The 57576-nt window shown below is 40.5% G+C and overlaps 1 protein-coding gene and 1 long non-coding RNA gene across 3 annotated transcripts; both read left to right on the top strand.

Annotated features, from left to right (window-relative positions):
* Positions 1–27062: 27062 nt before the first annotated feature.
* Positions 27063–48380, top strand: LOC106579897 (zinc finger and BTB domain-containing protein 34). Of its 2 annotated transcripts, XM_014160248.2 has the most exons (3): positions 27063–27156; positions 33005–33060; positions 38861–48380. In XM_014160248.2, the coding sequence occupies exon 3, from the start codon at positions 38894–38896 to the stop codon at positions 40424–40426; it is 1533 nt and encodes a 510-aa protein (XP_014015723.1). In that variant the 5' UTR covers positions 27063–27156; positions 33005–33060; positions 38861–38893; the 3' UTR covers positions 40427–48380. The 2 variants fall into 2 exon arrangements, with proteins under 2 accessions (XP_014015723.1, XP_014015722.1); XM_014160247.2 differs by lacking the exon at positions 33005–33060.
* A 3419-nt stretch (positions 48381–51799) lies between these two features.
* LOC123729226 (uncharacterized) lies at positions 51800–53403 on the top strand. Its single transcript, XR_006760948.1, has 2 exons — positions 51800–52194; positions 53246–53403. It is a non-coding gene; the product is annotated as an uncharacterized lncRNA (long non-coding RNA).
* Positions 53404–57576: the final 4173 nt, after the last annotated feature.

Below are 57576 nucleotides of genomic sequence, written 5' to 3'. Positions count from 1 at the left end.
ACCAATCTTGTCAGTTCTCCACCTTTACTTAGATTAGAGCTATATACAGCCATTACTTATAGCTATCCCTATTGATTTTGGACTATTGTTCTCATTGATTTTTCCCTTTGTCCCAGTGTAATGGTTATTAATAATTGATATGAACTATTGGCATCCATGTTCACACATGCAGCTGCATACAGTATGTATTGCCATATTCGATGTAGCCCTATATACTGTAAACTGGTAATAAAAGTCCAACAAGTCTAAGTCAAATTGTATTAGCTTGGTATAGACTTTCTTGTGTCATTGTTTCCAACGTAGCTCTGTCTATTTTTACAATGCTGGCCACTTGCTTACCGAGATATTTTATTTCAAAGTACTGCAGGCGCCCCCAATTAAGGTTCAATCTGATGGTAATGGTACAGACTGAGGGGAACCGACTGTTTGTTATTGAAAAGATAAGGGGCTATGAAATCACATCCAGGAAGATACATGGTGCGGAGACAGTGGAATGTGCATCCTATCTTTAAGACATCAGGTCTTACTGACAGAGAGAGGTCTCATACAGTCAAGCAATGCACATCAATCCAGTTTAAGATACACTCCTGTGAAATATGCATCAAATCAAGACCCCACCTACTATTAAAGCTTGAAGTACATGCTGCCTTTGGGATGTTTCAAAGTCTTCAGTGGGAAGTTGTTACGTTGGGAATAGAAATAACAGGCCAGGGGAAATATCATGCCATCTGTCAAAACAGAAAGGGTTTAGTGTGAAGATAGCTTGCGGCAAAGCGCTAACTAACATATTTTTTTGTCTCACTAAAGATACATCTGACATGGTAGCCTTGAAATAAATACAGGCCCAAGAAGTTGTTCATTGGTTTCATATTTTCAGATTTCTTGTTTCATACTCTATATATTTGTATTTATTTTAACCTTTATTTAACTAGGCAAGTCAGTTAACAACAAATTCTTATTTACAACAACAGCCTAGGAACAGTGGGTTAACTGCCTTGTTCAGGGGCAGAACGACAGATGTTTACCGTGTCAGTTCGGGGATTCAATCTAGCAACCTTTTGGTTACTGGCCCAACGCTCTAACCACTAGGATACCTGCTGCCCCATATATACTATATGAATATGTTTTATTTATTTATTTATTTATTTATTTATTTATTTATTTGTGTACTTGTTTGATATTTTACTGCATTGTTAGGAGCTAGTAACATAAGCATTTAGCTGCACCTGCTATAACATCTGCTAAACTGTGTACTTGACCAATACACTTTGATTTGATATCAATTAACAACAGGTGCATCAAGTCTCAGAAGCCCACAACACGTTTTGGAGTATATTCAGTACTGTAGATGTGACTCAAACTGTATTGCTTGGTTTATCAGTGTTAGGTCGGACTCAAGGTAAGACACAGTGTCTCTCTCTGGGTTGGATTGATAGCAGATGGTTATACTGTACATGTGCTTTCCTACAAGGTAAGAGCTACACTGAACAGGGGCCGTTAGAATCTACTGATTTATGCATGTCCCTTGGTGCGCTGTCAGCCTCTTTATCCTATGCAATTAATGGTATTTTGTGTATAACTTATTTTCATTTTCTCCTGAACATTTGATCCTGAGGGGCAAAGCAGCTGTGGTTTGTGTCAGGTGAAAACGGCTCTGCTTGAAAATGATTGTAACAACTGAACTCTAATCAGTATTTTGTTCCCTCATCCTGTTGCTTTAAATCCTCACTGTGGTTTGTATGTGTACACAGGTGATATAACTTCTTAATATTTTTAGCAGAGCGAGTCAATGTCTGTCATTGCCATTGTCAGTCCAGTCTGACCAACCCTGAAAGGAAACCAGCGGAGCTCAAACGTCTCCAGTCTCCCACGATGAACATGGAGGTTAACTTTGACCCACAGACAGAGTGGGTAGGGGTCCTTGTCTAATTTAATTACTTTCTTAATCACACTCCCAGATTGTAAATATTGTTCTGAACTTCTCCCCCTCAGTGCCTTTAGTTCATCGACTTTATTAAACACAGTACACATGATTTTACCTCAACTTTGACTTTGCAAAATAATAACAGTGAATGGTAAGATAGTTTTAATTTCATGATATAAATTATAACTGTATTACACCGGATTAGGCTTTCAAATAACTTCTTAGTTAACTATAATTAACGATTGCATTGGTTCCTTCTTTTTTGGAATAACGGACAAATGATTAGATGTTTCGTTTCAGCTTTCTGGCATCACCCCCTGATGGTATAGAAAAATATAACATAGAAGGGAGGGGCTGTGAGTCAGTATGTCTGAACATGGGGCAGAGTAAAGGCTTGGGTCTACAGTACAAAACACTTGCTGTGCTGGGGCCTGGGATATATTCTATGTTGAGAAGGTCTAAGGATATGTATCCAATTATGGAGACCCTGTGTGGGCATACAGTTCATCAGTAGTGTAATATATAGAAATGATCTAGGTTAGATATGAAATGTGGAGATGTATTCAAATTATGTAGACAACACCACAATCATTTACATAGAAAAATCATAAACATTCGTTGTCTGTCACGAATGGATACAATTGAATAAATGAATACAATTATATTTAAACTTCCTCAATACTTTCCAGTGGATATTTTGTCTCAAATTTTAAGCAGCTGAAGGATCAACACCACATACAATCGGCAGAGTAAATTCAATATAATTTTATTCAACATACTTAGATTAGATTATTTGATTATTATGTTTGGGACTGATACTTCAAAATCTCCTGGACCTCATTCAGATACTTAGATTATTATTATTATTATTAGCTATGTGGTTGCCATGGTGCCTTGAGGTCACCTAGGCAGAGAGCTGCTGTACATTTTGTAAATATTTGTAATAATTAATTGTTTTATAGCATTTTCCATTACATACTTTTTGTTTTATGAATGAACTATTAGCTTATTATTAGAGTCTAAATAGTTTGAATCCAGCATTTTCAAGACTGAAGTTGGCAGTTGATTTTTGGCTAGCTAGCTAGCTAATGTTGGTTGGCTAGTAGGAAATGTTTTGATTGGATTACACCAACTATCTGGATGTTGAGGATGGAAAGAAGCTCGAAGGCAGAGGTGTAAATAGATGATAGGTTACCATTAATTATTTTTTATTTTATTTTACCTTTATTTTACCAGGTAAGTTGACTGAGAACACATTCTCATTTACAGCAATGACCTGGGGAATAGTTACAGGGGAGAGGAGGGGGGATGAATGAGCCAATTGTAAGCTGGGGATGATTAGGTGGCCATGATGGCATGAAGGCCAGATTGGGAATTTAGCCAGGACACCGGGGTTAACACCCCTACTCTTACAATAAGTGCCATGGGATCTTTTAGTGACCACAGAGAGTCAGGACACCCGTTTAACGTCCCATCCGAAAGATGGCCCCCTACGCAGGGCAATGTCCCCAATCACTGCCCTGGGGCATTGGGATATTTTTTTTAGACCGGAGGAAAGGGTGCCTCCTTCTGCCCCTCGAACACCACCATGAATGTATGGAGGACTAAGTTATTAGAGTACGTCTGAATTACTATTGAAGTGTAGTGTGCTTTCTGGCCCTTGTGACTGCATTAGCATCACTCAAGTGGGTGCTGCATTTTTGTAGTAGTGAAGACTAAGTAGCTAATTTAGTGGCTAGTATGGAACTTTATCTTCATCTGAGTCTTACTACGAAGCCACAGATGGCGTGAATGGCAAGACACCATAATGACAACGTGTTGCCTGCTGCTCCCAGCACTCCCCTTGACTACCTCCTTCCTCCACTAACCTAACTCAAGCTATGAACTTTCTCAACCATCAGTCTCTTGACCGTCATTCAACTCATGATGATTAATGATGTTGTTTTTAAATAGCTTGTTTTTGTTGTTGTTGTTGCTTTAGAGCACTTTGAGATGTCTTTATATAATGAATAGCACTATATATGTTGAATAAATTATGATGATGATTATTATTATTATTACATTCAAAATATTTCAATCACCTTTCATGGCAGAGTATCTTAATTTACATTATCCTTGTAGAGGGTAGTATGACAATAATACGATCAAGGCAAAAAAAATGGTATACCTTCAGAGCATACTGTATTCCTTCAGTCCACGGCTGATTCCAATCTGGAGTTTAATAAAATTTATGGCCACCATTGACCCTCATTGCTTTGCTGGCTTCTTCAAGAGAACCTGCCTTAGGCTGTGTGCCAAACGCTTACACATTTAAAGAGGTGATGAGGAAACTACCCAGAGGAGTCAAGAAACACATCAGTTCTAGCACAATAAGTCTTCTTTCTTTATTCCATCCAACCTCGCCATTTTAACCAATCCTCTTCCCCTTGAGCACTCATTGCCAGACATTTTAACCTGTTCTTGTGTTGGGGGACTTATGTAGTCGTGAGTCAGTGGCCACTTAAAGTGATGCTCCAGAACTTTTGTGTAATTTCAGCCAATAGTTTTGAAAGTGGTGCTTGAAAGTTGTGCTCATTGAATTGTGTACTACGTCATCCAGTTTGAACAATATGTTACACATTTGTTGTGCTTAAGAACCCGGATTGCATATTTAACTAATGGTGAGGATAATGTTTATGGAAGGACTGGGTAAAATGATTTCAATGAGAACTGGGCGTTCTGTCTAAAATTTCACTAAAGCCTCCACTTACGAATGGAAATCAGAAATTTGTCAAAGCAAGCTGCATATAATGAGGTGAAACAGAACAAATCCTCCAGGGTGGCAGTCAACAGATAGTCCTGTGGTTCTATGAGGTGTGAACGACTAGCAGCTTGTTCTTGGCAGAAGAGTTGAATCACAGTATATGAGAATGATACCTTGTTGGAAACTGTATCATGGATATCATGTTTGCCATGTGAGCGTGAAGCATTCTGTAGCTCTGCTTATGGCTGCTAGGAGTGAGAGAAACGAGAGAGCCTGGGGTGGGGATGGGGGGGGGGAATTTTCTGGCAGGGATTTTGCTGCAAGCAGAACACCTGCATGCTTGGTGGGCTCTTTTGATGGCTATGAACTTGGGGTGAGGGTAAGTACAACACTGTATCTCCTTCGTCAAATCTGTCTGAATGTCACATAACTCTATCGCACCTGACATGCACTTTCAGGGAGGGAGGAGAGAACAGACATGTCTCTGTGGGATCAATCACTAGCTCATTACAACCCATTACAAGCCTTTAAAAAGAAATGGAGTGACAGAGGAAGCAAAAACCATAGATAGCGCTATAGTGTTGGGTAGCTTATATTGTAAAAGTTCAACAAGTGCTCTGTATGAGGACTTATGAACGAGAAGAGAAGAACTGCAATGTTATAGATGGCCCAGGCCTCTAGATATAATGTCAAATAGGAACTGCAACAAACATCACTGTGCTGATAAACATTACATGTGTGACATTGTAATTATGAATGCCTTTCTCTACCATTCTGTTGAAAGTGTCCCTTTCATTTTCTGTCTGACAATGTTAAGCTTTTTGCTGTCTCAGAAACTGGCGAGTGAGAGATCACCCTCCCATGATCCATCACCCACTCCCTCTCTCATTCCGATAACATGACAACACCTCCACATTGAAGTCATAGGTCAGGGGTCAATGCAATAAAGTGGTCAGCCTGGTTCACACACTATGGAGAGTGGATGGAATGCTACCCTGCAGAGGCTCCCTCTGCGTTAGCATTGACCAGCACAACATGACTCTTAACATGACTTTCCTTCTGAACGTCTGTAGGTTAACACAGCCTACTGGCTGGACCATCTACAGGAGGCCTTTCTCCCCTGTAAGGGGGTGATGATTTTCTCTGGCTGCAGGTACTAGAGAGAGAGAGCACTGTCTGGTCCTCCCTCGGCTGACTTTCTACAGCTCCAATATTACTGCCCCGGACCTCTGCATGGCCCCTGGTCTGTAAATCCCTCCTCTGAGTCTGCAGGCCGGGGCCAGATTGGGTTCCAGGCCCCCTCTCTCTCCCTGTACTGACCCAGCCCATAAACAGGGGGCTTTCATGAGAGATCACAGGTGCTTATTTACAAAATGGCAATTTTCTTCTTCCATAATTCCATGTTACTGCATTACCAGATCTTATCACTAGGCAAGTATCATATTCCTGAGGTTTTAGACTTTAATGAAAGATGCTTTGCCTCCGGCTGTTGGAGGCTAAAGCAACAAGCCCAGGATTCCCGCTGGTCTTTGTCAGGGAATACCAGAGGCAGACAGAAGGCAGGTCTGGGGTCAGGGACAAGTATAGAGATTTAAGAGGGAATGCTGTGTAGCAAAACATTTAAGGTGATGTGTCCATAGGCAACCAATCATGTAGCTCTATTTCAATTTCAGCTCATTAATGTTTAATTGACACTTGTTGTTTCACTTGTAAGATTGATGACATTGTTTGCCAGGTTCACTAAATTGTCCATACTATAATGTCTATAATTTGTTAACTATCTGATAGATATTTGTATTTTATATTACTTTTAGTGTTAATTGTAATACAATATTGTAACAGAAAATGTTTAGAAAATGTTGTTATGGAACATTATTGTAAACATTTATAATTTCCTTCAGACTTTGGTAACAAAGAGGAAGCCTGTCATTTCTGTCATTTCAAACGTAAATCTGGAACACTCCATTTCGTATGATATGTTACGTTTCTTATAGTATGTATTAACTTCTGGATGTCCATCATCCATTTCGTATGATATGTTACGTTTCTTATAGTATGTATTAACTTCTGGATGTCCATCATCCATTTCATATGATATGTTACATTTCTTATAGTATGTATTAACTTCTGGATGTCCATCATCCATTTTGTATGATATGTTACGGTTCTTATAGTATGTATAAGAAACATGAAGCCGATTGAGAGAATACCAAGAGTGTGCAAAGTTGTCATTGAGGCAAAGGGTGGCTATTTGAAGAATCTCAAATATAAAATATATTTTGATTTGTTTAACACTTTTTTGATTACTACATGAGTCCATATGTCGTATTTCATAGTTTTGACGTCTTCACTATTATTATACAATGTAGAAAATAGCAAAAATAAAGAAAAACCCTTGAATGAGTAGGCGTTCTAAAACTTTTGACCGGTAGTGTATATACAGTTGAAGTCGGAAGTTTACATACACCTTAGCCAAATACATTTAAACTCAGTTTTCACAGTTCCTGACATTTAATCCTAGTAAAAAGTCCCTGTCTTAGGTCAGTTAGGATCACCACTTGATTTTAAGAATGTGAAATGTCAGAATAATAGTAGAGAGAATGATTTATTTCAGCTTTTATTTCTTTCATCACATTTCCAGTGGGTCAGAAGTTTACATACACTCAATTCGAATTTGGTAGCATTGCCTTTAAATTGTTTAAAACGGGTCAAACGTTTCGGGTAGCCTTCCAAAAGCTTCCCACAATAAGTTGGCCCATTCCTCCTGACAGAGCTGGTGTAACTGAGTCAGGTTTGTAGGCCTCTTTGCTCGCATACACTTTTTCAGTTCTGCCTACACATTTTCTGTAGGCTTTGTGATGGCCACTCCAATACCTTGACTTTGTTGTCCTTAAGCCATTTTGCCACAACTTTGGAAGTATGCTTGGGGTCATTGTCCATTTGGAAGACCCATTTGCGACCAAGCTTTAACTTCCTGACTGATGTCTTGAGATGTTGCTTCAATATATCCACATAATTTTCCTGCCTCATTATGCCATCTATTTTGTGAAGTGCACCAGTCCCTCCTGCAGCAAAGCACCCCCACAACATGATGCTGCCACCCGGTGCTACATGGTTGGGATGGTGTTCTTCGGCTTGCAAGCATCCCTTTTTTCCTCCAAACATAACGATGGTCATTATGGCCACCTTTGTCCCCATGTGCAGTTGCAAATTGTAGTCTGGCTTTTTTATGCCGGTTTTGGAGCAGTGGCTTCTTCCTTGCTGAGCGGTATAGGACTCGTTTTACTGTGGCTATAGATGCTTTTGTAGCTGTTTCCTCCAGCATCTTCACAAGGTCCTTTGCTGTGGTTCTGGGATTGATTTGCACTTTTCGCACCAAAGTACATTCATCTCTAGGAGACAGAACGCATCTCCTTCCTGAGCGGTATGACGGCTGCGTGGTCCCATGGTGTTTATACTTGCGTGCTACTGTTTGTACAGATGAACGTGGTACCTTCAGGAATTTGGAAATTGCTTCCAAGGATGAACCAGACTTGTGGAGGTTTACAATTTTTTTATGAGGTCTTGGCTGATTTCTTTTCATTTTCCCATGATGTCAAGCAAAGAGGCACTGAGTTTGAAGGTAGACCTTGAAATACATCCACAGGTACACCTCCAATTGACTCAAATGATGTCAATTAGCCTATCAGAAGCTTCTAAAGCCATGACATCATTTTCTGGAATTTTCCAAGCTGTTTATAGGCACAGTCAATTTAGTGTATGTAAACTTCTGACCCACTGGAATTATGATACAGTGAATTATAAGTGAAATAATCTGTCTGTAAACAATTGTTGGACAAATTACTTGTGTCATGCACAAAGTAGATGTCCTAACCGACTTGCCAAAACTATAGTTTGTTAGCAAGACATTTGTGGAGTGGTTGAAAAACGAGTTTTAATTACTCCAACCTAAGTGTATGTAAACTTCCGACTTCAACTGTATTTTCCTTGATTATTTTCTAATTAACCCTACCAGCCCTCTCCTAATTGGCGAAAACTGATTGTCAACAACACGTAGGCTTCTACTTCCAGCCTATTCATACTGTATACATATTACGGACACAAAGTATTTTACAATAGCTTTTTTTTAGTTTGTTTTAATCCCATCCTTGAGCTACACTCAACCCTCCCATCCATTTTTGATTTCTATTTGCCATATATTTTTTATCTGAGCTGTGATTTTTCACAAATGTTCTGAATCTTTCTATTCTTTTTACCTATTGGAAATTAAATACACAACTTTTAGCTAAAAGTAATATAATATTATTAATCGATTGACTATGACTTTTCAAATCACAGAACAGTATTATTAGCAGAGTTAGCTCCAGGTAGTTGCAATTCTTCAGCCATTCCTGGACCTGCGACCAAAAACAAGCTACATACGGACTGTACCAAAACAATTGATCTAATGATTCCGTCTCTTCACAGCAAAATCTGCAGAGCTGGGATGGTTGTATCCCCCATATATATATATATATATATATATATATATATATACAAAATTCTTGCAACCAATAGAATATTATATATATATAATTATATATATAATATTCTATTGGTTGCAAGAATTTTGTATAATAATTACAATTAAAAAATTATAGAATCCGGCGTAGTTTTGCATATCAGTTCATAAACCATATGCCTTGGAATCGGTACATTGAAAATCTCTTCCCAACTACTTTGTAATCTATATGGCACAGCTGTACATTTTTTGGTCCTTAAATGAAATTGGTATACTTTTTATTTATCACAATTTTCTTTAACCAATTTTGGTCTTTAATGCAGGGACAACAGACAAGTTCCCTATTTTTTCCCCCTTCCACTTTCCTCTTCCATTTTTTGCGTTAATGCTGCAACTAGTTGGTTGTAATTTTGGGTAGAGCAGACATTTCCATATATTTTTGTTAGCTGCATGTGTGACATAACTCCACCAGTCCTATTTATGATATAATTTACAAAGACTATACTTTTTTTCATATAATGTTTTTTTAATCAATTATTATATTTGAATTTAACCATACTATTTGTTGTATAATTTTTTCAGTATTTTCTGGTGGATTAAGCTAATATCACAACCAACTTTCCGTGGCTTGTTTTAAAAATAGCGATATTTTAGGGATTATTTCATTTTCAAATAACCGAAAGTGAGAGGTTGAAATCTGAATAAAGGGAAAAAGGCCATTCTTGAACACGGGGTGCGACATTTTTACTAATCTACTAGAGAACCAGTTCAGATTTAAGTATAACTTTTGTATGACTGAAGCCTTTAGTGAGAGGTCAAATGCTTTAATATTTAATCATTTCTGCCCTCCGAATTCATATTTATTATATAAATAGGCCCGTAAATGTTGTCTGGCTTGCCATTCCAAATAAAATTTATTTTTTTCTTCTCATAATAATAAAAAAAACAGGTCGCTAGGTGTAGACAAGGCCATAAGCAAATAGGTCAACTGGGATATGTCTACAGAGTTAATCATGGTGATTTTCCTTTCCATGGTAGCAATTTATATTTCGGGATATGAATACAGAGTATATCCACATCACAGTCAGACCATTTCATTGGTAAACTACACGGTAGTGAAAAAGTTTTATTTTTGTGTGACCCAATAAGTAATATACTGTAGTACACTTATCATAATTTGGTTGTAATCCAGAGAGGGTAGAAAAAGTATCTAGATCCTCATTGGGGATGTGGAGGGATCCAAATTGTGGATTTAAAAGAAAACATGAATCATCAGTGTACAATGACATATTTGTTTTTAAGCCTTGGATTTCTTGCACTTTGATATTGTTGGATCTGATTTTAATAGCTAACATTTCGAGGGCCATAATAAATGGATATGCCGATAGTTGACAACCTTGTTTTACTCCTCTTGACAGTTTAATACTTTCTGAGAAGTAGCCATTATTTACTATTTTACACCTAGGGTTACTATACATAACTTTAACACATTGTATAAGAGATTCTCCAAAATGTAAATATTCCAGGCATTTATATATAAATTCCAGTCGTACTTTATCAAAAGCCTTTTCAAGTCAGCTATGAATACCAGGCCTGGTTTCCCAAATTTTTCATAGTGTCCTATTTTCCAGTACTTGCCTTAAATTATCTCCAATGTATCATCCATGTAAAAAAACCTGTCTGATTAGGATGAATAATATTCGACAATAACTTTTTAATTCTATGTGTGATGCATTTTGCTAGAATTTTTTGCATCACAACACTGCAGTGTTGAACAGGATATTTATATTTACCACTTGGGTCCCGTTTCAGTAATAATGAAAGCAGACCTTCTTGTTGAGTATCTGATAATTGACCATTTCTATAGGAGTGGTTAAAACTTGCTAATAATGCTCCTCTGTGTACATCAAAAAAGGTTTGGTATACCTCAACTGTTATGCTATCCAGCCCTGGAGTTTTCCAAGGCTTAAAGGCTTTAATTGCTTCAACAAGTTCCTCCTCTGTAATTTGGCCTTCACATGAGTGTTCCTGTATAGCTGTCCATTTTCAATTATTAATATAAAGAAATCCATACAATTAACTTTGGTTAGTGGAGACGGAAGAGACTGAAATGAAAACATATGCTGAAAGTACTTTGCTTCCTCTTTCAAAATAGTCATGGGTGGTCACCAACATTTGTACCAAGTTTCAGTAAATTATTTTTATTAGTATTTCTATGTTGAAGATTAAAAAATTATTTGTTGCATTTTACCCCATATTGCATCCAGTTCGCTTTATTTTTTATAATATATTACACTTGATCTTGAATAAGTTCCTCCATTTCTTTTTGTTTTTCCTCTAACTTATTCTGTGCCTCTATGGTACAGTATTTACTGCTATCTATCTGTACTGTTAGTCCTTTTCCTTTGTTAAAATGGACTCTTATTACCTAAATTGCTTTTGTTTTAGGGGTGACTATTGAATTGCATAGCCTCTAAAGGTACATTTAAAAGTGTTTCATATAATACAGGGATCTGCTGTACCTATGTCATGTCAGAAAAAGTAAGTTCTTCTGTCTCAGTTCAAAACAAATTATCATCCAATAGGCTTTGATACATTTCCAATATCCTTGCCCATGTGAAAAGTTTGTAAGAGTAATGTATGTGTCAATTATTTGATGGTCCGGCCGTATTCCGTCCCCGATCAATACTTTTTAAAACTTTTGGTGCCAGCGAGTGTGACGTGACGGTCGTCAAAAGGAGAAGACCAAGGTGCAGCGTGGAAAGTGCTCATATTTATATTTATTGTAACTCAGAACACTAAATCAAAATAACAAAACAACGGAAAACGAACGTCACGTTCTGCAGGCTTTACTGAGCTGTACAAAAACAAGATCCCACACAGAAGGAGGGAAAAAGGGCTGCCTAAGTATGATTCCCAATCAGAGACAACGATAGACAGCTGCCTCTGATTGGAAACCATACTCGGCCAATCAAAGGAAAAAACACAACATAGAAATATAACCCATAGAATGCCCACTCCATGTCACACCCTGACCTAACCAAACAGAGAAAAACGTCTCTCTCAGGTCAGGGCGTGACAGACATAAAAAAGCAGTCAATACGACTAGCTTGATTGAGCCACCGACATGTACAGCGTATTCGGAAAGTATTTATATTTACATTTTAGTCATTTAGCAGAGCTCTTATCCAGAGCGACTTACAGTAGTGAATGCATACATTTCATTTTCATTTCATGCATTTTCATGCATTTTTTGTACCCCTTGACTTTTTCCACATTTTGTTACGTTACAGCCTTAATTTAAAATGGATTAAATGAAAAATGTTCCTCATCAATCTACACACAATACCCCATAATGACAAAGCGAAAACAGGTTTTTAGAAATGTTTGCAAATTTATGAAACATAAAAAAACAAAAATACCTTATTTACATAAGTATTCAGACCCTTTGCTATGAGACTCGAAATTTAGCTCAGGTGCATTATGTTTCCATTGATCATCCTTGAGATGTTTCTACAACTTGATTGGAGTCCACCTGTGATCATTTAAATTGATTGGACATGATTTGGAAAGGCACACAACTCTCAATATATGGTCCCATAGTTGACATTGCAACCCGATGGTCACTCTGACAGAGCTCTAGTTCCTCTGTGGAGATGGGAGAAACTTCCAGAAGGACAACAATCTCTGCAGCATTCCACCAATCAGACCTTTATGGTAAAGTGGCCAGACGGAAGCCACTCTTCAATAAAAGGCACATGACAGACCGCTTGGAGTTTGCCAAAAGGCACCTAAAGGACTCTCAGACCATGAGAAACAAGATTCTCTGGTCTGATGAAACCAAGATTGAAATCTTTGGCCTGAATGCCAATTGTCACATCTGGAGGAAACCTGGCACCATCCCTACGGTGAGGCATGGTGGTAACAGCATCATGCTGTGAGGATGTTTTCAGCGGGAGGGACTGGGCTACTAGTCAGAATCGAGGGAAAGAGGAACGGAGCAAAGTACAGAGAGATCCTTGATGAAAACCTGCTCCAGAGCGCTCAGGACCTCCAATAGGGGCAAAGGTTCACCATCCAAGAGGACAATGACCCTAATCACACAGCCAAGACAACACAGCTTCGGGACAAGTCTCTGAATGTCCTTGAGTGGCCCAGACAGAGCCCTGACATGAAGCCAATCAAACATTTCTGGAGAGACCTGAATTTAGCTGTGCAGCGGTGCTCCCATCCAACCTGAAAGAGCTTGAGAGGATCTGCAGAGAAGAATGGGAGAAACTCCCTAAATACAGGTGTGCCAAGCTTGTAGTGTCATACCCAAGAAGACGTGAGGCTGTAATCGCTGCCAAAGGTGCTTCAACAAAGTACTGAGTAAAAGGGTCTGAATACTTATGTAAACGTAATATCATATTTTTTTTTTTTATACATTTGCAAACATTTCTTAAAACCCGTTTTTGCTTTGTCATAATGGGATATTGTGTGTAAATTGATGAGGGAAAAAAATGATTTAATCCTTTTTAGAATAAGGCTGTAACACAACAAAATGTGGAAAAAGTGAAGGGGTCTGAATACTTTCCGAATGCACTGTATACTGTATCTCACTAGGTCAGGATATATAAGCCTCCATATATCCACTAGTTCCAATATATGAGTGATATTCGTGATTTCGAATTATGTTACAAATTACAATTCATTTGATATGTTACTAATTGCAGTTTGTACAATATGTTAAGAATTTACAAAACCTATAATATGTTGCGAATTCCAATTTGTTTTGGCTAACATTAGCTAGGTGGCTAACGTTAGCTAGGCTAGGGGTTAGGGTTAAAGGTTAAGGTTAGGTTTAAGGTTAGGTTTAGGAGTAAAGTTAAAGGGCTAAGGTTAGGGTTATGGTTGGGGGAAGGTTTAGCTACAGTGGCTGTCAGTGCAGTTTATGATGAGGGAGGATGTTGGATGACTGTCATTCATATTCCATTCACCCAGTGCAATGTAACAGCGATAGGTTTAGGCTACTACATGATACTCCAATTTCCCCTATACCCATCATGAGGTTGCTACAACCTAGCCTATGAATGAAAGTTTACAACGTAGGTGCACACAGGTCGACAGAAAAATTTGAGATGACAGACAGTGACACATGGACAGACAGTGACACATTCAATACTGCCTTGCACGCTCTTGCCTGCATCTAGCTTATTTAGGGTGTAATCATTAGTCCAACAGTTGCAAATGAGAGTTTCTATTGGACAAATTCAGATATTTTAATCATATTGTTTGCTTCCAATTAAGAAACGTTTTTCAACAGAGTAGGTGTAATGAATACACGCCTGATCATGCATAAACACAGTTCACTTTCATAGCAGCTATGTTGTATTCCCTCTCATCTTTTCCCTTTGTTTGTGGACTTCAACGAACAACACAGCAGCTGTATGTGACCAGGCGAAAAAATCTTTCCAAGCCAAACCATGTCATAACTGCTACTGTACACACAGCCTACATTGTTGTCCCCATGTTAGCTAAAGTAATGTCCTAGTCAACATAGCTAATAGAACTAATGCGTTAGTAAACCCGCTACAATCATGCAGTAACGTTACAGTGTAAAATTAGTTAGCAGTTACACCAGCGGTGGCAATAAACTAATAAATCCAAAAGCTTACCTAGGTGTTTGAGTAACTTAACTAGTAAACTGCATTTGCTAGCTAAGTAAGTGAAACTGAAAGTGAAAGAAATTATGAAATCTCTCTCTCTCTTGTTTCTCCTTCATTTTTGAATAAATGAATTTGTTGAAAACCGTTCAACTATTGTCTTTCTCTCTGTTTGAGTCAACTACTCACCACATTTTATGCACTGTAGTGCTAGCTACCTGTAGCTTATTCTTTCAGTACTAGATTCATTCTCTGATCCTTTGATTGGTGGACACCATGTCAGTTCATGCTGCAAGAGCTCTGATAGGTTGGAGGACGTCCTCCGGAAATTGTCATAATTTCTGTGTAAGTCTATGGAAGGGGGTGAGAACCAAGAACCTCCTAGGTTTTGTATTGAAGTCAAAGTACCAAGAGGAGGAAGGAAGCTAGCTGTCCTTCGGCTACACCATGGTGCTACCCTACAGAGTGCTGTTGAGGCTATTGTTGACATTCATTGCAAAACAGTGTATTGTAATCAATTATTTGGTGACGTGAATATATTTAGCATAGTTTTATCTAAATAGATAACCTTTTAATGTTTTACAATTTTTATATTTATGAAATTCACTGAGGAGGATGGTCCTCCCCTTCCTCCTCTGAGGAGTCTCCACTGGTTAGCTAACATGCTAAGTAGTTGCAAAGTAGCTAAAAAGGTAGTAAATAGTTGCTAAGTTGCTAATTAGCTCACCTTTGGGTTGTTAGACATTTGCATTATACACCCACCCATCCACCTTCTGTCTTAAGTAACAATACCAAACGTAACATATCATACTAATTTGAGTGTTTTACGTTTACTATGTTACGTCTTATCTATGAGACCAGACTGGTCATTTTTCCTACTTACATGTTTTGGGGGAGATGTAATTTCAGCCACTTAAGGATCATTAAAAAGAGATCATATTAAATATCACTTCTTGAGAGGGAGAGGGAAAGCGAGAGAGAAATAAAGAGGAGATTTCTTTGTCAGTCAATTCTGACTGACCCTATCCCCACAGCTCTGTGAAAGAGGGGGAAGAGAGGGTCGGGGTCAGCTTTCTGTAAATCTGCCGATGAAATGTTGACAAAACAGCCAATTTTCTGTAATTTCATCACAGCCTTCTTTCAACAGCCCAGTCACTCAGAACCCCTTCATTTTAAATAGCGACCTTTGACATGTATCTCATCCCTGACTTCTTTGGCCTGGCAGAAAGACGTAACAGTTGTGCCTTTCAGGTCAGGTGGATGCCGTTTAAGGCCCTGGCTTCATAAAGGTTGGCTTTGTCTCTCTAGTCTGCTCTCCTGGGCTCGAGTAAGGATAAGAAATGTAGTTAATAGCTCAGGAGTGGCCTAATCATCAGCTGTCATTACTGCTCCAATATCAGCAGGGATGACAGACTTATCAATAACAAAGGCCCAGCTGAACCCTCCACCGGTCCGTCATCTTGATCTTTGCTCCACTAAGCAGGGCTTTCATTTGGGCTAAGCACCGGGCAGCACACCTCTCATTCTCTTCATGGTGTGCCAGATATCACTCATCCCCACCGGTCTCTCTATGTTCCCTTAAAACCCAGGCCATTATTTCCACAATGTGCCTTAATTTCTTAGGCAAATGCGATATGATACATCTGAAGAAGAAGCATTTAGAGTTTCATTATCATTTATATCCATCTAGTTACGCTGAGACTAGTGTGCTGTACGTTTGTTCATCATTGGTAACTCAGAATTTCTGAACAAATTAAGATATCTAAGCTATTCACTTTCATCAAGGCACTTAAATATTTGATGGAGCAGATAAAGCACTAAACAAAAGATGCAAATGCATAGTTTGTGGTTTTTGAATCATCATAATAATTGACCTATGTTATGAATCTTTAGTCTTGCACGATGACAGGGAAATGTACTGTGCACTCTCTCCCAACCTTTCACTTTCTGATATCAGCTACATCCTCCCCCAAACCCTCAACATATTCAAGGAGTAAGCTGAGAGGGCCCGAGAGGTGCTCCCACACCTGGCCGAGCTGGCCCTTTCATTGACAGTCATGGTGAGGACCAGGCACTGACAGACTCAAACACCTGCTATTTGGAAATATGTTCTCCATCAGTGAGCTATAGCTTCTCTCTAGACTGAAGGACTAGGAGGCCATTGTTTCCCCTGAGTACTGACAACCAAGGTATTTATGGACTCCTGTTGCACATAGAGAACAATATGTTTTTCATGTTATATTTACAAGGAGACAAATATAATGTCCTCCATTGATATTCAATCTTATTAACGTGTCAAAATGTTCAAGTGTCAACAGTTTTCAATATGTTGTAGTTCAATCATGTTTGACATTGAAAATTAAAGTGACAGTCGTAAGACAACAATGATTTCCTTGTTCAGGGTTTTTTGTTTTTGTCCTGAAACAAAGGCAAGGACTGTGACATATGTTAATCTATGTTCTGTAGTCTGCAAAACAGAACAGTAGAGCTCCCTATTCCTTCACACTGTTACCTGAGATCTGGACTTTGAACAGATCCTAGCAAACTTTGCTCCCCAAAGCTTTAAGACGAGGGGGGTCATTGGGGAATTTGCTAAGTCACCTGGAATAAAAAAAGTAGTGAGGCACCTCAGAGATCCAAGCCACCCCACCTGGAGCCCCCTCCTGATTCTTGCCCTGCATGTCTCAAACCCAGTCCCATTAGCTTACCGCCAAAAACGTATTGGTCAAGTAAATGGCACTGCCCCTAACAAAGCCTGTTTCAAGAAAGATTACAACTTCAACAGAAAACCCCTTGATTAGGAGGATGTTTGAAATGTTATCAATACCATGATCACCCCTGCAGATCAACAAAACCATTTGTCATCACCATACCTTGGCTGCACCTTCAGCTGTGTGTCAAGCTCTTGAAAAAAGCAAATGACTGTTGAGAATAGAGGAGCATCTTGTTTAACAAGGAGCACGTGCAATGACAAAGCCATTCTGCTCCTTATGTCAATCACCCACCTGCACCCAGATTATGTCAGAAATTCACTAGAGCTGCCAAGCCGTAACTCACACAGAATGAGATAAAATACACACAGGATCACATTCAGCCCTCTCGTCCATAAATACAGCCGGCTAAGAAGTCCAGAGTCTACCGTAGTCTAAAAGAGTCAAAAAGACAAGACCTTTTCCATTCTTGCTTTATGGGAAGGATATACAGCTGAATATTGAAATATTATGATAATTACAAATGCAGGTTTGTGAACTTTAGTTTGTTTGTCATCAAAATCAAAAAGTGACAAACCTTGACAACAAGGTAGCACATTCGATATGTGCCAAATTCAACTGTATAGTGTATAGCACACAAAGTGTATTTATGTTTTGAAAGGTGTTAATTATGTGGTGGTAGGACACGTTTCTGAGTCCAAATCGACTCCAAATTGATGTCTTTATGTCTCTTTGATTAATTCCCATTGTGAGGCAAACTTGTGGGAGTTTTTACAGAAATATTTACTTATGACAAATAAACATTTTGTATACATAGCTCCATACATATGCAAGATTTCAAACTCACCTCTTTGCATACATTGGTAGAGAAAAACTAAATGTAGTTTCTGTTTTTTGGATGAATGTATTTATTTTGTATTATGGTTCATATGTAAAAATGTATTTATTTGAGTGAAACATGTTAACCTGCAATATTGCTATATTAGATAATATCTGAAACACTATGTAATGCAGTAACTGGAATTGTAATTAAAACTGGAAATTACTTTTGCATTTCAACATCAAATCTGTAGGGAGCTCCTCATCAATAATATTTCATAGTATTGCATCGCTCTGAGATGCAGTGTCCCACTGTAAATCAGATTGTGGTGAAGTTCTACTGCAGACATATTGTTGCATTACACATTCAATATCAACAACTGCATTTCTATAACATTTTCAGATGAGCATGTCTTTTTAAAGAGAAACATAACTTACAGTAATGCTACAATATGTTTTGTGACCTTTTCTCTCCTTTGTTTTGATTTCAAGCTGAGTAAAACAACTCTATTTATCCTTACTATTTCCTTTACTGCCAATTACTCATAGCCTCACTCAATAACTTTAATTCTAAAAACTGTACATTTTATTCTAAAATTAACTGAGGAAATATACATTAGTTAATAACTCAACACTGAAATATTTAATTGAATGTACATGCACAAAATGTATCTGAAATGCTTGTGTTCATTACGAATAGTTTTTTCCCCCTTTTATGGGGTGGCTGGTAGCCTAGTGGTTAGAGCATTGGACTTGTAACTGAAAGGTTGCAAGATTGAATCCCTGAGCAGACAAGGTAAAACCTGTCGTTCTGACCCTGAACAAGGCAGTTAACCAACTGTTCCTAGGCCTTCATTGAAAATAAGAATTTGTTCTTAACTGACCTGCCTAGTTAAATAAAGGTTTAAAAAAAATGTAATGGTGGAGGGTATTCATGCATTATGTGAAACTGGATAGTGGTGTTATACAGATAACTGCCAAAATGACAGTGTTAATTGACTTTGTTTTGAAATTTGAGTTTTATTTTTGCTATTTGTTTAACATTTTACTGCATTGTCAGGAGCTAGTAACACAAGCCTTTCGCTGCACCCGCTATAACATCTGCTAAACTGTTTACACGACCAATAACATTTATTTGATTTAAAGGAAACACCAACATCAAGTGTCTTAACAGGGAGTTGGGCCACCACGAGCAGCCAGATCAACTTCAGTGTGCCTTGGCATAGATTCTACAAGTGTCTGGAACTGTATTGGAGGGATGAGACACCTTTTTCCCCCCAAAGAAATTCAATAATTTGGTGTTTTGTTGATGGTGGAAAACGCTTTCTCAGGCACTGCTCCAGAATAACACATAAGTGTTCAATTGGGTTCAGATTTGGTGACTGAGACACACACATTTAACTCAGCAACCACACTTATGTGGATGCACCCGCTTTCAATATACACTACCTTTCAAAAGTTTGGGGTCACTTAGAAATGTCCTTGTTTTTGAGAGAAAAGCTAATTTTTTGTCCATTAAAACATCAAATTGATCAGAAATACAGTGTATGTAACGCTCGTCGTAAGGAGTAGACCAAGGTGCAGTGTGTTGAGTGCTCATGATAAATATTTATTATTAACTTAGAATACTATACAAAAACAACAAACAAAGAAACACGAACGTCACGTTCTGCAGGCTTTACAGAGCTGTGCAAAAACAAGATCGCACAAACCCAGGTGGAAAAAAAACCCTACTTAAGTATGATCTCCAATTAGAGACAACAAGGACCAGCTGCCTCTAATTGGAGATCATCCCAAACAAACCAACATAGAAATACCCAAACTAGAACCTAACAACATAGACATAGAAAACATAGAATAAACCCCCCTGTCACGCCCTGACCTACTCTACCATAGAAAATAACAGCTTACCATGGTCAGGACGTGACAGTACCCCCCCGCCCCCCAAAGGTGCAGACTCCGAATGCAACTAAAATAACAAAACAAAAAAAACAAAAGGGAGGGTAACCATTGTCTATGGCGGCTCTAGTGCAGTACCCAGAACCTTATCATCCAGCGAATCCTTTAGTAGAGGAGGTGGCTCTGGTTCGGGGCGTAACCCCCGCTCCGCCCGCTGATCCCTCTGCTTCTGTGCCACCGGACCATGGAGCATCGCCGGAGGTTCTGGGCTGCGGGCCGCCGCTGGAAGTTCCGGACTGGGGACCGCCTCAGGAGGTTCCGGACTGGGAATGCGTGGAGCCGGGACAGGTGGTACCAGACTGCTGACACGCATTTCAGGGCGAATGCGAGGAGCAGGCACAGGACGTACCGGGCTGTTGAGACATACTGGAGACCTGGTGTATAGCCGGTATCAATTGTTCCGGAACTTCCACACACTTCTCAGGATGAGTACGGGGAGCTGATTCAGGTGGTACCAAACTGACAACACGTTCCTTTGGGAAAAACTCGTGCATCCTCCACCAACTCAACAACTCTCCCATTTCTCTCTTCTCCAAATTCTCCCTCTTCTCCCGGATTGGCTCTGGCTCAATTTGTTTTTATTGGGGTTTCTGTAGCCTTCCCGACTGTGTACCTGTCCCTCCTTCGCTGCTTCCGCCTGCTTCCCTGGCAGGCTCTTTTCTCCTGCCACTATTTTCTCCCAAGCCTCGGATATACTCCTCCTGATCTCATAAGACCAGGATGCCATTACCTCCTGGGTACACTGCTTGGTCCTATGTTGGTGGGATCTTTTGTAACGATCGTCGTAAGGAGTAGACTAAGGTGCAGTGTGTTGAGTGCTCATGATAAATATTTATTATTAACTTAGAACACTATACAAAAACAATAAACAAAGAACCACGAACGTCACGTTCTGCAGGCTTTACAGAGCTGTGCAAAAACAAGATCCCACAAACCCAGGTGGGAAAAAAAAACATATGTCAGACTGGCCGATAAAAAGAGAAGATTAAGATGGGCAAAAGAACACAGACACTGGAAAGATGAACTCTGCCTAGAAGGCCAGCATCCCGGAGTCGCCTCGTTTGCAGGTTTTGAGGGTACTATTTAATGAAGCTGCCAGTTGAGGGATTGTGAGTCTTCTGTTTCTCAAACTAGACACTCTAATGTACTTGTCCTCGTGCTCAGTTGTGCACCGCGACCATCCACTACTCTTTCTATTCTGGTTAGAGCCAGTTTGCGCCGTTCTGTGAACTGAGTAGTACACAGCATTGTACGAGATCTTCAGTTTCTTGGCAATTTCTCGCATGGAATAGACTTCATTTCTCAGAACAAGAATAGACTGATGAGTTTCAGAAGAAGTTCTTTGTTTCTGGCCATTTTGAGCCTGTAATTGAACCCACAAATGCTGATGCTCCAGATACTCAACTAGTCAAAAGAAGGCCAGTTTTACTGCTTTTTTAATCAGGACAACAGTTTTCAGCTGTGCTAAATTAGGGTTTTCTAATGATCAATTAGCCTTTTAAAATTACAAACTTGGATTAGCTAACACAACGTGCCAGTGGAACTCAGGAGTGATGGTTGCTGATAATGGGCCTCTGTACGCCGATGTAGAAATTCCATAAAAAATGCCTACACTATATTTATAATCAATCCACCTGACAGGTGTGGCATATCAAGAAGCTGATTAAACAGCATGGTAATTACACAGCTGCACCTTGTGCTGGTGACAAAAAAAGGCCACTCTAAAATGTGCAGTTTTGTCACAATGCCACAGATGTCGCATGTTTTGAGGGAGCTTGCAATTGGCATGCTGACTGCAGGAATGTCCACCAGAGCTGTTGCCAGAGAATTTAATGTTAATTTCTCACCATAAGCCGCCTCCAATGTCGTTTTAGGGAATTTGGCAGTACGTCCAACCGGCCTTACAACCGTAGACCACGTATAACCACACCAGTTCAGGACCTCCACATCTTAAACTGTGGGATCGTCTGAGACCAGCCACCCGGACAGCTGATGAAACTGTGGGTTTGCACAAGCGAAGAATTTCTACACAAACTGTCAGAAACTGTCTCAGACTTTCTCAGGGAAGCTCATCTGAGTGCTTGTCATCCTCACCAGGGTCTTGACCTGACTGCAGTTCGGCGTCGTAACCGACTTCAGTGGGCAAATGCTCGACTTTGATGGCCACTGGCACACTGGAGAAGTGTGCTGTTCAAGGATTAATCCTGGCAGACAGTTGTACCATGCCCCATGGTGGCGGTGGTGTTATGGTATGAGCAGGCATAAGCTATGGACAACAAACACAATTACATTTTATCATTAGCGAATTTGAATGCACAGAGATACCGTGACGAGACCTTGAGGCCCATTGTCGTGCCATTCCCCCGTGGCCATCACCTCATGTTTCAGCATGATAGTGCATGGCCCCATGTCGCAAGGATCTCTTCACAATTCCTGAAAGATTTCCCAGTTCTTCCATGGCCTGCATACTCACCAGACATGTCACCCATTGAGCATGTTTGGGATGCTTTGAATCAACGTGTACGACAGAGTGTTCCAGTTCCCGTCAATATCCAGCAACTTTGCGCAGCCATGGAAGAGGAGTGGGACCAGTGGCCATTTTCGCATGTGAATCTTGGTGGGACAACCCCCCCCCCCCCCATTTTTTTTTAATGCATGCCAGCAAAGCCACTACACAACACAACACTAAACAATGCATTAATTGCATTATAATGGTGACAAATGGTTCACACAAACTGTTAGGGCCTACATAAAGCTATCCCAACAGCAGAACTTTATTTCCAGCACCATGAGGTGAATACTTACCACTACTACACCTGGCTATCAGCCGAGCCTTGTCTGGCATTCGAAACAGTTCATTCAGCCTCATTTACTGCCTTTTAAAAAACATAGCTGATATGGATAACTTTCTTAAACACATGTGGTGTCTACTGACAATCGAGATGTACAAACTATGGCATAAGGGGATGACGAGCGGATAAGAGGCATTCCGTAATTTGGATTAAGACATTAATGAGCAAGCTAGGACCGACGTAATCAATATAACAACTTGTTAAGCACTTTTGAAATGTACAGCGACAGAATTCCGAACATGGGCCATTCTTACAGTATTTTCCCTGTACACCAAGTCAGAACCATAGGATAAATAAAGGGGGAATAAAAACAGACAATGAAAGCTCTTACAATATTCGATGATTGCATTTCTCTATAACAGGCTATAGGCTACATGTGCACCACCAAGTCTTAACAGTAGGCAAGTTATGAGGGAGAAAGGGACCAAATGATTAGGGTGAGGCACATCAGCTACTAAGAGCTTACCACACAACATACACTAAGTATAACTTTCTTAGGTACGGTACACATATCTCCCTGGCATATTACCTAATTTATGCAGCAGCATACAATACATTTTTGGACACACCTTGTTGTGCTGTGCTCATTTGAACAGGAAAGTGGCATGGCGGTCCTTGTGGGAAAATGTTGTCTTCAAACTTTGTCATCCAAGTCTGGCATTCTATGGATTAATGGTGCTTTCAAGACAACTGGGAACTCAAAAAAAAAAAGGTAGAATCATGACGTCAGTGATCCTCAGATCAGAGCTCTAGTAAGAGGCCCAAGTTCCTGACTTGGAATTCCGAGTTGGGTGACCGTTCAAAACATATTTTCCCAGTCAGAGCTCATTTTTTTCTGAGTTCTCAGTTGTTTTGAACTCATTAAAGTCTGAGATTTCCCAGTTCCGAGTTTCCAGTTGTTTTGAACGCGACAGAAGTCCTGCTGGACTAACAGCAGGAATGTTTATAATTTAAGCTTGGAAAAGAGACCCTTAAACCCAGACTTGGACCACACATCCGCTCCACTGAATAGCAGGCTAGTGATTGCTTTGCAACGCTTGCAGTTAGCCACTGATTCCTTCCAAACCACCCATTGTTCAATTTGCGATTTCCAACTTGTTGTGTAATGTTTATGTCCAATGGCCGATGAGCACCGATACGTTTTATCTATAATTTATTTTCATTTGACATGGATTGAAAAGGATTTGCCAGAAGATTGTCAACGTGATTCATGATGATGACTGCTAATCTAGCTTGCTAGCTAAGATTTTGAAAGAATGATGTTGACATGATCAGTCCAATCAAAACCACGGTAAATATAACGTGATTTGAAGTAATTTTATCTGTGGCCAATGACCTTGAGCCTTCTTGGACGGGCACTTCTAATGTAACTCTATGGCAGCATCCAAGGAGCTCTAATTTTTTAGCTCACCCCATAGATTTTGCAGTGAGTGACAGAACACTGAGCCAATCACGGCACAACTAGAGAACATTACCAACCCTTATAATCTGTATTTTCCAATGGCTTTCCCACCACCACAGAAAGCACTGAGATGGGCTGAAACACCTGCGTTTTGGAGCTGCCTTACTCAAGAATGCAAAAAAGAGACCATGTTTGTATGCGGCTTTATTAATTCAAAAAAAAAATTCATTGATAGCAAACTGATATGTGACACGTATTACTGCCAAAATAACATGCAAAACAGGCTACAAGAAAAAAACAGGTGGGACTCTGCCCCAACTTCCCCGAATGACGGGTCGCCACTGAGTGGGACAACATTCCACAGGCCACAATCAACAGCCTGATCCACTCTTTGTGAAGGAGATGTGTCGCGCTGCATGAGGCAAATGGTGGTTACACCAGATACTGACTGGTTTACACCTCCACCTATTTTTTTAAGGTATCGTGATGTACGGCCCAGTACATCCCTGGGGCCAAGCTTCCTGCCTTCCAGGACCTCTATACCAAGCGGTGTCAGAGGAAGGCCCTATAAATTGTCAAAGACTCCAGCCACCCTAGTCATAGAATGTTCTCTCTGCTACTGCATGGCATGCAGTACCAGAGCACCAAGTCTAGGTCCAAAAGGCTTCTTAACAGCTTCTCCCCCCAAGCCTTAAGACTCCTGAACAGCTAATCAAATGGCTACCCCCCACCCCCTCTTTTACGCTGCTGCTACTCTCTGTTTATTATCTATGCATAGTCACTATACCTTTACCTACATGTACATATTACCTCAACTATATAGCCTCGCTACTGTTATTTTGCTGCTGCTCTTTAATTATTTGTTATTTTTCTATATATTCTATTTTTTTGTACTTATCTCTTTTTTTTTACTTAACACTTATTTTTCTTAAAACTGCATTGTTGGTTAAGGGCTTGTAAGTAAGCATTTCACTGTAAGGTATACACCTGTTGTTTTCGGCACATGTGACAAATAACATTTGATTTGATTTGGTTTGATTTGATCTCTGACCAACAGATGTATATCTGTATTCCCAGTCACGTGAAATCCGTAGATTAGGGCCCAGTGGATTTATTTAAATAGACTGATTTCCTTGTATGAACTGTAATTCAGTAAAATGTTTGAAATTGTTGCATGTAGCATTCATATTTTTGTTCAGTGTACTTTGTATCCCTAAGTTACTCAAGTGATTGTAAATAAGAATTTGTTATTTAACTGACTTGCCTAGTTAAATAATGGTTAAAAAAAAAATGGTTTGTTTTATTTTGGAAGTAGCCTACAGAGTACAGTTGTTTCACAGCACTTTATTTAGTCTGTGGCACCCCATGCTGGAGAGACTACAGAACTACATGCAGTACCTTTATGACCTGTTCATAAAGGGTGGTTCATTGAGTTTGCGTTACATAAATCCCCAGACAGTAGGATATAGCCTATTACATGTCATTACAATCAGGACATCTGCTTGACACTGTGTTTTGAAATGACGGTTAACGATTTCTGGGCAGGAATAGATCAGCACATATGTGGTATGATAGAAGAGGTGTGCCGAAGATAGGGGCCTTGGCCTTGACCGCTTGTCCAAATGCAGCCACTGACCCCCACTTTCAAACAGTTTTGCACTCCTGCCCAACCTGTATTTCTCTGAAAAAACTCATTAACTGTGAGAGGATTCTCTTTACAAATCCCAAATGTTATTTTTCTTGGAGTTGTATGTTGTGATATGCTGTAGGTAAGCGTTATTAATATTGTAGCGAATGGCGGGGCAGGGAAGTGAACTTGTGTTTGTTGGTGTGAAAGGCAAACACCCTACGCATCGCTCAGCCCCCTCAGCGTTCTGATGACCTCACAGCCGCCATCATAGTTCTGACACCAATGTAGCGAACAACAGGGCAGGGAAGCGAACTTGGGTTGCCGGCACAAAGAGCAAACACCCCAGGCATCGCGCCAATAGCGTTAATCCGCTTGGTGGAAAATGTAATGTGGCTCATATAGCGAAGATTGCTACACTGTAATTTCAAGGGTTTTCTATGTATGAAGGCTATTTGGTAGGGCAGGCCATATATGCTATCTGCTTCCTATAAGGATGGAATCTAAAAAGCAATACAGAAATGCGTTTTGTGGCACCACACCCCACAAATAAAGGTCTTAAATACTGTGATTAAAAACTTTGATCGTACATCAAACAGAGGTACATATACGTTGTAACGTTAACTTAGTATATAGATTGAAGAATAGGATACGCTACAAATGTGTTACTTTAAATAATTTAACACTTATATACAGGGGCGTAACTTTCATTGGGGACATGGTATATGCTATATCAGAAATGGTTGGGGACATGGTATATCAGAAATTGTATGGTATATCTGAAATTGTCTTTTTGTGCAAACCCTACATGGTGCAAACGCAGTAGACCCAGCAGGTCAGGCACGGAAACGTATAGTTACACTTCCGGTTGCAGTTTTTTTTTGCAGTGACTGACACAGCTGGAGTGGGGGGAGGCCTGGCTCTAGTGAAAGCGAGCTACTGGGGGAAATGGGCGACGTTTGATCGGGAAAAGGTGAGTTCGACAGACTTCAACATTGATTTGGACACAAACTGAACATAATCTCATCATCAAAACGTTGTTTCTGCTTGTGTCATTTTCTGAAAAGGTTGTCTGCTAGCGGCTCGCGTTAGGCTGCTGTCCAACGGTAACATTAGCTTGCTGACGCACACGCTTAGCTAATTTTGGGGGAATTTGCCTGTAAAACAAGGCTTCCAAGTTAGCTAGTAATCTTCGATATACGTTAACAGCCGCGATCTCTGCGCATCCCGCACTGTTTTATTTGTTCTGTATCACCGTTCTAGCTAGCATACTTGCTAACGTTAGTCAAATAACGTAAATTAGCTAACTCGCTAACCAATAACTTGTTTTGATAGCCTTAACTGTCAGCCTGGTGTTTTATGCCGTTGGATGAAGCCACCTATAGTACCTAGCTAGCTAACTAGCCTGTCAGAATTTATAGCAGGCTAAGTGGCTAATGTCAGATCGGGCGGCAGCAAGCGCGTCTCTAGAGACAGACACAGTAAGGTTATACAGAAGTTATACTAAGTAACGTTACAACTTTTCGACGCTAATTAGTCCGCCTTGTTAGCCCCCACTAGAAGGAAAAGTCAAATCTAACTTTCTGAACATGATTATCTTGTCAGTCAGTGTATCAAGAAAACGAATAGCCTAACTAGTTCGTGTAGGTAACGTTGGGCTAAAACAATGTTTCATTTTGCTGGGACCCAAAGTGGCACCATAAAACGCTCGTGTTGTGGAAATGGAACGGTTGCTTTAGTTGGGTGACATTTGTTCAAACCGCTGTAAAACAATTAACTATAGTAGCTAGCTAGTTAATTATCTAGTTAGTTACTGTTGCAACTTGTAAGTAAAGTTTACATTATTTTGGGACTAGCTAGCTCGTCTCCTGTATTCAGTCAATTGATAGGCATGTGGCTAAATAACATGCGAATTAGCTGCACGGATTGAAAACAAACCTTACAACTGAAATATATAAATTGTAGGCAAACGTTATTGGATTACACATAAATGATAGGTATTTTTTGTATCTTTATGTGGCGCATCTGGCTTTGATAAAAGGCCAGATAAAACTACTGGTAGTCTGGTTGTATGTTGTGGACACAGCAGTACAAAGTTCAGTGCTATCTAGGGTCATCCAGGTGTCCTTGAATTCCAGGATTTCCCAAAGCTTTGTTACATTAACTTGTTAGATAGTACATTTTTTTTTTGGTGTGTCTTTCACTAGGTAATGCATACTGTGTTCATAACTTGGACTTGGTTGCGCAATACCACAAACATAAAGGGAAGCTGTTTTTCAAATAAAAGGGAACACCCTGAAATTCAAATCTGGACCTAGAGGACGACAGCTTTTTTTCAATCTACCCCTCTAGTCAGGGAATGATTTATCCCTAGAACACCAGGTGTGTGTAATTATCAGGAAGAACAGAACCTATAGTACTCCGGTCCTCGTAGGGTGAGATTTGAATACTCCTGCCCTAGCCCCTGGGCTTTATAACGCACAACAGTGTCTATGGTTTACTGCGACAAACAGAAACATCCAGTCAGCAGCAGTCCTGTGGGTGAAAAACCCTTGTTGGTATGGTCGAAAGAGAATGTCAAGAATCGTGCAAGCTAACAGGCGAGCCACAAACAGGCAAATAACAGCACAGAACGGCATTTTGCAACGCACAACTTGCTGGTCCTTGTAACGGATGGGCTATTGCAACAGACGACTACACCGGGTTCCACTCCTATCAACTAAAAACAGCAAGGAAGCGGCTCCAGTGGGCACGCAAATCACCAACACTGGACAATTGAGTGGAAAAACATTGCCTGGTCTGACGACTCCCGATTCCTGTTGCGGCATTTTGATGTCAGAGTCACAATTTGCCGTAAGCACCATGATTCCATGGCCCCATCCTGCCTGGTGTCAACGGTGCAGGCTGGTGGTGTAATGGTGTGGGGAATGTTTTCCTGGCACATGTTAAGTCCCTTGATACCAATTGAGCAACGTTTGAACGCCACAGCGTATCTGCACATTGTTGCTGACCATGTGCATCCCTTCATGGCTACGGGGGGGTCCGACCCAGTACTAGATGGGTGTACCGAATGTATTAACTGCATTGGGAGGAAGGATGTTTGTCGTACTTTTTACATTTGTATATTCTTTTGTTCTTGATTAAAATCATAAGTGTTCATTTTAGGCCCTTTCTGAACCTAGGCCTATACATGCCTCCTGTAAGACCTTATTGTCTGATAATTGTACATGATGGACATCTTGTGTGTCCTTATACTTGTTATAGTGTGCTCTTAAATATGCACTATGTCTAGATTCTGAAACATATTTTTTCACAATTTATTTGACATGCATATCTCAAGCACCTCAAGCCCACTTTTAGGATTGTACATCCCGCCAATCACCAGCAGAGGGAGTTCCCTTTGAAGCCATTTTCCCATTCACTGTGTTAGTGGTGCTAGTGCTTTGATGGTCATGGAATTTTGGATGATGGTAATTGGCCAGCCAAATGACTGCGGTCATAATAATAATAATACAAAATTGGGGCGCACCCTTTCACCTCTTCTCTGCTCCTGACTGCATGTGCTGACATTAGGGCTGTCCCAGACAACCCCCAAAAAATCTTATTTCAAACTAACCTATTATATATGTAGTTTACTGAGCTTGTCTAATTGTGTGATTTTAAATAATTAAGACACACAAATGATTCACGGCAGCCAGACAGAGCCTAGCCAGAAGAAAAAAACCCTGTTCCCCAACCACTACCTCCCGCGGCTGCTGGCGTTTGCAGATTCTGCCATTACGCTCCTGAAGTTGCCGGTCGTAGGCTATTCCAGGCGTCGGCAAACTTTTCCATTAGGTGTGCCAATTTCTTACCATATTTACCGATCTGCATGCCAGTTATGATTTTCATATGCACATTTCCGTGGAACAGTTTCATTTATTTTATAATAGTCTTTGTATCTCAAAATCATTGTCATGTGATTTAAATAATTTATACAAATCTAAACTTCTTTTGCCATTGCCGACTATATAAAAATAGCCTACAAAAATTTCAGCCTGCATGTAAAATATCCTGATAAAAAAATAAGCCTGTCTGCAAGAAACGTGAAACATTGTATCAAGTATCAACTTGGTCCAGCCCAACACTTGTGCTAACAAACTTGCAACTTGTATAAAATATTCTTGTTCCTCAGTTTCCTGCACCAGTGAGCTCCTGACAGGCACCGCTGTATTTGTGCAAGGAATAAGAAGTAATCAGGTAGACCTATTTTATAACGTTTCCACGGGATCAGTTTTCCCCTTTCACGCCAAGTGATTATCGAAAGGGACAGAGCTGGATAGATTTTTCAAATGGGCTACATTGAGGAACTATTGTCATTCTCAATGGATGTAAAAACAGACTTTGTTTGAGGTGAAGGAAAAAATACTTTGAAGCTCCACAGCTTATTAATGGTGGTGAGCTAAGACGATCAGGAATACTGTCAGATCCCCAAATGGGCACATTTTATAAGCCTACATTTGGGCACAAGCCAGGTAGCCTAGGCCTACTTCTACACGTAATCAGGTGTGCATTCTCACTCAACATTGACAGGAGCGCTCCAAACAAAACACAATGAATAAATTGACAACTCGTAAATGAAATAAACCAAAACTTGTTTCTCTCAAGTGTAGCCTAGGTTGTGCGCTCTGCAAACAACGTGTCCACTCTGACAATGAGAACTAAAGGACTGTAATAATATATTGAATGCATTAACCTCTCTGGGGTATGTGGGACACACTATTCAACAGCCAGTGAAATAGCAGGGCGGCAAATTCAAAACAACAACAAATCTCATAATTCAAATTTCTCAAACATACAACTATTATATCCCATTTTAAAGATGCACTTCTCGTTAATCCAACCACATTGTCCGATTTCAAAAAGGCTTTACGGCGAAAGCATAACATTAGATTATGTTAAGACAAGAAAAACCACACAGCCATTTTCCAAGCAAGGAGAGGCATCACAAAAACCAGAAATACAGCTAAAATTAATCACTAACCTTTGATCTTCATCAGATGGCACTCATAGGACTTTATGTTACACAATACATGTATGTTTTGCTCGATAAAGTTCATATTTATATCCAAAAACCCCATTTTACATTGGCGTGTAATGTTCAGAAATGTTTTGCCTCCCAAAACTTCCGGTGAATGAGCACATCAATTTACAGAAATACTCATCATTAACGTTGATAAAATATTCAACTGTTATTCAAAGAATTATAGATACACTTCTCATTAATGCAACCGTTGTATCAGATTTCAAAAAAGCTTTACGGCGAAAGCAAATTTTGCAATAATCTGAGTACAGCGCTCAGATATCAAAACAAGCCATACAGATACCCGCCATTTTGGAGTCAACAGAAATGACATAATAAATATTCACTTACCTTTGATCTTCATCGGAATGCACTCCCAGGAATCCCAGTTCCAGAATAAATGTTCGATAAAGTCCATAATTTATGTCCAAATACCTCCTTTTTGTTTGCGTTTAGTCCACTACTCCAAATGCAGGAAGCGAGCGCAAAATGTCACGACAAGAAGTAAAAAAAACGTATTTACGTTTGTAGAAACATGTCAAACTATGTATAGCATCAATCTTTAGGATGTTTTTATCATTAATCTTCAGTAATATTTCAATCGGACAATTCCAATGTCTTCAAAAAAGAAAAGGAACACAGCTAACTCTCACGTGAGCGTGCGCCTCTGAGCTCATGCCATTTTCTCAGTTGTCTACTTCCAGGAGCTCTTATTCTCTCCATATTCAGAGTAGAAGCATGAAACAACGTTCTAAAGACTGTTGACATCTTGTGGAAGCCGTAGGAAGTTCAATTTGCACCCTAAGTCACTGTATACTGTATAGGCAATCGCTTAAAACTACAAACCTCAGATTTCCACACTTCCTGGTTGGATTTTTCTCAGGTTTTTGCCTGCCATATGAGTTCTGTTATACTCACAGACATCATTCAAACAGTTTTAGGAACTTCAGAGTGTTTCCTATCCAAATCTAATAATATGCATATCCTACCTTCTGAGCCTGAGTAGCAGGCAGTTTACTACGGGCACGCCTTTCATCCGGACGTCAAAATACTGCCCCCTACCCTAGAGAAGTTAACAGAAATTACAGTAACCAAATGAATTGTAGATGAAAATTTATGGGAATTAAGGGTAAATGTACTACTGCTGATAGTGGTGTGCCATCCCCGCTGCCTCTGCAATGGATTAGTCCACTGAGAATGGCATCAATCAAGACGTGCCATAAAATAGTTTTTTGCAACTGCTCGACTCAAAAATTATTGGTCAACCAACAGCCTATTTACCGTCCAGTCGACTAAATAGGGTCAGCCCTAGCTGCCATAAACACAGAATGAGTATAACGGGCGTCCCTATTCAAGTAAAAAATGGCACAATGGATTGACTGGCGGCCATTGGGAGTGGACCCATAGGAGCAAAGCAGGAAGTAAGATGACAACTCGTAAAGCTGAAACCACACAGAGACACCGTCAATGGTGTCAACTTGCGTGCGAGAGTAGAGCGTCAATTCACATACACTGCCAACTTATTTGTCTTGAGAATCCATAATAAGCAGTTGTATTTATGTTCACTATGTAGCCCTTGTGAATTACTGTTGTTCCTTTTGACACACCTCATGTCTTATGGGACCACCGTACCGGCCTCCTGTTATGTTGGCTCATGAACATGAGGAGAATTGTAGCTAATACACCCTAGCAGTTTATAAAGAATTTGTCTCTTATGTAGTTTCGTTCTTTCTACATAATGGTATTCTCTCTTGAACAGAGTTTTCTCAGCCGCAGCCTGCCTAGCCTATATGCCTGTGCTGGAAATCGACAAAGGTAGGCTTAAAGTTATTGTTTTCAAATATGTATTATTGGCGCAGGCAGCTGAACTTGTCAAGACTAAATAGACACTTAACTATACATGTCACTATTCCTGATTTAACAATACACAGTCTATTTTCATGGCTGGTTATATGGTAATTGTGCCAGCCCTAGGTATGGTGGTGTAATGTATCATAATGTCAAAATTAGCACTACGGAAATGTGGTGTACTTCTTGAGTATATTGTTCCAAACAATGTCTTAAAATAAACTAAATCAAAAAGGGTGCTTTTTTTTAAGTGGTTTAATATTTAAGGTGAATAAATGAATGAAATTGTATTTCAGAATTTAGACACTCCATATGTTAGAGCACACTATATAAGGAGTATCATGACACCAAGATGTCTGTCATATAGGTTCACAGATCATGGGGTCTTACAGGAAACATGCCTCATTTTCTCAAATAATTAGTGATGCAAATGTAAAAAGTATGTCAAACATCCTTCCTCCCAATTAAGTTTGTTCTGGCAATTCTCTTGTTCTGGCAATCTGAGATACCCAAAATATTTTCAGGCTGTGCTGGCGTTGATTCGCCCCACTAGGTTATGAATTGCCCGTAGTTCCTTTTAAAGCAGCTGAGCCAGTCACATGTTTGTTTACAAGTAGTATCTAACTTAGTAGCTGGTTAAGCTTGATTTTGCCAGAAGCTAACCATATCTTGATAACAGTGGAAAAATCCAACCTTACTGTCTAATTTGTTTTGTGTGTGTGAAAATAGTGGCCCTTGTGTTCAGGGTCGGTGATACCATATATCCCGGGATTTCGCAAGAATGGTATAAAAATCTGGATACCACCCAAGCCTAGTTTTGACAGAGTAGTAGGCCTGGGAATTGCCAGGGACCTCACGATATGCTATTATCATGATACGATTATCTATTGCGATTCAATATTATGATTTCATGTTCCAAACACATTGCTCACTATATGTCTGCTAGACGAGAGCATGATTCTTTTTTTTTCCTTTTTTTGTTGATCTGTCAGGAAATGAAATGCTGCAAGCATATTGGCTCACTATTTTAAAAAGGTGGAAAACGAGCTATAGGAGGAAAAATACCGGGTTTTGGCACAGGTATCGCCGACTAACGCTACCTACAGTAGCAAAATAACAGGTGAAGGAAGTTATGGTTGTTACTGGTAGTTAGCATAGTGATTTACTCAGCTCAGCACTCAGTTTGGCTGAGTATAAAAGAGACGGATTTGACTTCTCTGCCCAGCGACTTACAAGCAACAGGGAAGTATTTTTATCTGTACTGATTAGGCTATGCCCAGCAAATATGCAAAGCCTGATTTCCCTTGCTAATTTTGTAATGGCCATTATTTTAATTAGTCCTGTACTTGTAATTGTGCTGCAGTCACTCCACGGCAGCTTGGTTATCAGTTTCTCTGGTCATTGAAATGTTCTTTACCCAAAGGGATTGGCCAGAACGGAAATGATTGAATGGCAGGAATAGCAGCCCATGTCAGTAATTGACAGTAAAAAGAGGTTGGTGATGACCTGTCAATGGAATGAGGCCGACAGTGACATCCCGAATGTTGTGTTATTTTCATGGTGTTGGTCACATTTTGATTAGGCTTGTAACGAAAGGATTGCGTTGTCTTCCAGTGCTTTTTCTTCAATGCATGGGGAATTCTAATACAACATGGATGATAGGAGTCAGAATATAGGCTAATGGATAATGTCTTAATCAACCCAGAAACCCAATTTCCTGTGGGTCAATGATAAATGTATTAATTCCTTGTTATTTCCATTGCTCAAATTCTGTGTGATTGCATGTTATTCTGCTCACACTAGGGCAAATAAGATAATCCCCCCCCACGTACTCCCCCTCCAATTTCACAAGATCCATTTTCTCAGTCTCCCACTCCCGCCCATTTCGTATTGCTCTGCCATGTCTTGCTTGTTTTGCAATTTTGGCTTGGTTCGGGCTGCATGCTGTTTTGCAAAACACTGCTTATGTTGAAGTAAGCATTCATTGCTTGTTGTTTGCCAGTGCTGACATTCCTGTTTCTACAATATGCTTTTTTAAATTGAGTGATGGGCAAGTTTTGTAGGTTGTCTTTTTGAAGTGCAGTCTTTTGTTCAGTTACAGGCCCACATTCCGACTAGTCATAGGCCTACCTACAGCAGATGAAACACCAGAGTTCCACTTACCTGGTCTCAGGTCACTTTCTGGTACCTCAGGTTGTCCTGTACTTAGACAAAGCAATATGACTAGAAAATGGGTGTTACACTGGTCAAAGTTAATTTCACTTTTAGTGATTTAAAAAATATATATTTTGGGCTTAATCAAACCTGCTAAATAGGGATGTGTACGGTTATTCAAATATTCAAATATCCGAACGGACATTAGAATTTGAGAACTTGTGACTACACTAATGCAATAAAATTACAGAATTAAAAGTTAGCAAAATGAAAAGGAGTAGGCTACAACAGCCTACCTATTGGTTGCTCGTTTTAATTGAATGGGTAGCTGGCTACTCTAGTCAAGACAGGCCCTGTTATATGGGATGATTTAACATTGTGGCAGCTACAAGTTATATCGTCTTGGCTGTAGCCGAGTTCCCTTGGCTAACATTACTTAGTCCCTCTCTCCCTTCCCTGCTCGGCTCGGTCCCATCTCACACCGGCCCCTCTGCAGCTGCAGCAATAGAGCGCAAGAGTCTCTCCTTCGCGCAGCAATGCTCAGGTTAAAAACGTACATTTCAAAAAGACGCATGTATTTCGAACATCCGTGTATCCAACAGAAATTCATGATACTATTCGAGTAGTGACATTATTTCAAACCCCCATCCCTACTGCTGAACATAAGTGAGTTTGTGTTTCCAATCCAGTCCATTTTGAACCTTGCTTCTGTGACCCTCACCGCTTTGGGTTCAGCTCAGCCACTCGGCATACGTTCTTTGGCCGCCCTTCAACTTGGCTCTCAGTTCAGTTTGCAATGCATGGTGTTGGGAGTGGGACAGGCCACTGACACCTTTTAATATGCATGCTATATTTGAAAGCCTCATTATGGCAGAGGGAAAATAATGCACTTCCATTTTCTCTTTCTGTCTTTTTGCCCTCAGTCTCCTGTGCCAACCAGGATGAGAACATATGGGTAGTGGCACAGGTGTCTTGGCAAGCCTAGGCAATCAGAGAAAGTGTTTACGTTCTCAAACTGCTGACAGATTCAATGCGCAGAAGATCATACTGAATTTCCAGGGAGAGGAAAGCGGGGTGAGAGAAAGGGAGGAGGAGAGATTGGAGTGGGGGGAGAAAAGGGCAGAACTGGAGAACGGACTGAGACGGACACGTTTTTTTGTAAAATAGCTCAAGCCTAGTTGCTAAAACCGGATACATTTGTACCTCGTACACTACATGACCAAAAGTATGTGGACAACTGTTCGTCGAACATCTCATTCAAAAATCATGGGCATTAATATGGAGTTTGTAACCAACTTTTTTTTCTATAACAGCCTCCATTCTGCGAAAGCTTTCCACTAGATGTTGGAACATTGCTGCAGGGACGTGCTTCCATTCAGCCACAAGCATTATTGAGGTTGGGCACTGAAGTTGGGCGATTCAGGCCTGGCTCGCAGTCAGCGTTCCAATTCATCCCAAAGGTGTTCGGTGGGGTTGAGGTCAGGGCTCTGTGCAGGCCAGTCAAGTTCTTCCACACGAGCTTGACTAACCATTTCTGTATGGACTTTGCTTTGTGCATGGGGGCATTGTCATGCTGAAACAGGAAAGGGCGTTCCCCAAACTATTGCCACAAAGTTAGAAGCATAGAATCGTCTAGAATGTCATTGTATTCTGTAGCATTAAGATTTCCCTTCACTGGAACTGAGGGGCCCAGCCCGAACCATGAAAAACAGCCCCAGACCATTATTCCTCCTCCACCAAACTTTACTGTAAGCTCTATGCATTCGGGCAGGTAGCATTTTCCTGGCATCCACCAAACTGAGATTCGTCCATCAGACTGCCAGTTGGTGAAGCGTGATTCATCACTCCAGAGAATTCATTTTCACTGCTCCGGAGTCCAATGGTGGTGAGCTTCACACCACTCCAGCCGACGCTTGGCTTTGTGCATGGTAGTCTTGTGTGCGGCTGCACGGCCATTGAAACCGATTTCATGAAGCTCCCGACGATCAGTTCTTGTGCTGACTTTGCTTCGAGGCAGTTTTGAACTTGGTAGTGAGTGTTACAACCAAGTACAGACAATTTTTACACGCTACGGTTTGCAGTACTCGACAGTCCAGTTCTGTGAGCTTGGGGTGGTTGTGGTTGTTCATTCTGTCTGCAACAGATTTTTTTTCCTTTGAGTGGATGTTTCATTTAATGGTGATCAAACTATCTTTTGTATTTTTTTTAAATTAGTCCACAGACCCAACATACCTCACCTTTTTTGGGGCGGCAAGTAGCCTAGTGGTTAGAGTGCTGGACTAGTAACCGAAAGGTTGCAAGATTGAATCACCGAGCTGACAAGGTAAAAATCTATCATTCTGCCCCTGAACAAGTCAGTTAACCCACTGTTCCTAGGCCGTCATTGAAAATAGGAATTTGTTCTTAACTGACTTGCCTATTTAAATATTTTTTTGCATGTCACATTTTCAAGATATAGGATTTTCAAGAAGCAAAGTCTCACTTGCCACATCATAATGAAGCAGTGTTCAGTCCCGCTCTGGGTGTGACCAAGAGACTTGACATTTACAGCTAGGCTGGGCCGGCTTCCACTTTGTTGCCAAATAACCCGATTTTTTTCTTTCTTTGCCTGAACAGATATTTAAAAGGAAGTGCAATTAAAATGTAGAAATGCTTTTAGAACACAGACTACTGTTCTTGTCATATTCCTTCTGAATAATTCAGTAATTTGATGATTCATTTCAAATTGCGTCAGTGCTGTCATGGTAACCTACCTTGTACTGACCACTCAAGGTCCAAGGGCCTGCAATGTTAGTGCAGTGAGGATTTTCACTCCAGATCTGCTTGTATGTTTTGTTGTTTTTGCTGTGGTGCAGGTTACTTGTTTTCTGAGTGCTTTTGTGTTTTGATCTTGTGCACTCCCAACAATTAAAAATGGCCTGAATCCTGAAATGGGTGGAGTGACTATGCTCTTGCACGCCATCTCCAAACTTGGATGAGGCTGCAGTTATCCCTACAGTCATTCCTTTGCTAAATTACTGTGAAATGGCCCAGATGCTGGATCTTATTTCAAGTCAAGATTGTTCTCTTGTGAGTCAGTAAGGTCAACCCTTAACTGGGCTACAACACTCAATGCTGTTTGCTGCAATAGGTCAAATGCACTCGATTATTTTTTTCCAGCCATTTCTTGTATGAATATACTCAACACATATTTCTTGAAGCACCAGGGAAGTGTACAGTACTGTTTTTTTCATAAAAAATGGACATCCTTTTATGCTGTTGCTGCTAAAGAATGAGGGTAACTTGTATTAGCCATGTCAAAAGCATCGTTTTTTTCCCCCAGGCCAGTGTGAATGTGAAATGCTGTTGTCTAGGTTTCTCAGTGTTGGCATATTTCTGGCACAGACAGCCAAAGTTTGCTCATATAGCGTGCTTGTTTTTATTTGGCTGTTGTGGCACACCATGATTGTACTTGTAAAGTAAAATTAACCTCACCTGTCAATGGACATATATTTTGTATGTGAAAATGAAACTTGTAAAGACCAGCCACTGATTCAGTGGATGACTGGTGTTCTAAGATGCATCCTGATTCTTATTCATAATGATTTTTTTTTTTTCTCCGTTTCTGCCACAGGCAGCCTACAAACTGGAAAGACCTATCCAAGAGATGGACGACGGCAGTGCCTACATAGAGTTTGACGTGCCAGAGTTCAGCAACACCGTTCTCAACCAGCTCAATGAGTTGCGACTGCAGGGGAAGCTATGTGACATCATCGTTCACATCCAGGGCCAGCCATTCCGTGCCCACAAGGCCGTGCTGGCGGCCAGCTCACCGTACTTCCGCGACCACTCGGCCCTGGGCACCATGAGCGGCCTGTCCATCTCTGTCATCAAGAACCCTGAGGTGTTTGAGCAGCTGCTGGCATTCTGCTACACTGGCCGCATGTCCCTGCAGCTCAAGGATGTCGTCAGCTTCCTCACAGCAGCCAGCTTCCTGCAGATGCAGGCCGTCATCGACAAGTGCACCCAGATCCTGGAGGGCATCCACTCCAAGATAAGCATCCCCTCCAGCGCCACAAGCCCAGACAAGGAGGGCTCCCAGGCCAGCCGCAATGGTGTCAAAGACAGCAGCCTCTTCATCAACCCCACACAGATCTCCCCCCCATACTACTCCAGGCACAGCATAGAGGCCCGCTCTGAGCTGGCAGCAGGGAAAGGCCATGGCAGGGCGCGGTACCAGGAGGAGGGCCAGTCAGACCGAGGCAGCAGTGACGGTGTGTCAGAGCAGGAGGCAGCCATGGAGGGAGAGACAGAGCAGGTGGAGCTGATTGGGAAGGACGGTCAGGTGACAGACGTGCACGTGAAGCTGGAGAAGACAGATAGGCCCAGCTACTCAGACAGCTCCTCGGCAGGCGATGATGGCTACCACACAGAGCTGGTGGATGGAGAGCAGGTGCTGGCTGTCAGTGTTGGCTCCTACGGTCCCGTCATCCAGCCGGCCGGCTACACTTACTCAGGCCTGTCGTCCCCCTGCTTCGTGAGCCTCAGCAGCTCCAGCCCCTCCCGCTCCATGCTCAGTGGCTTCAGGGGCGGCCGGGCCAGAGCCAAGCGCCCCCCAGTGACCGTCCCAGCAGAGGTCCTGGGTCATATCAAACCGGGAAACACTGAGGACAGCAGCGAGGCAGTGTTGGGCCAAGTAGGTTTTGAGAACGATGTGCGAGAGCGGAGCCTGCGCAGCCAGTGGTACCCCTACAACGAGAGGCTCATCTGCATCTACTGCGGCAAGTCCTTCAATCAGAAGGGCAGCCTGGACCGCCACATGCGCCTGCACATGGGAATCACACCCTTCGTCTGCAAGTTCTGCGGAAAGAAGTACACGCGCAAAGACCAGCTGGAGTACCACATCCGCGGCCACACGGACAACAAGCCCTTCCACTGCCAGATTTGTGGCAAGTGCTTCCCCTTCCAGGGGACCCTCAACCAACACCTGAGGAAGAAGCACTTGGGGGCCTCAGAGGGCCCCAACCACATGGACTCTCCAGAGAGGACGGAGGGCATCTCTGGTCAGAAAGACCCAGAGGATGCCTCAGAGGGGATGGCCTTTGAGACGCAGTATGCTGAGGAGGCTCCGGCCAACGACATGGAGGAGAGCTCAAAGTGCAGCCCTGAGGAAGCCGAGGCGTCCAGATGTGATTTTTAGGCCCTGGCTCTGGTTGAGGAAGCTTTAAGATATGTTCTTTAAACGTTTAGGATTTGTTTTGGAACCAGCTCCTTTCGATGTTGAACCTACTTTGTGCATCCACGTTTTCTGCCTGTCCATCCATTTTTGTGAAAGTCAACTGTTGCTTAATGTAGAAGAGGAGAAAGGGGTACTTTAAAAAAAATAGATTTCAAAGGGAAGGGGTATCAACTTGCTATTGATAAGGTGCCCTCAATAATCAAGGCCTTTTGTTTTCGCTTAAAAAAATATATGTTTTTGAAACATATTTACAGAGTAATATAGGCATGTTGCAATAATTGATAATGTGAAAGCTCTGATAAGATGCTTATCATATCATGTTTTTACCTGACCTGTTTTTGCACATGTGGCCAAAGGAGGTCACTTTACTCACAAGGAATTATTTTTCTGCCAAGTGCAAAGCTTTGTGTGAAATATCCGTTCAATACCTCATGATACAACTACATACTCATAACAGACAGTATTTTAGCTTTTATGAAACTCCACCGGGTTCTACCTCATATCCAAGAACCTACCAAGAACAGAAGTGTTCACCGTTTTAAAAACAGTTTTGCTTTAGGGTATCTGTTTCATTTGCCAAACTCTAGGCAGAACATCCTCAGTCCCAACGCTAAGCCTTGATACTTTAGACTAATATTCCTTGCTGATTGTATGAACGCTGGACCGTGTCCTTGTCCATTGTTTCATGGTCAGACAGGATGTAATGTGGGCAAAGAACAAAGGTGCTATATTGATGTGTTTTAAGATATATTAAGTGTGTTTGCATTGAGCATGCGCAAGGACAGTGGATAGAGTACAATAATAGAGGATAATACATGACATATGATTTCCACTGTCTCTACAGCCAAGATCTATTTAAGCAATAAGGCCTGAGGAGGTGTGGTATATGGTCAATATACCATGGCTAATGGCTGTTCTTACGCATGATGCTCCGCGGAGTGCCTGGACACAGCCATTAGTCGTGGTATGTTGACCATATATCACAAACCCCCGAGGAGCCTTATTGCTATTATAAACTTGTTACCAACGTAATTAGAGCAGTAAAAAATTCATACCTGTGGTATACGGTCTGATATACCATGGCTTTCAGCCAATGAGAATTCAGGGCTTGAACCACCCAGTTTATAATTATGTTTTTAGAACACACAGGACAAATTCCTCTTGTCTGTCTCTTTTCACCACTGAAGGTCACATGCAGTTGGCCATTTTTGATTTTTTTGTTATATGCTATTCTTAAGCAATAAGGCCCAAGGGTGGTGTGGTTTTATAGCCAATATTTCAACGCAAAGGGCATGTTCTTATGCACGACACAAAGCAGTGCCTGCATACTGCCCTTAGCCGTGGTAAATTGGCCATGTATCACAAACCCCCGAGGAGCCTTATTGCTATTATAAACAGGTTACCAACGTAATTCAATCAGTAAAAATACATGTTTTGTCATACCTGTGGTATACGGTCTGATATACCACAGCTATCAGCCAATCAGCATTCAGGGCTTGAACCACCCAGTTTATAATATATTTTAATCCACATGGGATCAATGATTTGATCCTCATACACAGTGAAGTCATTTGGAGTGTCTTCCATTCTCTTGATGTTTTAGTTTGTTATTCTCAACCTGTTTATGTGAAACACTTAGTTTATTTGTGTGGAAATTATGCTCAGTGCAGTCCCACTCATTAGCTTGGCACAGCAAGGGCAGTCCTGCCCTGAATCTGTGCATAGGATCAATATGCAAATAAGAACAAAGGAATATCAGCCATCTTGTCATGGCATTTCTTTATTCACTCTCCATTTCATTAGGACTCATGTTCTGCTCTCGTCTTCTCATTCACTGTTTCTGCCCTTTCTTGATCCGACATCACTGTTGAGATGAGGGAAATCAAATGGGAAAGCTCATTGATGCCTCATTAGAAATTAAGCGCTTGATGGTATTTTGAGAGAAGCTTGTGATCCAAAGTAATGGTGCACTTTTTGTGTTTCAAGTAGACTGGTCTGAATGGAGACTTGGTGATAGTTTTGTTCGTTTTTTGATGTCTTGAAGATCAACGGTGACCATAAATGTATTCGGCAAAAAACTAGGCTACTGCTTTTTAATAGTCAGGAATCAAATTGGAATTGCTTCGGTCAGCGTAAGCCCTGTTGCCAACTGATGTTGGTAGCTAGCTATTTCAGTGTTAATAGGTAAATAATCATTGAAGGCACTGTTGGTCTTGATCTGCTTTAGAGATTAGCTGGGCTGTCAGGGCCTAGCAGTTGGACGAATGTCATTGACCACATTTGAAAACGTTAATTTCCGCTATTCATATCGTCATAACTCACGAATGCACATATATGGTGGTGATGGGGGGTATGTTTGTCAGACTTATATTGCATTACATGACTAAGCATTGCAATGCAGAATGCCATGGCATAGTACAGGCCCAGGGATTAGCTGAACTGGCTTTCGACTTATTGTATGTCAAAATACTTCTAACTACGATAGTTTCGAGAAATTACAGGAATAAATTCAGATAATTATTGCGCCAACGTGCTAGTCCAGAGTAAGCTCTTTTTAAAGGCCCAGTGCAGTCAGTGATTTTCCAAACCTCTGCCAATAAGTCTTCCCTTCCCATTCAGACCACTCCCAGACATTCCTAGCAAAATACTTGTTTGAAAGTTTTTTGCTAAAAAGCCATTTTTGTCCATTTTTATACAAATCTATTACAGTAAGGTACTTTATTGTTACCCATAAAGGATTTGATATTGATATAAAAACAGCTGCATTGGGCCTTTCATGATCAGGTGGAAAGCTGATCCTTGAAGAGCACTTTTTGACGATAGTCATTTTGCCCCCTTATCCCTCTTGTTGATTTGCTATTTCAGCAGTGTGACGCTTTCCTTGTATCCTATGTACCTTTCTTTAGTTTTTACACATGATCACACAATCCAATAACTACAGTAAGCCTTCCAAGATGGTAGAAGGCTCAAATAAAATGTTAATTGTCACATGCTTCACTGTTTAGAAGTGTCCTGAAAAGCCCAGAGGTCCAGGTGGGTGTGTGAAAGAGCATTTCCTCTTCATTTAATGTAGCACCACCATTTATGAGACCTGTTATTTTTCGTATGTATTTTTTTTTTTCTCCTTGGTTTATTATTTTGCAGTGATTTTTGTTTTCATATTGGTATTGAGCAGTTTTGCATGCATGTCCAGTGTTTTACCCTATATTTATTTAGCAGTGGCGGCCACTTCAAAATAATAGTTAATATATATTATGGCACTTCCACTGTGGGGCTGTATTTGTCTCTTTGTGCAGTTTGAATGAAGTAGAAGGTAGTTTTGCAAACCATTGCTAACTAGCGTTAGCACAATGACAGGCATGCTAGCTGTTGAGCTTTTGCTAGTTAGGAAACTTCCTTTAAACAGCAGCGTGTCTTTGCAGAAATACATATGTGTATTTCTGCCCAGACATGCTTTTAAAGTGATGGTGTGAGATTTTGCCAATTAAGCACTTTTTCTACATACCCAGTCAGATGAACTCATGGATACTAGTTTTGTTTCTGCATGCAGTTTATCAAAGGAAGTTTCTAACTAGTGTTATCGCAATTGCTACCTAGCGTTAGCGCAATGACGAAGTCTATGGGAACAGCTAGTATGCCTGTCATTGTGCTAACACTAGTTGGCGATGGCTTGCAAAACAACCTTCTACTTCCTTCAAACTGCACGCAGATACATAAATATAGCCCCACAGTGGAGGTGTCATAATAACCATAAAACCTAGCTGTCAAACAGGGAAATGGTTCCAATCATTTTTCCATCATTCATTTTTCCCATAGGGAATTTTAGAAACACTAAATATAAGGGCTGTGTTTCGTGTAGGCTTATCCTGATGTGAAGTTTTCATAATGTAAACCTCTCTCTCGGACAAAGGGACTTTTCTCAATATATTTGGCTCTATTTACTCTGATTCAAAAATGCGAATTTGCTTCAAAGTAGACATCATGCAAAACTACATGTCTGCAAGCTCCTGCACTTCGTCTCTAGCTGATACCTTTGCGAACAGGTATTGTCAATTTAAATCTTGCATAGTCTTGAGACAGTTAACATAATTGTCCATTTAAAGAAATGGAGCTTATTTATTGATTACTACATTTAACTAACTTTAGGTAGGTAATCCAGAAATTCTTACCTTTGCCTCGTTTCGGCAGTCTTGTCCAGATCATCATGGCATTTGTAGTTCTTTATGATAGCCACATTAGCATCTATTTAGCATTTCATTTTTGTGGGGTAAATACAGATAAATATATTGATTAAGTCGCCTTGTGCTAGAGAGATTTACACTTCTCAAAATGTCACGCCAGGATAAGCCTAAACGAAGCACAGCCCTTATTTTAAGTGTTTCTATAATTCCCTATTGTATCCACGAATTCATCTGCCTGGGTAAGTAGAAGGGCTTAGTTGCCAAAATCTTATCCCTTTAAGATCAGTGTGACACATTCAAGCTGATATTTGTAGTGAACAGAGCGAGCACAGCCACCACATGCTCCTTATCGCCCAACAGTGCTGTTATGGCGCTCATCAGTTCTATTTCCGATGGGGTCAACATAATTACATTTTCATGTGTTTTGAAGTAGAATGTCTTTTAGTCATCAGAAATGAGGTTCTCGCAGCCAGCAAAGAAAACCAGCCCACTCCCCTGCTTCCTTTGCCACCGGTGTTGAAAGAAAATACTAGGGGAAACACTACTGTTCATATCATTAGGTCACCAATGGTCTCTCTATGCCCACTACACAATGGGTTCATTGTTTTGATGTCCATTGTCTTGTTTCACCAGATGCCATGGAAACCAAAAGGACCCTTCTCAGATTTAGTGAATTCTGATTCGCTATCGTCTTGTTGCTGATCTTGTCCGTTTTTGAAGATCCGTGACGGCCCCTTTCCCTTTGTTTTTCCCAGTTTTTATTTTCTCCCACATAACATGCTTGACAGTGTTGTGGCCTAAAGTCAGCCACAATCTATTTTCCACTGTCTGAATGCCTACTAGGCAGAAGTCTAGAATGTCATGTTCTGTGTGTTAACCGTCTTTGTAAAGTCTTATAACCCTGCTCATATTGAATCTGTCCCCCTACCGATTTATAAGAGGGAATTGACCTTGTCATATAATATAATCCTTCTCATGATGTCTCGCGTTATTAGAACAGGGGCAAGCTACTATAGGTTATTTTGCCAGGAGTCCAACAGATGGGAGTCCAATGGATAATCCTCCATAGAAATCAAATACTGAAAGACAAAGGTCTGTCTATACATTTGGCCAACAAGAGGAAAGATGACTTTCCTACATAAGATGTAGCCTGGTTGCTATTTTCCAATTCCTTTCTATTTCCAACTGATGTTCTTCTTACAGTTGAGTCCCACATAGTCTTGAACATGTTGCCAGATATATTTAATATCATGAAAGAAATTGTACAGAAATTGAGTTTGTTTATTTATATAATTGTAAGATGCCAACCATATAAATCCTAGTAATATTTTGAAGAACAAAAAAGGCTTTTGAATTGTGATCTGTGCCTTGCCACACAAACTATATCCCTGACTCCATGGCACTTACAGTGGACTTCTGTTTTGTGCCTGCCTTCAATGTAAAGAATGAAATGGGTCAAGGGGAAGGTATATCTATTGATAAAATACTCTAGATTTCACTTTAATTTGGAAAAATCTTTCCTGTGATTAGTTTATGCAACAATTATTTGTCTTAAAGGGAATGGGCGCATAATTGAGAATAGTTCAGCAGTGAGGAGAATTATGTCTTAGATATATGCCCAAGTTGATCTCTTAAATTATGCTTACATGCCACCTCCATTTTTATTCAGCCGTACTTATTTAGCCCTACTATTTCCTTGTCATCAGACCCCATTTGATATCCATTAATAATGTGATGAATTGTGTTTATGGTAATATGGTGACTTGCATGGCATCTAATCACAGTCGTGAGCTGTTTTGTTCCTCTCTCCAGAGGCTGTTTTGTATGTTTACTCTAGCCTTTCTGTTAGCACTGAGGACAATCGAAGGCATTGCCTTCAGTCTCGGAGAGAGTACAGCTAGACTCTTCCTCTCTCAAGATTCCTTTTGTAACATCTGGCCAGGGGGACAGCTGCTTGAGAATGAGCAGATTTTAAAAACATGACATTTGTCGAGTGAAAAATGGCAAGATTACCCTGTTGTATTGCACGTCACTCACCCACAAAATAGTTTTTGAAATGCCGATGGCTGTTTTTGGAACTCAACATTAGTTATTGTTTTTGTCTCATCTGGCATGCACTTAGAAATAACCTGTCTTTGATACATTCATATTCCAGAGGGGATCTACTCATAATTTTAGTCTCCACCTCACCTATTACTTTATCTTAAGGGACCTTTTTACCCTTAAATGGTGCTTATAGACTGGTCTGTTTATTTATAGATTTTGATATACAAAATACTATACACTTGCATATTTACATTATAGGGGGGGTAATTTGTGTAAATGCTTTTATCAACTTTGGTTATTAATGCCACACCACTCACCAACCAACTGAACCTGACACTTATTTGCGTTCACTCTGTTTGTTCAAAACTATTCACAGAAAAGGTAGGAGGGAGATGCTCGTGGGCCAGAACTAATCAGAAGGAAGTGTTTACAGGGAAGGCTGTTTGACTACTTTTTGAATTTTTGAACAGACTAACTTCAGGTAGTTTATGAACACTGATATAGACTTTAACAAAATCTGAAAGTCTTCCATAGCTTCTCTCAGCCTTTCTCCACTGTGTAATATACAAAAGCAATAACCTTTTTTAAAGGGGATGTATTGTCATCAGTGAGCCTAATCTAATTTTGGGCCTGTCACAGCTCAACCAGACATTGAATGTCAGGGAGCTATCGAATTGAAGTAGGACGAGGACAATTTGATATTGATATTTTTTTATATATTTTGTGAGTCATTGGACAGGTTGAGTGAAAATGCTCATTAGGTGAGACTGGTATTGCTGGTCTTCTAAGTACGCATCCAAAGCCTATGACTGTCAATTAACTGCAATGCAAAAGCTAAGCATGTGATTCAGTCAAACTCAATGGCACTGGTTTTAAAATTGCACCTCCATCTGTATCAAATACTGAAAGGGATTGTGGGTTGCAAAGCCACATTGGGAGTGGCGACCTGTGTTCATGCTAAGATGTAAAGGTCTCCCCTTTCCCCTCGTGTACTGAGACTGAAGTTTCAGCTGTTCAGAGTGGAATTGGTCAGTGCTGCTTTAACTACATGTTAAGACTGGCCTGTTTCCTTTGATGTGAAACTCCTTGGTCTTTGACATTTGGTGTCTGGATATCATGTATTTTGTTGATATGGCACAAAAAAAATAAGTAGAACTCAGGGTTTATACTAGTGTTATAAAGTGGTCACTCTGGGCATACAGCTCATATGCGTAGAATTCAATGTGCACTTCTCTTCAGGTGGGGAAATAAATCCTCAGTCAGTGGTTCCCAAACATTCTGCCTCAAGGGTCTCACTGAACCCATGTTTTCCGTTCCCCCTCTGCATGCGTGTGACAAGCACAGAGTTTCAATGTTGAGGAACAGGGGAGACCTTTTAGTTTGGCCAGGTGTCAGCCCACCTCCCTCTAATCCACTCTACATACAACCCAACTGTGAACCTCAGAACTCTACTGTTATGTACAACTATGAAGTAAATTAAGCTAGCTAGAGCTGAATTATTAACTTGCCATTTATGAATTTATTTTATAGCATGAAATATATGATATATTTATTCAAATTATATTTTACTCATAATCATTCTGTGCTGCTTTTTGGGGGTTCTTACGCTTGTAAATTGCTTTTTTATGATACAAAGAAATGTCAATAGAAAATGCGTTTGTTTGTAAAATAAAGATGCTGATTTGGCACTCCTGTCCAGTGATTTTTCTTGCAGTGGTGGCAGAGGCGAGCAAGCTGTTTACAGGCTAGTAATTACATTGTTTGGGTGCAAATAGGACCTGACCCGCAGAGGGATATGTGGCACACAATCAGGATAAAAAGTTAGTACAGTAGCTAACTAGTAGCCGACAACTTCAATGACCACGTTGAATTCGAGCAGTCACTGACTAACAATGTTTTTTAAAATTTTATCCACAGCCAGTTTGTAGCCCTAAAAAACGGAAGTGAGTTAGGAATTCCAGAAGTTGAAAATTCTATCAGGTAAATTAATGGGGAAATAATCGGATAAACGCCAAACAAGATCTAAAGTTAACACAGGCTTTGGAGAAAATGCATTCAATGAGATGTCAGTCAGTTAATATGACCTTGATGGCTTGTTTTGATTACATAAATACTTCACAAAAAGTGACTTTAGCAGATTAAGATTAAGTCATCGAACAAAACATAACATCAAGCACGTTTACCACATACCTTATTTTCCGCGGTTAACCCCCCCCTTTGGCTAACGAGTCATGGCCGAGTTGGCCTCTTAGTGTCTACAAAAATATGCAATTTCTATTGCGGTATATGATTACTCGTGCAACACGATCATCATGTGGAGTTCTCTGTACAGTTTGCATGCTGAGGTCATTCGAGGCGGGCCGGCTGTAAAAGAAATGGGACACCAATTTAGATTAATACATATTTATTCAATTATTTGACATCTTGACATGAATTGCTGATGTTTCAATTGCTTAGATGGCCTGTAACATGGTCAGTTGGGATTTGGGTCGAGCTCTGCTGCCACTTTTTCCATCTTCTCCAATTCATGGCCAACATGTAGAACTTCTGCTCTCATGGACAGCAGTGTCAGTGTTTGCTTATCCTCCCATGCTGTGTCTCCTCTGCACCACCAGTGTGCAGTCACCACCAGGCAGCTTGGACTCCAGCCTCCTGGCCCTTGTCCAGCTGATATAGCGTTGGAGCCCAGCCAGCTCCAGGAAGGCTTCCATGGCCACAGTGTTACTGCAGCCAGATGCTGGCTGATGGAACTGTGGCCAGTCAGCTCCCTGTACTGGGGCGCAGGAGGACAGGGCTGGTCCTGGATCTGTCTGACCCCTGGACCAGAAAGGGGTTCATCCTCACAGCCCTTTGGCTCTTCTGTGTCATCTCTAACCATACAGCTTCTCTCCCCAGACTGTAGAGGGATATCCAGAGTCAGCAGCCTGGCTATGGTGGCATATTGATGGAAGAGTTTGGATTCTGACCAATGATCAGTTGACTGCCCTTTTTGCTTAGCCAGGTCTGCTGATTAGCCAGGTGGAAGCTCCCTGTGTTGTAATGCTCTCTAATGGTGACCTCAATACACCAAAACACTTTTCCTGTAGCCGTGCCGTGCCTGCAGCTCGACAATAGAGGTCGACCGATTAATCGGAATGGCCGATTTAATTGGGGCCGATTTCAAGTTTTCATAACAATCGGACACCGATTTGGCCGATTTGTATTATTATTTTTTTAAATCTTTATTTAACTAGGCAAGTCAGTTAAGAACACATTCTTTTTTTTCAATGACGGCCTAGGAACGGTGGGTTAACTGCCTTGTTCAGGGGCAGAATGCCAGATTTTTACCTCGTCAGCTCGGGGATTCAATCTTGCAACCTTACGGTTAACTAGTCCAACGCTCTAACCACCAGCCTTACATTGCACTCCACGAGGAGCCTGCCTGTTACGCGAATGCAGTAAGAAGCCAAGGTAAGTTGCTAGCTAGCATTAAACTTATCTTTTAAAAATTAATCAATCAATCATAATCACTAGTTAACTACATATGGTTGATGATATTACTATTTTTTTCTAGCGTGTCCTGCGTTCCATATAATCGATGTGGTGCGCATTCGCAAACAAGGACTGTCATTGCTCCAACGTTTTACCTAACCATAAACATCAATGCCTTTCTTAAAATTAATACACAAGTATATATTTTTAAACCTGCATATTTAGTTAATATTGCCTTCTAACACACATTTATTTTAACTAGGAAAATTGTGTCACTTCTCTTGCAACAGAGTCAGGGTATATGCAGCAGTTTGGGCTGCCTGGCTCGTTGCGAACTGTGTGAAGACTATTTCTTCCTAACAAAGACAGCCTACTTCACCAAACGGGGGATGATTTAACAAAAGCACATTTGCGAAAAAAGCACAATCGTTGCACGACTACCTAACCATAAACATCAATGCCTTTCTTAAAATCAATACACAGAAGTATATATTTTTAAACCTGCATATTTAGCTAAAAGAAATCCAGGTTAGCAGGCAATATTAACTAGGTGAAATTGTCACTTCTCTTGCGTTCATTGCACGCAGAGTCAGGGTATATGCGACAGATTGGGCCGTCTGGCTCGTTGCGAACTAATTTGCCAGAATCTTACGTAATTATGACAACACTGAAGGTTGTGCAATGTAACAGGAATATTTAGACTTATGGATGCCACGGTTCCAAACGGTTCCGTATTTCACTGAAAGGATAAACGTTTTGTTTTCGAGATGATAGTTTCCGGATTCGACCATATTAATGACCTAAGGCTCGTATTTCTGTGTGTTATTAAGTCTATGATTTGATAGAGCAGTCTAACTGAGCGATGGTAGGCACCAGCAGGCTCGTAAGCATTCATTCAAACAGCACTTTTGTGCGTTTTGCCAGCAGCTCTTCGCAATGCTTCAAGCATTGCGCTGTTTATGACTTCAAGCCTATCAACTCCCGAGATTAGGCTGGTGTAACCGATGTGAAATGGCTAGCTAGTTAGCGGGATGCGCACTAATAGTGTTTCAAACGTCACTCGCTCTGAGACTTGGAGTAGTTGTTCCCCTTGCTCTGCATGGGTAATGCTGCTTCGAGGGTGGCTGTTGTCTATGTGTTCCTGGTTCGAGCCCAGGTAGGAGCGAGGCGAGGGACGGAAGCTATATACTGTTACACTGGCAATACTAGTGCCTATAAGAACATCCAATAGTCAAAGGTATATGAAATACAAATCGTATAGAGAGAAATAGTCCTATAACTACAACCTAAAACTTCTTACCTGGGAATATTGAAGACTCATGTTAAAAGGAACCACCAGCTTTCATATGTTCTCATGTTCTGAGCAAGGAACTTAAACGTTAGCTTTCTTACATGGCACATATTGCACTTTTACTTTCTTCTCCAACACTTTGTTTTTGCATTATTTAAACCAAATTGAACATGTTTCATTATTTTTTTGAGGCTTAATTGATTTTATTGATGTATTACATTAAGTTAAAATAAGTGTTCATTCAGTATTGTTGTAATTGTCATTATTACAAATAAAACAAATCGGCTGATTAATCGGCATCGGCTTTTTTGGTCCTCCAATAATCGGTATCGGCGTTGAAAAATCATAATCGGTCGACCTCTACTTGACAATCACCCTAATGGCTCCTGTGGACCCTTGGGGCCCCTCTTCACCTGTCCCTGCTAGTGGTCTGTCTAGCAACATCTGTAGCAATGCAAGAGCAACACAGAGGTTCTGATGAGGGTAATCTGTAAATTCATCTCAGAATAGCCTACAGCACAATTCACACACCAGTTTTAAGAAGACTCCGCATATGTTACATTTCGATTTTTACAAATGGAAATAAAAATGATGGAATGATAATTTTACGGTTCTCTTACTAAATTGTCTGTGTTTCTGGGTTGATATTATTACAGGAGATGTTACCTGTACAGCAGAGATCCTCAGCTCGCAGTGTGAAGGAGGACCTGTGCATTCCTCCACTCACACACAGTATGAAGGTACTGTAAGCTTGTTGTTTAAATGATTTTACCCGTTGAATGTTGAATCTGACAAGTGAGCTAATATTAGTCATAGCATTATTAGAGTTTATAAATTGAGTCCAAGCCACTGCCTTTGGGTGTTGTTTATGAATATTGCTTTGTTGTTCATGGAGAGATCAGTTTAGTTTACCTGCATTATCCTTCACCGTGATATCAGCTTTATAACTCATGCATGTCTCCTCCCCTCTGTGTCTACTAGGGCTCCTCCCCTCTTAATGAACAGTGATCAGTAACCATGGAAGTGTTTGTCTGAAGTACTATATGCCTGTCCTTTTTAGCTGATTTATTGACAATGCCACCAGAGGGGGCTAGAGGTTAAACATAAATGGCAGTGCCCTGTTGATGCAGAATACAAAGAGGTAGTTGTAGTAGGCTACCTGTATGTCAGTAGTTTATGCGACTTTCCTTACTATGCATTGATTGAGGAGAGCAACAGGAAATAATGACTTGTTATTCTCCCCTTTTTGATTGTGATGCTAGACAAGGCTGTGATCATAAAGAGGGTCGGTCACGAAAAACTCCTGGCTTTATAGGCTTCTCTTCCTCTTTTGGTTTAATTAAAGCGGTCACCCTGCCTGTGTTTTGGTAAAGCTGAGGGATGAACCTGAAGAAATGTAACCACTCTCATTCAAAGTGACAGTTATGTATGCAAGGGCTGACCATAAATGATATCAACATTATAGTTTTAACCATGTTTTGAGGCTATGTGTAACAAGCTTGTGTTCTGATGGGGTATGACAGTTGAACTAAGCTCATGAGACATTTATAAATTATATTCTTCAATGGGTATATCATTCATATGTCCAAAAATGTATGTAGCAACTAAGGATTCTAACTTTAAGCCTACATAGATAACAAACTTCAAAGACAGTATGACAAGATTAGACTGTCTATATTGACGTCATTGAGTAGCCTATTTAGAGGAGGATAATGAGGTTACACCGGATATTATGCTTGATTTTAAAGTGGTTGCATGTGGACTGACTTACTGCTCTATTTTCTGTTTCAGTCTGGAGGAGGAGGGGATGGCTCTGATTGAGGTTCTGAAGATCAGAGAATAGTGAGATGACCTCATTTACTAATATTTAGTAGACCAATAGGCCTATTTGTTTTGTACTCTGCTTGCTTTGTTAAGCTTTAGAAAATAAATGGATGCTTATGATGAAATTCAGTTTCAGTTTCTTTCCTAAATAACATGATAACATACCCTGAGGCAGCTGAAACCTGAGTTTGTGGAATCCCAGTCACTGAGCTTTTGGTTGTGAAGCCTAGCTGGCAGTGAGCTGTCCCACATTACTTTGACTGATGAGGCTTAATGTTAGAGCGTAACATAAAGTACATTTACTACCAGCAGCCCCTTTTTTCTTCTGTCTCCAGTTGAATGTTCTGTTTAATGTTCTGCAGTGTTATTTCTGCTGTCTCCATAGTGTTGAAATATGCATCCACAGGGGAAGATACAGTAGATTCATCAAGTTGCACAGCTGTGCAACATCTAGGTCCCATGCAGACGCTGTTAGTGTGCTATGAGTATAGGGCCAAATCATTCGATCTGGGAATGAATTGGACTAAAATGGAGTAAACGTCAGGGAGACCTATCATCTGCCATGGGTTTAAATGGTTTTCCATCACCTTTACAGAGTGGATTTCACAGTTGTCATGTCCCACTGTTAGTATTCAATGGTTTGCCAATGTTTAATTGCACCAAAATTGGTTTCTACTAAGCCTAGTTGTCTTCGGAGTTCATTATTTTTAAGTGGATAAAGATTTGCATGTTCATTTACTCCTACTACTGTACTAGTCTATTTGATTAGGGACTTCCTGCTTTTGCCACACCACAAGGTCACATATTATGTGGAAATGTATTCAATATTGATAATGTGGTTTGTCCATGTTGAGTTCAGGAACCGGGGGGAAATATATTCTCACCTGAGAGTGCTGACTCCACTCTACATAATTGTGTAGGCTAGCCTAGGCATATAACCTGGACAACTCTGACATTTTTTGCAATAAAAGTATGAGTTTTTGTTGGTGCAGATTGTTTTCCCACAACTGCTTTTTGGCATGTATATGACTGTATTTATGTATGCTTTTGTTGCCATTATATCATATTATAGGCTGTCATTGTTTAGTAATGTATCAGCGGCAGTAGCCTACATTTAACACAGCAGATGTGAAATGTGCTTTCAGTCGTAGTTGAGATTGCATACACTCAGTTACTAAATCATTAAACAATCTGATCCTGAAATGACACTTTAAATCACTCTTCAGTGAATAAAGAATACAAACTCACCACACAATGAAAACCTAGGAAACCCTGTAGTAGTGTTTTATTTAGCTAACAGGGTTCAAATAAGCACTCAGACGGTGATGTAATGGCCATGGCTGCTCTAAACATTACATACTGTAAACCTGATGTTAGAATTTCACAGGCCTTCTCAGGCTCGGACAGGGGTTAGCTTACCGTCCCTAGCAGTTGTGGCTGGGTCTCCCTAATCTGTTCATCTGGTCACGGGTGTTAAGATGTTTTAAATCGGAGTGAAATCAAAGTTATTTTTTATTGTATTATAATTATTGATTACAGCTTTCAACTCAAAGATGAATAGGCATTATACAGGTTGTTATAGCAGACTATAGCAACTGGTTGCCAGTTGTTCCACGTTTACGTAGTCAGAGCACTATGAAGTTGGATGTACATTACCAGTCAAAAGTTTGGACACCTACTCATTCAAGGGTTTTTCTTTATTTTTACTTTTTTCTACATTGTAGAATAATAGTGAAGACATCAAAACTATGAAATAACACACATGGAATCATGTAGTAACCAAAAAAAAATGTTTTCTTTAAGATTCTTCAAATTAGCCACCCCTTGCCTTGATGACCGCTTTGCACACTCTTGGCATTTTCTCAAACAGCTTCATGAGGAATGCTTTTCCAACAGTCTTGAAGGAGTTCCCACAGATGCTGAGCACTTGTTGGCTGCTTTTCCTTCGCTCTGCGGTCCAACTCATCCCAAACGATCTCAATTGGGTTGAGGTCGGGTGATTGTGGAGGCCAGGTCATCTGATGCAGCACTCCATTACTCTACTCCTTGGTCAAATAGCACTTACACAGCCTAATAAACTTATCCTCTGCAGCAGAGGTAACTCTGGGTCTACCTTTCCTGTGTTGGTCCTCATGAGAGCCGGTTTCATCATAGCAATTGATGGTTTTTGCGACTGCACTTGAAGAAACTTTCAAAGTTCTTAAAATGTGTCTTAAAATGATGATGGACTGTCGTTTCTCTTTGCTTATTTGAGCTGTTCTTGCAATAATATGGACTTGGTCTTTTACCAAATAAGGCTATCTTCTGTATACCACCCCTACCTTGTCACAACACAATGCGTTTGAGCCAATCTGTTAAGTAGGAAAGAAATTCCACAAATTAACAAGGCACACCTGTTTATTGAAATGCATGGCAGGTGACTACCTCATGAAGCTGGTTGAGAGAATGCCAAGAGTGTGCAAAGCTGTCATCAAGGCAAAGGGTGGCTAATTTGAAGAATCTCACATTTAAAATAACTTCTTTGGGATAGGGAGCAGTATTTTCACAGCCGGATAAAAAACGTACCCGATTTAATCTGGTTACTACTCCTGCCCAGAACCTAGAATATGCATAGAATTTATAGATTTGGATAGAAAACACTCAAGTTTCTAAAACTGATTGAATGGTGTCTGAGTATAACAGAACTCATATGGCAGGCCAAAACCTGAAGATTCCATACAGGAAGTGCCCTGTCTGACAATTTGTTGTCCTTCTGTTGCATCTCTATCGACATTACAGCATCTGTGCTGTAACGTGACACTTTCTAAGGCTTCCATTGGCTCTCTAAAGCCACCAGGAAGTGGAATGGGGTGTCTGCTGTCTCTGGGCAAAGTATAGGAGCAGAGTTTGTAAGTGGTCAGCCTGGGGACAGTGAGACTGGAGATGCGTGGTCACGAGAACTCGCCATGTTTTTCTTTCAGTCTTTGAATGAATACAACGTTGCCCGGTTGGAATATTATCGCTATTTTACGAGAAAAATACCATAAAAATTGATTTTTAACAGCGTTTGACATGCTTCTAAGTACGGTAATGGAATATTTTTCAATGTTTTGTCACGAAATGCGCTCGCGCGTTACCCTTCGGATAGTGACCTGAACGCACGAACACAACGGAGGTATTTGGATATAACTATGGATTATTTGGAACCAAAACAACATTTGTTGTTGAAGTAAAGTCCTGGGAGTGCATTCTGACGAAGAACAGCAAAGGTAATCCAATTTTTCTAATAGTAATTCTGAGTTTAGGTGACCCCGAAGTTGGCGGATGTCAAAATAGCTAGCTGTGATGGCCGAGCTATGTACTCAGAATATTGCAAAATGTGCTTTCGCCGAAAAGCTATTTTAAAATTGAACATAGCGATTGCATAAAGGAGTTCTGTATCAATAATTCTTAAAATAATGTATGTATTTTGTCAACGTTTATCATGAGTAATTTAGGAAATTCACCGGAAGTTTTCGGTGGGTATGCTAGTTCTGAACATCACATGCTAATATAAAAAGCTGGTTTTTGATATAAATATGAACTTGATTGAACAAAACATGCATGTATTGTATAACATAATGTCCTAGGAGTGTCATCTGATGAAGATCATCACAGGTTAGTGCTGCATTTAGCTGTGGTTTTGGTTTATGTGACATATGCTTGCTTGGAAATGGCTGTGTGATTATTTGTGTCTATGTACTCTCCTAACATAATCTAATGTTTTGCTTTCGCTGTAAAGCCTTTTTGAAATCGGACAATGTGGTTAGATTAACGAGAGTCTTATCTTTAAAATGGTGTAAAATAGTTGATTGTTTGAGAACATTTTATTGTGGTATTTTAGTTGGTTTTGTATTTCACGCCGTGCGATGCCATTGGCTGTTGGCTAGGGGTTCCGCAGGCGGAACGGGGTTCCGCTAGCGGAACGTCTGTCCTGAAAAAGGTTAACACTTTTTTTGGTTACTACATGATTCCATATGTGTTATTTCATAGTTGTGATGTCTTCGCTGTTATTCTACAATGTAGAAAATAGTAAAAATAAAAACCTTTGAATGAGTACGTGTGTCACAACTTTTGACTGGTACTGTATGTTTGGCCCAAATGTCACTGAAATGGCCAAGTCTGGAGGTGTCTAAATATTCCCTTCAGAAAATCGAAGAACAGTGACTGTTTCTAGTGGTTCTTTGAGGTGGTAAAACACTAGGCTATACCAGGACATATCATTTATGTATTTTCTCTGGGTATATTAGTAAAAGTATGACTTTTGCTCATGAAGAGGA

Source organism: Salmo salar, chromosome ssa20, assembly GCF_905237065.1.
Source record: "Salmo salar chromosome ssa20, Ssal_v3.1, whole genome shotgun sequence".
NCBI lineage: Eukaryota > Metazoa > Chordata > Actinopteri > Salmoniformes > Salmonidae > Salmo > Salmo salar.
This window is presented reverse-complemented; position numbering and strand designations above follow the sequence as displayed.

What these genes read in the sequence shown, in the direction of transcription:
- LOC106579897 (XM_014160247.2), top strand. Translation starts at nt 38,894, where the DNA reads ATGGACGACGGCAGTGCCTACATAGAGTTTGACGTGCCAGAGTTCAGC.